The sequence below is a fragment of the Budorcas taxicolor genome, chromosome 6 (assembly GCF_023091745.1).
Source record: "Budorcas taxicolor isolate Tak-1 chromosome 6, Takin1.1, whole genome shotgun sequence".
Taxonomy (NCBI): domain Eukaryota; kingdom Metazoa; phylum Chordata; class Mammalia; order Artiodactyla; family Bovidae; genus Budorcas; species Budorcas taxicolor.
The window spans coordinates 84,991,232-85,055,731 of record NC_068915.1 but is presented as its reverse complement, the minus strand read 5'-3'; the positions used below and the strand labels follow the sequence as shown (position 1 = coordinate 85,055,731).

Sequence of the window (64,500 nt, the reverse complement as noted above, 5' to 3'; positions counted from 1 at the left end):
TAACATAATTTCGGGTCCAATACTCAATAATTATTTCATATTCTCTAAAAGAACTATAGAAGAACTAATGCAGAACACACGCTAGCCAGAGCTTCTTTGCCAGTCAGGAATATCAGAAGCCTGACAGGATTTCTACTCTGTTGTAAAGCACATTTTACATCATCAATTTCCTTTCATATTACACATTAGACTTTGTCCCCTTTAGAATACAAAATACTGTTTGTTTATTTGTTTGTTTGTTTCTAAGACTATCCTTCATTTGGATATTAATAATGATAGTACTTCATTTGTATTGTAACACTTCTTGGCTTCAGAGAACTAGCTGATTATTGTATGTTTTCATGGTTACTGGTATGATGAACCAAAGTAAATGACTAGAATTTAATGCCCACACTTTTAAATGAACTTAAGTACAATAAGGCTGTATATTGTCATTCTGCTTATTTAACTCTATATAGAGTGCATCATGCGAAATGCTGGCCTGGACTAGCAGGAATCGAGATTACCACAGAAATATCAACCTCAGGTGAGACACAGATGATACCCCTCTAATGACAGAAAGTAAAAAGGAACTAAAGAGCCTTTTGATAAGGGTAAAAGGGGGAAAAGCTGGCTTAAAGCTGAGCATTGAAAAGCAAAAAAGAAAGTCATGGCATCTGGTCCCATCACTTCATGGCAAATAGAAGGAGGAAAAGTGGAAACTGCTTTCTTGTCCTCCAAAATCACTGTGGATGCTGACTGTAGCCAAAAATTAAAAGACGCTTGCTTCTCAGAAGAAAAGCTATGACAATCTAGACAGTGTGTTAAAAAGCAGAGATACCACTTTGCAGACAAAGGTCTATGTACTCAAAGTTATCCTTTTTCCTGTATATTTATGAGAGTTGGACCATAAAGAAAGCCCAGCAGTGAAGAATTGATGCCTTAAAATTGCAGTGCTGGAGAAGACTCTTGAGAGTCCCTTGGACTGCAAGGAGATCAACCAGTCAATACTAAAGGAAATCAACCATGAATATTCACTAGAAGGACTGGTGCTGCCTTTGAATCTCCAATACTTTGGCCACCTGATGAAAAGAGCTGATTCACTGGGGAAGACCCTACTTTTGGGAAAGATGCAGGGCAAAAGAAGAAGGAGGTGGCGGAGGATGAGATGGTTAGGTAACATCACTGACTCAATGGACATAAATTTGAGAAAACTCTGGGAGATAGTGAGGGCTTCCCTAGTGGCTTACTGATAAAGAAAATGCCTACCAATGCAGAAGACTCTCATTTGATCCCTGACCCAGGGAGATCCCCCAGAGGAAGAAATGGCAACCCACTCCAATATTCTTGCCTGGGAAACCCCATAGACAGAGAAGCCTGACAAGCTACAATCCAGGGGATTGCAAACAGTTGGACATGATTTAGCAAATAAACAACAACTGGGAGATAGTCAAGGACAGAGGAGAATGGTGTGGTGCAGTCCATGGGGGTCACAAAGAGTCAGATACCAACAACTACATCAAAAATTTACTTAGCTTGAATCTTACATTAATTTTACTTACAATATAAATATTTGCAAAGAAGAAAAAAACAGTTTAGAGTTGCACTGCAGATACTTTGGACAGAAAATGCACTTCCCATAAATGCTGCTTTCTTTGGGGAAGATTTCTCCTTCAGAAATTCAGGAGTTAATCCATTTCTTTCTTTTACTTTGTTTCAATATTTCTCCTGGTCCTCTCATGAGCTTTACTGTGACTACTATACTAAGCACAAGTATCTAGGCATCTTACTAACTTGCATCAGCCTGAAATCTGCAGCAAATATGAAGACATAAATTGAATTTTAATAAAACAAACATGTCTCTATAAATAGAATATTCTCTCTCTCTCTTTTTTTCCCCTTCTTCTCTAATCCTATAGGTGAATATGGGGAGTTCTGGCCATGATTTTGTCTTGAAATTCCATCAAATTCTCCATTTAAAAAATCTCTTCCTTTCTTTTCTAAAAGTCTACATCCAATATGCTTGCCAATAATTTGTCCTTGATGTCAAAAAAGTTATTCAGTCTAACTCAGATGATGTTATGTATTAACCAAGTTCAGTAAATGATTCACCATGGACTTTGACATCTATAAATCAAGTTAAATAGACCTAAAATAACTAAATACAAATGTAAGTCTGCCAAATTTAAAAATAGAACAAATATAACACTATCAGAATAAATATAAATGATTTTGGCAATTATCTGTCTTATACAGATATGAGAACAAGGTAATAATTTATTATTAGTTGGGGAATTAACTATAAAGAAATATAGGAACTAAAAATATATTTTCTTAATTTTGTGAGGCTTTGAATAATTAAATAATTATATTACTTTAAGGAATAGAACTTAAAAATGCAAGTACTGATGTTACTAAAGACATAATACATGTAATTAAAGCAGTAATACACTGTAAACCTAAACCATATATTAGCAATATGATAATGTCCTTTCCTATAATAGTCTTTAAATCATAGTTTAATCTTTGGTCATTTTATGCAAAACTCAAGATATATCTTCATTTTTTATCAATATGCAATACCAGACCACCTGACCTGCTTCTTGAGAAACCTATATGCAGGTCACTAAGCAACATTAGAAATGGACATGGAACAACAGACTGGTTTCAAATAGGAAAAGGTGTACATCGAGACTGTATATCGTCACCCTGCTTTTTTGACTTCTATGCAGAATATATCATGAGAAACACTGGGGCTGGAAGAAGCACAAGCTGGAATCAAGATTGCCAGGAGAAATATCAATAACCTCAGATATGCAGATGACACCACCCTTATGGCAGAAAGTGAAGAGGAACTCAAAAGCCTCTTGATGAAAGTGAAAGAGGAGAGCTAAAAAGTTGGCTTAAAGCTCAACATTCAGAAAACGAAGATCATGGCATCCGGTCCCATCACTTCATGGCAAATAGATGGGGAAACAGTGGAAACAGTGTCAGACTTTATTTTTTTGGGCTCCAAAATCACTGCAGATGGTGACTGCACCCCTGAAATTGAAAGACGCTTACTCCTTGGAAGAAAAGTTATGACCAACCTAGATAGCATATTGAAAAGCAGAGACATTACTTTGCCAACAAAGGTTATCTAGTCAAGGCTATGGTTTTTCCTGTGGTCATGTATGGATGTGAGAGTTGGACTATGAAGAAGGCTGAGTGCTGAAGAATTGATGCTTTTGAACTGTGGTGTTGGAGAAGACTCTTGAGAGTCCCTTGGACTGCAAGGAGATCCAACCAGTCCATTCTAAGGAGATCGGTCCTGGGTGTTGTTTGGAAGGAATGATGCTAAAGCTGAAACTCCAGTACTTTGGCCACCTCATGCGAAGAGTTGAGTCATTGGAAAAGACTCTGATGCTGGGGGGGATTAGGGGGCAGGAGGCAAAGGGGACAACAGAGAATGAGATGGCTGGATGGGATCACCGACTCGATGGACGTGAGTTTGAGTGAATTCCGGGAGATAGTGATGGACAGGGAGGCCTGGCGTGCAGCAATTCATGGAGTCGCAAAGAGTTGCACATGACTGAGCGACTGAATTGAACTGAACTGAATGATGTTAACATAAAGGAGTTTAAGTAACTCAGGCTTTAGATACTTTATTTCTGAATTTTCTGAGTTTATTCAAAAGATTACTCTGACAATTAAATGCATTTTTCTGTCCAAAGTATCTGCAGTGCAACTCTAAACAGTTCAGTTTTTTTCTTCTTTGCAAATATTTATACTGTAAGTAAAATTAATGTAGGATTCAAATTAAGTAAATTTTTGATGTAGTTGTTGTTATCTGAGTCTTTGTGACCCCATGGACTGCAGCACACCATTCTCCTCTGTCCTTGACTATCTCCCAGTTGTTTATTTGCTAAGTCATGTCCAACTCTTTGTGATCCCCTGGATTGTAGCCTGTCAGGCTTCTCTGTCTATGGGATTATACAATCCATTTCCTCAGTACTCTTAACAAAATATAAAATCTATTTAAATCTTAACCCATAATGACAGATAGTAAAGAGGACGTAAAGAGCCTCTTGATGAAGGTGGTAGCTTAAAACTCAACATTCAAAAAATGGCATTCAATCGCAACACGTCATGGCAAATAGATGGGGAAAAAGTGGAAACAGTGACAGATTTTATTTTTTTAGGCTGGAAAATCACTGCAGACCATGACTGCAGCCACGAAGTTAAAAGATGATTGTTCCTTGAGAGGAAAGCTATGACAAACCTGGTGGTAGCTGTGGTTTAGGTGCTAAGTCATGTCCATCTCTTGCAATCCCAAGCCAGGCTCCTCTGTCTATGGGATTCTCCAGGTGAGTATATAGGAGTGGGTTGCCAGTTCTTTCTCCTGGGTGTATTCCTGACCCAGGGATTGAATTTAGGTCTCCTGCATTGCAGGCAGAGTCTTTACCAGCCACACTATGAAGGAACCCCATGACAAACCTAAACAGAGCATTAAAAAGTGGAGATATCACTTTGCTGATAAAGGTCTCTATAGTCAAGGTTATGATTTTTCCAGTAGTCATGTATGGATGTGATATTTGGAACATAAAGAAGGCTGAATGCTAAAGAACGAATGCTTTCTAACTGTAGTGCTGGTGAAGATTCTTGAGAAGCCATTGGACAGCAAAGAGATCAAACCAATCAATCCTAAAGGAAATCAACCCTGAATATTCATTGGAAAGAGTGATGCAGAAGCTGAATCTCAAATACTTCGGCTACCTGATGTGAAGATCTGACTCTTTGGAAAGTTTGAAGGCAAGAGGAGTATGGAGTGACAGAAGATGAGATGGTTGATTGGCATCACTGAATCAGTGGACATGAGTTTGGGCAAAGTCCAGGAGATAGTGGAGGACAGTGATGCCTGGCATGCTGCAATTCATGGGGTTGCAAGGAGTCAGACACAACTGCTCAACTGCACAACAATATCACCTCACACCACTCAGAATGGCTATCATCAAAAAATCTACAAGCAATAACTGTTGGAGAGAGAATGAAGAAATGGGAGCCCTCTTGCACTGTTGGTTGGAATGCAAATTGGTATAGCCACCATGGAGAACAGTAAAGATGTTCCTTAAAATACTCAAAATAGAATTACCAGAAGATCAGCAATTCCAAACTGGTCATGTACTCTAAGAAAACCATATGTGAAAAAGATATATGCACCTCAAATGTCATTTCAATACTATTTATTAATACAATAGCCAGAACATAGAAGTGACATAAATGTCCATCAGCAGATAAATGAATAACATATATTAATGCATACATGTGGAATCTAAAAAAAATGGTACAGATTAATCTATTTGCAGGGCAAGGGTATAGATGCAGACATAGAGAACAGACATGTGGACTTGGGAGGGGGAATGAATTGGGAGATTGGGTTTGACGTATATACCCTATCATGTGCAAAACAGATAAATGGTAGAAACCTGCTGTATAGTGTATGGAGGTCTACTTGGTTCCCTTTGGTGACTTAGATGGTGGGATGGGGGTTCACAAAGAGGTCCAAGAGAGAGGGTACATATGTATACATACAGCTGATCACTTTGTTGTACAACAGAAACTAACACAACAATGTAAAGCAACTACACACCAATAAAAGATCTGGAAAAAAAAAAAAACAACAACACTATCACTGTTCATGGAAAACATGATACTACACATAGAAAATCCTTAAGATTATGCGCAAAACTACTAGATCTCATGAATGAATTTGGTAAGTAAACAGGATACAAATTTAATACAGTGTTGTATTTCTATACACCAGCAATGAATGATCAGAAAGAAATTAAAGAAAAAAATCCTCATTACCATTTCATCAAAAAGAATAAAATATCTAGGAATAATCCTACCAAGGAAGCCAAAGACCTGTGCTCTGAACAGGATAAGACCCTGATGAAATAAATCAAAGATGACACAATCAGATGGAAAGATATACCATAGTCTTGAATTGGAAGAATCAAAATTGTCAAAATTTTTACAGTACTCAAGGCAATCTACAGATTCAATGCAATCCCTACCAAATTACCAATGGTATTTTTTATAAACTAACACAATTAAAAAAAAATTATGGAGACACAAAAGACCCTGAATGGTGAAAGCAATTTTAAGAAAGAAAAACAGAGTTAGAGGAATAAGGTCTCCCAGACTACACTACAAAGCTATAGTCATCAAGACAGATGCTACTGGCACAAAACAGATCACTGGAATAGTATAGAAACTCCAGAAATAAACCAACAGATCTATTTTAAATTAATCTATAACTGTGGAGAAAAAACAAGATCTTCAATAGGTGGTGCTGGGGAACTTGGAAAGTGCTGGGGTCCAGCCCCAGTGGATCCAGGGAATTCGAAGCGGGGACGGTGGAGTGAGAGAGATATATAGACTTAGAGAGAGATAAGGAAAGAATTTGCAGTTAAGAGAATAGAAGAGAGAAAGAGGCTGTATTCCTTGGTTTACATAGAAAGCCAATAAAGCCCCGAGACAAGGGACTTACACCGTCTATGTAGGGCCACAGGCCCCTGCTTGAATAGTGGAGGGTGCCCCACCTTGGGCTCCCTCTCATGTGGGTCTTAGAACCCCAGGCAAATAAGTAGACATGGCGAGCCTTTGTGTTCCAGATGGGAATTCAGCCTGAAAAGGAGAGGGAGAGAGAGGGAGAAAGAGAGAGAGAGAATTGACACAGGGGGAGCCAGATTTCCGAGGAATAGCCAGGCTGTTCCTGCCCGCGGCTCCCAGCACGCAGCAGTTTCATGAGGCGGTGGTGGTAGGGGCAGAGGAGTGCCCTTCCTCTTTTGTGATGGAAGCAATGGGGGAACCGGATATCTAGGGGACTGCGACATGGCAAATCAGCCTGTCCGGGATCCAAATCGGAGAATCTGTGTCCTATGGAAAAATACAAGCGCATCCTCAACCGCTACTTAACAATGGGTCAGGACCCCTCCATTGTCTGGAGACGAGGTCCTTCCATTTCACCAACGGCTTTGCATTCTGTTGTTCCAGACACCAATGGTGAAGCATTGCAGTTCAGTTCAGTCGCTCAGTCGTGTCCGACTCTTTGCGACCCCATGAATTGCAGCACACCAGGCCTCCCTGTTCACCACCATCTCCCGGAGTTCACTCAGACTCATGTCCATCGAGTCAGTGATGCCATCAAGCCATCTCATCCTTGGTTGTCCCTTTCTCCTACTGCCCCCAATCCCTCCCAGCATCAGAGTCTTTTCCAATGAGTCAACTCTTCACATGAGATGGCCAAAGTACTGGAGTTTCAGCTTCAGCATCATTCCCTCCAAAGAAATCCCAGGGTTGATCTCCTTCAGAGTGGACTGGTTGGATCTCCTTGCAGGCCAAGGGACTCTCAAGAGTCTTCTCCAACACCACAGTTCAAAAGCATCAATTCTTGACACTCAGCTGTCTTCACAGTCCAATTCTCACATCCATACATGACCACTGCAAAAACCATAGCCTTGACTAGATGGACCTTAGTCGGCAAAGTAATGTCTCTGCTTTTGAATATGCTATCTAGGTTGGTCATAACTTTTCTTCCAAGGAGTAAGTGTCTTTTAATATCATGGCTGCAATCACCATCTGCAGTGATTTTGCAGCCCCCAAAAATAAAGTCTGACACTGTTTCCACTGTTTCCCCATCTATTTCCCATGAAGTGATGGGACCAGATGCCATGATCTTCGTTTTCTGGATGTTGAGCTTTAGGCCAACTTTTTCACTCTCCTCTTTCACTTTCATCAAGAGGCTTTTTAGCTCCTCTTCACTTTCTGCCATAAGGGTGGTGTCATCTGCATATCTGAGGTTATTGATATTTCTCCCGGCAATCTTGATTCCACCTTTTGTTTCTTCCAGTCCAGCGTTTCTCATGATGTACTCTGCATAGAAGTTAAATAAGCAGGGTGACAATATACAGCCTTGATGTACACCTTTTCCTATTTGGAACCAGTCTGTTGTTCCATCCAGTTCTAACTGTTGCTTCCTGACCTGCATACAGATTTCTCAAGAGGCAGATTAGGTGGTCTGGTATTCCCATCTCTTTCAGAATTTTCCACAGTTTATTGTGATCCACACAGTCAAAGGGTTTGGCACAGTCAATAAAGCAGAAATAGATGTTTTTCTGGAACTCTCTTGCTTTTTCCATGATCCAGCAGATGTTGGCAATTTGATCTCTGGTTCCTCTGCCTTTTGTAAAACCAGCTTGAACATCAGAGAGTTCACAGTTCAGGTATTGCTGAAGCCTGGCTTGGAGAATTTTGAGCATTACTTTACTAGCATGTGAGATGAGTGCAATTGTGTGGTAGTTTGAGCACTCTTTGGCATTGCCTTTCTTTGGGATTGTAATGAAAACTGACCTTTTCCCGTCCTGTGGCCACTGCTGAGTTTTCCAAATTTGCTGGCATATTGAGTGCAGCACTTTCAGAGCATCATCTTTCAGGATTTGAAATAGCTCAACTGGCATTCCATCACCTCCACTAGCTTTGTTTGTAGTGATGCTTTCTAAGGCCCACTTTACTTCACATTCCAGGATGTCTGGCTCTAGGTGAGTGATCACACCATTGTGATTATCTGGGTCATGATCTTTTTTGTACAGTTTTTCTGTGTATTCTTGCCACCTCTTCTTAATATCTTCTGCTCCTGTTAGGTCCATACCATTTCTGTCATTTATCAAGTCCATCTTTGCATGAAATGTTCCCTTGGTATCTCTAATTTTCTTGAAGAGATCTCTAGTCTTTCCCATTCTGTTGTTTTCCTCGATTTCTTTGCACTGATCATTGAAGAAGGCTTTCTTATGTCTTCTTGCTATTCTTTGGAACTCTGCATTCAGATGCTTCTATCTTTCGGTTCCAGACAAATCAGCATTTAAGTTATTTATTGCAAAGAGAGCATGTTGTAAAATCTGATGGGGGGAACTATACTTAAATTCCCCTTTATTTAATTTTTTAATTTGTATTTTAATGTTTAGTGAGTCCTTTTTACTATAGCTTGTCCCTGTGGATTATAAGGGATGCCCGTGTTATCTTTAATTTGGAACTTTGTACAAAATTCCTGGAAAGACTTAAAGGTGTAAGCAGGAGCATTGTGAGTTTTTAAAGCTTTTGGCAAACCCAAATATGAAAAACAAGTAAAGAGATGTTGTATTACATCCTTATATGCCTCTCCTGTGCGAGCAGTTGCAATAATGACATGGGAAAAAGTATCTACAGTTACATGAACAACAGACAGTTTTCCAAATGAGGAGACATGAGTTACATCCATCTGCCAAAGCATATTAGGTTTGAGACTGCGAGGGTTAACTCCCAAAGGTAAACTATTTATAGTAGTGGGATAAGCAGGAACGAAAAATCTCTCAAGCAGATTCTTGAGGAATTTGAAATTGATATCTTAAAGCAGTAGCATTTTGATGATGAAGGGAGTGAGAGACTCGGGTTTCTTCAAAAACAGAGGCCACTGTAAACCTGGTTAATGAATCTGCCAATTTTCATCAAATATTAAAAGACCATCAAGCTGTTCTTTGTTATATGGAATTACAATTTCTGATGGCTCTTTACCAAATAATTTAATGTTCCGCTTCCTTCCTTTTAGTATCAACATAGCTATCAACCCTGGATAAGAAGCCACTATTTTTTTAGCTTGAGCGGGAAGACGGACCCACTCTAGAGGGCTGTTTTGCCATAAAACTAATTTTTTTGTCTGGCTACCCCAATTACACCTACGGGGATTTTATGGTAAAGAAATTGTCAAGCAATTGTCAATTTAATTTTTAAAATTTTTAAAATTTATGTTTTAACAATATAAATTTAAGGATATGTTAATTTAGGTCTAATGTTTAGTTTAGGTCTCCGTATAAATTTAAATAATAAATGTATAACTTCCTTATCTCATTTAGATATACAGATATACCTAAATAATGTATAAACTTATTGACATATATATAAATCAATATATTTGAATTAATCTTTATAATTAATATATTAATCAATATGTATTGTAGCAATATAACATGCACACAACTAATACCAACCAACACAAACCAATGTACTGTAATAATATATGTCACACATAAATAATATAACTATACAGTATATATAATATATTTCATCACAGCACATCAATCTATACCAATTAATATCAGCTACATACACACTATATTACCACAATATATATATTATATATATAATATAATTATACAGTATATATTTAATATGTATATATAGTATACATATTAACTTATATACAAATTAATTAAGTATAAATTTGTAAATAGAATTAGATATACGTTTATTATATTTTATTTATACCCATACCTAGTTAGGCAAACTGTAATTAGGCAAATATATTTATATTCAAATATATTATGTGTTTTTAACAATATATAAAGTATCATTAATTGTACTGCCTGCTGATAACTAAGAAATTGAGAAAACCCTTCTCTGAGCAACTCTTATTTGAGACAGCACGTCCCTCCCACAAGTAGCAGTATAGCTGGCCCTTTCCACTCTCCTGTAAGGAGATCTTTTCACTTAACCAGAGGCCGAGTTGTAGCCCCTTTCAAAGGCTGAATAGAAAATTTTTTTCAGAAAAATTACTGGATGTGTTTTCAAAAAATGCGATAGGGGGCTTGAGGGCAAATGAAATAAAATTTGACCCCTGAAATCTATCAGGGCAACTTGCCAATCATTACTATTTTGTAAAAGACTTGCAGTTGATCCTTACTGAATGGAATTACTATCTTTGCTACTTGTTTTCCAAAAAGTTTCACACTTCTTTTTCTTCCTTTTATAATTAATTGTGCCACCAAGCTGGGATAAGATAAAACTATTTTTCTTGGGGTCACTGGTAGATGGAACCAATGGGCCTTCTTGTCACAAGCATCCTGTAGGTGTATGTTTTGTGGCAAGAATAATTTAATCTAATCTTTTGGTAATATTAATCCTAATTAACTGATCATTTAAAGCTTCATCTATGTTAACAAGAGCCAACTCTGTCTCACTAGTCAACTTTCCCTTAGAACTGGGATTAGGATCGCTTTTAAAGCAATCAAACAAAGGCTTTAAATCTGCAGTAGTCAGTTTTAAATGTGGGTGTATCCAATTAATATCCCCTAATAATTTTTGGAAATCATTTAAAGTTAGTAAATAATCTCTCCACAGCTTCAAAGGGGCATTATCAGTTTTCAAAATTTTTGGCAGACCTAAATATGAGAAGCAAGTAAAGAGGTGCTGCGCAACATCTTTATAAGTTTCTCCAGTTATCCTTCCATAACCTAAATCTGGTCTATAGCTTTTTAGATGACAAGCAACCATCTAATCTTTGCTTGAATACCCCCAGCAACGGGGAACTCACTACTCCCCAAGGTTCTAAACTTTCCCTCACCTTTTCTTCTGCAGCACCCCCACCCCACATACCATTTTCTCTAATCTCACCAACTCATTTTCAGTAGTATGTGTTGGCCAGGAGCTGGGCCAGTCTTTCCTTGCAATGCAAGAGATGTCTGCTCTAGTGTCTAACAGCCCTGACATTTTATTTCCTTGAATTAAAAAAAGCTTTTAAAGGCCTAGAAGCTGTAATGTCCTGCACTCAAAAAGCTAGATCACTAGATCCAAATCCTCTGGGGCCCCTAGCTTGAGAAGTCAAGGTTTTTCTGTCTGATAATAAGGTAAAAGCAAAAGCTGTGTAATTCTTTGACCTTTATTAATTTGCACAGTTTTAGCAGGCGGCAAGATCAAAACTTTAATTTCCTCAGTATAATCAGAATCTACTATACCAGGCACCACTGAAATTCCTTGAAAAGAAAGTAAGCTACGCCCTAGCACAAGTCTTACAATGCCCTCAGGCAGGGGGCCAGCCACTCCTGTTGGAATCAGAGTAACCTGCAAGTTAGGGGTTAATATTGTTGCCAAGTCTCCTTTTCACTCAGCTTCTCTCCTAGCCTGGGTGAGGCCCCCTTGAGGGGATTATCTCCAAGGAGCAGGCTCTGCATGTTGTGCACAGCTTTCACAGTTCCTTTGTTCAAAAACTTTTTATCTTCTTCAGCCTTAGGCAATGTTCTCGGAGGCTTTGGAGGCAAAGTGGGGAATTCCTGAGCCCTGGGGAGGAGCAAGAGGGAGGTGGTGGTGGTCGCCTTAAATCAGATAAATTTTTAAAGGTTTGTGTAGAGGGAGAGGGGGCTTGCCAGGGTGCCCGGCCACAGTGTCCTGTAAGCCCTCTCCTTCCTCAGGAGGTAGAGCACAGTCTCCTTCTTTTTCTTCATCAATGGCAGAAAATATGATCTGCGTAGAAGGTGGAGACCCACTACCATCCACCACTGTAGCCTCTCCCATAGGCTATCTAACAGCCTCATGAAGGGGGTTCAGAACATTTCTAATCATATTCTGCACAGCAAAAGCTTAATAAGCTTTTAGCTGTTTCCCTACCTTCACCCAAGTATCTAAATTAACAGTGCCTTCTTTTGAAAACTAAGGACATTGTTCTTGTACAAATGTAAAAAGGGATTGAATATTGGCTCTATTAACTTTAATTCATCTTAATTATTTCCTCTTAATTAATTACAAGATTACTTCTATAAAGAATTGTCATTCTTTTAACTCACTGTTACCCATGTCAGATTTTCTATAAGAAAGAAAGATTTCTGACTTGTAAAGAAGGTTTCGTTTCAACCTTTGTAAAAGGGGGTTTCTTTTCAATCCCTTGGAAAGCAGGTTTCATTTCAACCCTTAGAAAGCAGGTTTCATTTCAACCCTTCAACTGGGTTTCTTTCAACCAAAACTTCCCACCCCTCGATCCCTACCTATCTTATGCAGGGGGTCCACGACACCCTGAGTGGGGTCCTAGCTGTCCCAAAAACTGTGCACTGAAGGAGACCTATCTTCAAATAACCTGTTCCGGGCACCACTTTCTTGGGTCCAGCCCCGGTGGATCCAGGGAATTCAAAGTGGGGACGTCGGAGCGAGAGAGATATATAGATGTAGAGAGAGATAAGGAAAGAATTTGCAGTTAAGAGAATAGAAGAGAGAAAGAGGCTGTATACCTTGGTTTACATAGAAAGCCAATAAAGCCCTGAGACAAGGGACTTACACTGTCTACATAGGGCCACAGGCACCTGCTTGAATAGTGGAGGGTGCCCCACATTGGGCTCCCTCTCGCATGGGTCTTAGAAGCCCAGGCAAATAAGTAGACACGGCGAGCCTTTGTGTTCCAGACAGGAATTCAGCCTGAAAAGGAGAGGGAGAGAGAGGGAGAAACAGAGAGAGAGAGAGAATTGACACAGGGCGAGCCAGATTTCCGAGAAACTGGCCCATCCTTTTATTTTCTAGGAAAGCTTTTATACTTTAATTTGTACATAGAGATCAATGGACAATACAAAGTCATGCAGGGTCGGCAGCCCTGACCCTTATGGAGACCAGGCTTTTTTCTGCATACCTTTGCCACAAACAATGTTGTATATATTATCTTCTGGCCTTGGAGGCCTGTGGACATTTTATGACCCTCTTTTGATAAAGGCTACTCAACCAGAAAACTTATTTTCCCTTGAAGTGTTTTTTCTTTATATTTCTAATCTACATTAGCCTCAGAAATTATCAAACAGAGTTACATTTTCAGGAAGCAAAGGTGCAGCAAGTTACAACAAAGAAAGAACCAATTACCTCAAAGGTCTGATGTGGTTAGTTTCAAGGCTGCACTTGTTTTTCCTGCATTCCAACTATGTTAACTAATGCACTCCCAGATGCACAGTGGATAAGGGATATGGGAACTTGGCAGCAAGCATTGGCTCAACAGTGAAATCTTATACCAGCACTATTCTAACAGCTTTTAACTCTTTGAAAGGCTCTATATTTTAGGCTTCCCATGCCTCTCACAGTTGGGGGGCTGTAAACAATCACATGCATAATTGTTAAAGTCCAGGTAAACCTGTCAGGCAAGTTAGAGAGCCATAAGAGGGGTTTGAGCTGAGACACTCCTTTTACAGGCAGAAGACTAATAACTGGAGCTCTAAGTTAACTTTTTCCAGAGAAAGGTGATCGGGGATAGCCCCCTTGAAATGTCAGAAGAATAGGTGGAAAGCATAATGATGTAAGGCAGGCAGACTCTGGTTTTGGGGGTAGATGCTCGAGAAAGTCCAGAGGGACACCTGAGGCCTGATCCCGCCTTTGCGTTTTGTCAGGCCCCTTTCCTCATGACATTTGCCACGGGCGGGATTCCCCATGCTGGGTCCAGGAAGGAAAGATATATGCAATGGAATAAAATAGAACACTATTTAACATCATAACAAATATTAACTCGAAATGGATTAAAGACCTAAATGTAAGACCAAACACCAAAACATTCTTTGAGTGAATCACAATGATATCCTTTTTGATTCATTTCCAAGAGTATTGGAAATGGAAACAAAACTAACAAATGAAGTCAAATTAAACTCAAAAGCTGTTGCACAGCAAAGCAGAACATAAGCAAAATAGGAAGGCAACCCTCAGAGTGGGAAAAAATATTTACAGATGAATAAATTGACAAGGGATTAATCTCCTAAATATTCCATCAACACAGATAGACCTGAAAGTTATCATACTAAGTGATTAAGGAATACAGAGAAACATAATGATCACATGGCTTATATGTGCAATCTAAAAAATGAAAAACTATTTACAAAACAAAAACAGACACACACTATAAACAAACTTATGGTTACAAAATGGGCAAGGTAGGGGGAGCAATACATTCGAAGTTTGGATTAGCAGATATAGACTACTGTATTTAATGTAGATGAACCAACAAGGACTTACTATACTTACTATAAAGCACAGGAAATTCTGCTCAATATTCTGTAGCAACATAAATGTGAAAAGAATTTTGAAAAGAGCAGATATATGTATATGTATAACTGAATCACTTTGCTGTATACCTGAAACTAACACGTTGTGAAGTCAATCAGTCACGTCTGACTCTTTGCCACCTCATGGACGGCAGCCCACCAGGCTCCTCCATCCAAGGGATTTTCCAGGAAAGAACACTGGAGTGGGGTGCCATCACCTTCTCCACTAGACCAACTATAATCCAACATAAAATTAAAATTAAAAATAAAACAAATTCCCTTGCCTTAACATCTCTTAAAGTATGTGTATTTCTGGCATTAAGTGATGATCTCTTCTGTACCTAAAATATCTAGAAGAGTTATCAGTAAAAGAAACACTACAGAGATCTTCCTGTTCAAATGATCATAAAAATAAAACCAGAAAAAAATTCCAGAAAATCTAGCCCTAATAGAATATGCAATCACATAATGTCAGGTTTTCAAATATTACTTAGAAATTATTATGGATTTGTGTTTAAGCCTGAGTAAATATTTCCTCACTCAGTGTATAGTGTTTTATCAAGTTTCTTTTTTTTTTTTTCTCACGTCAAAGCAGTTGCTTTCGATTTTAATCCATAATACAAAGCACACACTTCAAAGTTCAGCTCAACCTACTATAAACTCATTGGAATTGTTAAGGAGAAATCTTTGGATTGTGAGTTTCATGCATTTGGTTTAAGATTTAATTCAAGCAGGAGTTAACCATGAAGACTGTGCAAGGCTTCTGCATCCTTTTCGTGCTGCAGCTATGTCTCCTTGACTCTGGGAGGACGGGCAAAGTTCTTGTATGGCCTGTGGATTTTAGTCACTGGATTAATTTACAAGTTATTCTAGAAGAGCTTCACCTTCGTGGGCATGAGATAACTGTCCTGGTACCTTCACAAAATCTTTTGATTGATCATACGAAGATTCCCTATCATGTGGAGATCCTCCAGGTTTCAGTGACTAAAGAAACTTTCATAGAAGAGCTCAGTACCATGCTCTATGAAGAAATTTTTGAACTGCCTAAACTCTCATGGTGGGAAGTGCAAATACAACTGGCAAACCTGGACAAAAAATTTTTATTAACAAGCAAAAGAGTGTGTGACAGTGCTATCACAACAAGGAGTTACTCAGCAGGCTACAGGCAGCCAAGTTCGATGTCTGTATTGCCGACCCTTTAAGTTTTTGTGGGGAACTTATGGCTGAACTCCTGAATATTCCATTTATATACACTTTTCGGGTTTTCTCTGGGAATGTCATTGAAAGACTGTGTGCTGGGCTTCCTATGCCTTCTTCATATGTTCCTGGTGTCACATCAAGACTGACAGACAAGATGACTTTTATACAGGGGCTGGAGAACTGGTTACTGTATACAGTGAGTGACATGACATATTCATATTATGTATTTCCAGAATGGGATGAATATTACAGCAAGGCTTTAGGTAAGAATAGCATGTATATAATAAATAGTCTTATATTCTATAAATAATGCAAACATTCATCTGACTGTATGAAAACTTACAAATGGTATTTTAGGGGCTACAGTTTTGAATGTAAAAATTAATAACACTTTTTTTGTTTTGTTTTGTGTTATATGATTAAATAATGATAACATTCCATCTTCTAGGGGATCTTCCCAACCCAGAGATTGAACCCAGGTCACCTGCATTGCAGGCTGATTCTTTACCATCTGAGCCACCAGGGGAACCCTGATATATATCCAAGAAGGAATATTCTCTATATTTAAGCTTCAGATTTTGGAGTGTCTGGAAAACCCAAATCAGACAGCGTGCTTAATTTCCATAACATTGAAATACTCTGTGTTCTGCTTCTCCTCTTTCACAACCTGATTTCTTTCTGATTAACCTGTTCTTCTTAAGGCTTTATATTTGTGTTCTATGAAAGAATAGTTAATTGATGACCAGGCTTGCAATGTGGTGAGCATGAAACTAGAAGATAAATAATGTAGTTTGGTTTCATTTGTTCTTGTCTTCAAAAGTGTAAAAACCAAAGAAGTTTTTTTTTTTTTTTTCTATAGGACCATGCTTCTAGATTTTTTAACTCACTTCAGTGTTTTGTTCTTCTTCTATTTAAGGTTAGAGTTCATTGGAGGTCAACTATTGACTTTTTAACCCTGAGCACAAGTTTTTTCTCTATTTTAGCAAGCCCATGTACCCCTTCTATTTTGCTTTTGAATAATTTATTTTTCATTATGTTTATGTGATTATGATAAGGAAATTTTGTATAACAGGTAACTTACCTTTGAGAAAGCAGTACCTTTCATATATTATTTAGTTATACTTTTTGAGTCTATTTTTAACAAGCAACACTGTATTAGTTTCAGATGATGACAAAAAATTAGTCAATAGTCAACCTAGGAAAGTATGGAAGATTTCATTTGAGCCAATCTGAGGATTATAACCCTGGAGAAAATCTGTCAGGAAGCTCGGAGGAATGCTCTGCCCATTAGAAGTTAAAGAACTGTCATATAAGTTTTTGAGGGAAGGGGTTATTCTTGAAAGTGTTATCTGTCAGAACATTATATTGCCAGTTTATGTAGTCCTAAAAAGTGAGTAATGGGTCATTGTGACCCCTTAAAAGATTAAGGAAAGAATGTTAGCTTATAATGAGTTACCTTACTGGTGCCAGGAGGAAATTACTTTTTTTGTAGAGTAAACTTTCCTGTGTCTTCCAAGGGGTCTAGTTAACGTATAATGCAGAAGCACATTGCACACTAAAACAGGGAGTGCCGGGCAGTGGCTCAACTGATAGGGAAATTTTTATGCATAATTTTGCTTGCCGACTTAAAATAATTTTGTTTCAACACAGGTATACAACAAGATGATTAGATATTTGCACCTATTGTGAAATAATCACCAAATAACTCTAGATAATATCCATCACTACACATAAATACAAATGGTATTTATTTGAAAACTCTTAATTTCTACTTTTGTTATTTTTGAGATTGGACCCAAATACTGCATTTCACACTCTTTTCTTGACTATGAGGAACACTCCCATTTCTTCTAAGTTATTCTTGCCCATGGTAGTAGATGCAATGGTCATCTGAATTACATTCACCCATTCCAGTTCATTTTAGTTCACTGATTCTTAAAATGTCTATGTTCACCCTTGCTATCTCCTTTTTGGTCACTTCCAATTTATGTTGATTTGTGGGCTGAACATTCCCGGTTCCTATGCAGTATTCTTCTTACAGCATCGGACTTTACTTCCGTCACCGGTTACATCTAAACCTGGACGTTATTTTTGCTTTCACTCCATCTCTTCATTGTATCTGGAGTTATTTTTCTATTCTTCTCCAGTAGCTTATTGGGCATCTACCGACCTAGGGAGTTTGTCTTTCAGTGTCATATCTTTTTACCTTTTCTTACTGTTCGTGGGGTTCTCAAGGCAAGAATACTGAAGTGATGTGGCATTGTCTTCTCCATTGTATCAGGTTTTGCCAGAACTTTCTGCTGTGACCCACTCGTCTTGGGTGGCCCTACACAGCACGACTCACAGTTTCATTGAGTTAGGCAAGGCTGTGGTGCATGTGATCAATTTGGTTAGTTTCCTGTGTTTTTCACTGTGGTTTTCGTTCTGTCTGCCCTCTGATGAAAAGGATAAGATTCTGGGGACCAGCCCCAGTGGATCCAGGGTAATTCAAAGTGAGGATGGCGTGGCGAGAGAGTTATGGTCCATCTAGTCAAGGCTATGGTTTTTCCAGTGGTCATATATGGATGTGACAGTTGGACTGTGAAGAAGGCTGAGAGCCAAAGAATTGCTTCTTTTGAACTATGGTGTTGGAGAAGACTCTTGAGAGTCCCTTGGACTGCAAGGAGATCCAACCAGTCCATTCTGAAGGAGATCAACCCTGGGATTTTTTTGGATGGAATAATGCTAAAGCTGAAACTCCTGTACTTTGGCCACCTCCTGCAAAGAGTTGACTCTTTGGAAAAGACTTTGATGCTAGGAGGGATTGGGGGCAGGAGAAGAAGGGGATTCAGAGGATAAGATGGCTGGATGGCATCACTGACTCGATGGACGCGAGTCTGAGTGAACTCCAGGAGTTGGTGATGGACAGGGAGGCCTGGCGTGCTGCAATTCATGGGGTTGCAAAGAGTCGGACAAGACTGAGCGACTGAACTGAACTGAACTGAAGGAAAGGGTTTGCAGTTAAGAGAATAGAGGAGAGAAAGAGGCTGTATTCCTTGGTTTACATAGAAAGCCAATAAAGCCTCAGAGAAGAGACTTACACCATCTACATTAGGCCACAGGTGCCTCCTTGGGTTCCCTCTCGCGTGGGTGTTAGAAGCCTAGGCAAAAAAGTAGACACGATGAGCATCTGTGTTCCAGATGGGAATCAGCCAGAAAATAGAGTAAGAAAGAAAAGAAGACATGGGGGAAGCCAGATTTTCGAGAAACAGGTTCGTCTTTTATTTTCCAGGAAAGCTTTTATACTTATTTTATACATAGAGATCAAGGGATAATACAAAGTCATGCAGGGTCAGCAGCCCTGACCCTTACCGAGACCAGGCTTTCTCTCTGCATACCTAGCTGTATACACAGGTCTTAGGTGATTTACATCAGCTTCTGGCCAGGAGGCCTATTAGTATTTTATGACCCTTTTCTGATAAGGGTCCGTCACCAGAAAAGTTATTTGCACTAAAAGTGTTGTTCTTACTAAAGTCAGGTGCCATTCTCAGAAGCTTAATTAAGGTTACATTCTTACATAGCAAGGACACAACAATTTATAACAAAGAAAGAGGAGTATAGTAATTTATAATAAAGAGAAAATTCATTAACTCAAAAGTCTAGTATTGCTGACATCAAAACTACTATATTCTTTTTCTACTTCTGAGTTACATTGATTAATATCCTCCAGGGGCCTAAAGATAAAGGATATGGAGGCCTGGCAGCAGTCATTAACTCAGCAATGAAAACCGTCCAACGATATAATTCTTAGCTCCTTAAAAAGGGCTCTATATCTTTAAGATGTTTTTTTAATCTTCGTGCCTCTTGCAGTTGGTGGGCTGTAAACAATCACATGCCTAATTGTAAAAATCCGGGTAAACCTGTCAGACAATTTAGAGAGTCATCAGTGGGGTTTGAGCTGAGACACTCCTTTTATATGCAGAAGACTATTAACTGGAGCTCTAAGTTAACATTTTCCAGAGAAAGGTGGTCGGGGATAGCCCCCTTGTAATGTCAGAAGAATAGGTGGAAAGCATAATGATGTAAGGCAGGCAGACTCTGGTGTTGGGGGTAGATGCTCGAGAAAGTCCAGAGGGACCCCTGAGGCCTGATCCTGCCTTTGCGTTTTGTCAGGCCCCTTTCCTCTTGACCTTGGCCACAGGCGGGATTCCCCACGCTGGCTCCAGGAAGGAAAGATATATGTAGTGGAAAAAACAGAACATTATTTAACATCATATACAAAAATTAACTCGAAATGGATTAAAGACCTAAATGTAAGACCAAACACCAAAACATTCTTTGAATAAATCACAATGATATCCTTTTTGATTCATTTCCAAGAGTATTGGAAATGGAAACAAAACTAACAAATGAAGTCAAATTAAACTGAAAAGCTGTTGCACAGCAAAGCAGAACATAAGCAAAATAGGAAGGCAACCCTCAGAGTAGGAAAAAATATTTACAGATGAATGAATTGACAAGGGATTAATCTCCAAAATATTCCATCAACACAGAGAGACCTGAAAGTTATCATACTAAGTGATTAAGGAATACAGAAAAAGATAATGATCACATGGCTTATATGTGCAATCTAAAAAATGAAAAAAGAACTTATTTACAAAACAAAAACAGACACACACTATAAACAAACTTATGGTTACAAAATGGGCAAGGTAGGGGGAGCAATACATTCGGAGTTTGGATTAGAAGATATAGACTACTATTTTTAAAGTAGTTGAATGAACAAGGACTTACTATACTTACTATAAAGCACAGGATATTCTGCTCAATATTCTGTAGCAACATAAATGTGAAAAGAATTTTGAAAAGAGCAGATATATGTATATGTATAACTGAATCACTTTGCTGTATACCTGAAACTAACATATTGTTAATCAACTATAATCCAACATAAAATTAAAATTAAAAATAAAACAAATCTCCTTGCCTTAACATATCTTAAAGTATGTGTATTTCTGGCATTAAGTGATGATCTCTTCTGTACCTAAAATATCTAGAAGAGTTATCAGTAAAAGAAACACTACAGAGATCTTCCTGTTCAAATGATCATAAAAATAAAACCAGAAAAAAATTCCAGAAAATCTAGCCCTAATAGAATATGCAATCACATAATGTCAGGTTTTCAAATATTACTTAGAAATTATTATGGATTTGTGTTTAAGCCTGAGTAAATATTTCCTCACTCAGTGTATTGTGTTTTTTCAAGTTTTTTTTTTTTTTTTCTCACGTCAAAGCAGTTGCTTTCGATTTTAATCCATAATACAAAGTACACACTTCAAAGTTCAGCTCAACCTACTATAAACTCATTGGAATTGTTAAGGAGAAATCTTTGGATTGTGAGTTTCATGCATTTGGTTTAAGATTTAATTCAAGCAGGAGTTAACCATGAAGACTGTGCAAGGCTTCTGCATCCTTTTCGTGCTGCAGCTATGTCTCCTTGACTCTGGGAGGACGGGCAAAGTTCTTGTATGGCCTGTGGACTTTAGTCACTGGATTAATATACAGGTTATTCTAGAAGAGCTTCACCTTCGTGGGCATGAGATAACTGTCCTGGTACCATCACAAAGTCTTGTGATTGATCATACGAAGATTCCCTATCATGTGGAGATCCTCCAGGTTTCAGTGACTAAAGAAACTTTCATAGAAGAGCTCAGTACCATGCTCTATGAAGAAATTTTTGAACTGCCAAAACTCTCATGGTGGGAAGTGCAAATACAACTGGCAAACCTGGACAAAAAATTTTTATTAACAAGCAAAAGAGTGTGTGACAGTGGTATCACAAACAAGGAGTTACTCAGCAGGCTACAGGCAGCCAAGTTCGATGTCTGTATTGCCGACCCTTTAAGTTTTTGTGGGGAACTTATGGCTGAACTCCTGAATATTCCATTTATATACACTTTTCGGTTTTTCTCTGGGAATGTCATTGAAAGACTGTGTGCTGGGCTTCCTATGCCTTCTTCATATGTTCCTGGTGTCACATCAAGACTGACAGACAAGATGACTTTTATACAGAGGCTGGAGAACTGGTTACTGTATACAGTGAGTGACATAATATATTCATATTATGTATTTCCAGAATGGGATGAATATTACAGCAAGGTTTTAGGTAAGAATAGTATGTATATAATAAATATTCTTATATTCTATAAAGAATGCAAACATTCATCTGACTGTATGAAAACTTACAAATGGTATTTTAGGGTGGCTACACTTTTGAATGTAAAAATTAATAACACTTTTTTTTGTTTTGTTTTGTGTTATATGATTAAATAATGATAACATTCCATCTTCTAGGGAATCTTCCCAACCCAGAGATCGAACCCAGGTCACCTGCATTGCAGGCTGAATCTTTACCATTAGAGTCACCAGGGGAACCCTGATATATATCCAAGAAGGAATATTCTGTATATTTAGGCTTCAGATTTTGGAGTGTCTGGAAAACCCAAATCAGACAGCATGCTTAATTTCCATAACCTTGGCGTACTCTGTGTTCTGCTTCTCCTCTTTCACAACCTGATTTCTTTCTGATTAACCTGTTCTTAAGGCTTTATATTTGTGTTCTATGAAAGAATAGTTAATTGATGACCAGGCTTGCAATGTGGTGAGCATGAAACTAGAAGATAAATAATGTAGTTTGGTTTCATTTGTTCTTGTCTTCAAAAGTGTAAAAACCAAAGAAGATTTTTTTTTTTCCTATAGGACCATGCTTCTAGATTTTTTAACTCACTTCAGTGTTTTGTTCTTCTTCTATTTAAGATTAGAGTTCATTGGAAGTCAACTATTGACTTTTGACCCTGAGCACAAGTTTTTTCTCTATTTTAGCAAGCCCATGTACCCCTTCTATTTTGCTTTTGAATAATTTATTTTTCATTATGTTTATGTGATTATGATAAGGAAATTTTGCATAACAGGTAACTTACCTTTGAAAAAGCAGTACCTTTCATATATTATTTAGTTAGTTTTTTTTGAGGTATTATTAACAAGCAACACTGTATTAGTTTCAGATAGTGACAAAAAATTAGTCAATAGTCAACCTAGGAAAGTATGGAAGATTTCATTTGAGCCAATCTGAGGATTATAACCCTGGAGAAAATCTGTCAGGAAGCTCGGAGGAATGCTCTGCCCATTAGAAGTTAAAGAACTGTCATATAAGTTTTTGAGGGAAGGGGTTATTCTTGAAAGTGTTATCCGTCAGAACATTATATTGCCAGTTTATGTAGTCCTAAAAAGTGAGTAGTGGGTCATTGTGACCCCTTAAAAGATTAAGGAAAGAATGTTAGCTTATAATGAGTTACCTTGCTGGTGCCAGGAGGAAACTACTTTTTTTTGTAGAATAAACTTTCCTGTGTCTTCTGAGGGGATCTAGTTAATGTATAATGCAGAAGCACATTGCACACTAAAACAGGGAGTGCCGGGCAGTGGCTCAACTGATAGAGAATTTTTTATGCATAATTTTGCTTGCCGACTTAAAATAATTTTGTTTCAACAGAGGTATACAACAAAATGATTAGATATTTACACCTGTTGTGAAATAATCACCAAATAACTGTAGATGATATCCATCACTACACATAAATACAAACGTTATTTATTTGAAAACTCGTAATTTCTACTTTTGTTATTTTTGAGATTGGACCCAAATACTGCATTTCACACTCTTTTCTTGACTAAGAAGAACACTCCCATTTCTTCTAAGTGATTCTTGCCCATGGTAGTAGATACAATGGTCATCTGAATTACATTCACCCATTCCAGTTCATTTTAGTTCACTGATTCTTAAAATGTCTATGTTCACCCTTGCTATCTCCTTTTTGATCACTTCCAATTTATGTTGATTTGTGGGCTGAACATTCCCGGTTCCTATGCAATATTCTTCTTACAGCATCAGACTTCACTTCCGTCACCAGTTACATCTAAACCTGGACGTTATTTTTGCTTTCACTCCATCTCTTCATTGTATCTGGAGTTATTTTTCTATTCTTCTCCAGTAGCATATTGGGCATCTACCGACCTAGGGAGTTTGTCTTTCAGTGTCATATCTTTTTGCCTTTTCATACTGTTTGTGGGGTTCTCAAGGCAAGAATACTGAAGTGATGTGGCATTGTCTTCTCCATTGTATCAGGTTTTGCCAGAACTTTCTGCTGTGACCCACTTGTCTTGGGTGGCCCTACACAGCACGGCTCACAGTTTTATTGAGTTAGACAAGGCTGTGGTGCATGTGATCAATTTGGTTAGTTTTCTGTGTTTTTCACTGTGGTTTTCATTCTGTCTGCCCTCTGATGAAAAGGATAAGATTCTGGGGACCAGCCCTGGTGGATCCAGGGTAATTCAAAGTGAAGACAGTGTGGTGAGAAAGATATCTAAATTTAGAGAGAGATAAGGAAAGAGTTTGCAGTTAAGAGAATAGAGGAGAGAAAGAGGCTGTATTCCTTGGTTTACGTAGAAAGCCAATAAAGCCTCAGACAAGAGACTTAGGCCGTCTACATAAGGCCACAGGCACCCGCTTGAATAGAGGAGGGTGCCCCTCCTTGGGTTCCCTCTCGTTTGGGTCTTAGGAGCCCAGGCAAATAAGTAGACACGATGAGCCTCTATGCTCCAGATGGGAATCAGCCAGAAAATAGAGTAAGAAAGAAAAGAAGACATGGGGGAAGCCAGATTTCCGAGAAACAGGTTCATCCTTTATTTTCCAGGAAAGCTTTTATACTTTTTTTGTAAATAGAGATCAAGGGATAATACAAAGTCATGCAGGGTCAGCAGCCCTGACCCTTATTGAGACCAGGTTTTCTCTCTGCATACCTAGCTGTATACACAGGTCTTAGGTGATTTACATCATCTTCTGGCCAGGAGGCCTATTAGCATTTTATGGCCCTTTTCTGATAAGGGTCCGTCAACCAGAAAACTTATTTGCCCTAAAAGTGTTTTTCTTACTAAAGTCTGGTGCCACTCTCAGAAAGCACTAATTAAGGTTACATTCTTACATAGCAAGGACACAACAATTTATAACAAAGAAAGAGGAGTAAAGAAATTTATAACAAAGAGAAAATTCATTAACTCAAAAATCTAGTATTGCTGACATCAAAACTACTATATTCTTTTTCTACACCCGGGTTACATTGATTTTATCCTCCAGGGACCTAAAAGATAAAGGATATGGAGGCCTGGCGGCAGTCATTAACTCAACAATGAAAACCATCCACCAATATAATTCTTAGCTCCTTAAAAAGGGCTCTATATCTTTAAGATTTTTTTTTAATACTAAAATTTTTATTTTTATTTTTTCAAATTCCTTCTTTTTTATTTTTAAATTTTTATTTTTACTTTATTTTGCTTTACAATACTGTATTGGTTTTGCCATACATTGACATGAATCAGCCACAGGTGTACATGAGTTCCCAATCCTGAACCCCCCTCCCACCTGCCACCCCATATTACCTCTCTGGATCATCCCCATGCACTAGCCCCAAGCATCCTGTATCCTGTATCGAACATAGACTGACGATTCATTTCTTACATGATAGTATACCTGTTACAATGCCATTCTCCCAAATCATCCCACCCTCTCCCTCTCCCCCAGAGTCCGAAAGTCCATTCTTTACATCTGTGTCTCTTTTGCTGTCTCTCATACAGGGTTATCATTACCATCTTTCTACATTCCATATATATGTGTTAGTATGCTGTATTGGTGTTTTTCTTTCTGGCTTACTTCACTCTGTACAATAGGCTCCAGTTTCATCCACCTCATTAGAACTGATTCAAATGTATTCATTTTAATGGCTGAGTAATACTCCATTGTGTATATATACCATGGCTTTCTTATCCATTCATCTGCTGATGGACATCTAGGTTGTTTCCATGTCCTGGCTATTATAAACAGTGCTGCGATGAACATTGGGGTACACGTGTCTCTTTCAATTCTGGTTTCCTTGGTGTGTATGCCCAGCAGTGTTATTGCTGGGTCATAAGGCAGTTCTATTTGTAATTTTTTAAGGAATCTCCACACTGTTCTCCATACTGGCTGTACTAGTTTACATTTCCACCAACAGAGTAAGAAGGTTCCCTTTTCTCCACACCCTCTCCAGCATTTATTGCTTGTAGACTTTTGGATCGCAGCCATTCTTACTGGCATGAGATGGTACCTCATTGTGGTTTTGATTTGCATTTCTCTGACAATGAGTGATGTTGAGCATCTTTTTATGTGTTTGTTAGTCATCCGTATGTCTTCTTGGGAGAAATGTCTAGTTCTTTGGCCCATTTTTTGATTGGGTCGTTTATTTTTCTGGAGTTGAGCTGCATAAGTTGCTTGTATATTTTTGAGATTAGTTGTTTGTTAGTTGTTTCATTTGCTATTATTTTCTCCCATTTAGAAAGCTGTCTTTTCACCTTGCTTATAGTTTCCTTTGTTGTGCAGAAGCTTTTAATTTTAATTAGATCCCATTTATTTATTTTTGCTTTTATTTCCAGTTCTGGGAGGTGGATCATAGAGGATCCTGCTGTGATTTATGTCGGAGAGTGTTTTGCCTATGTTCTCCTCTAGGTGTTTTATAGTTTTTGGTCTTACATTTAGATCTTTAATCCATTTTGAGTTTATTTTTGTGTATGGTGTTAGAAAGTGATCTAGTTTCATTCTTTTACAAGTGGTTGACCAGTTTTCCCAGCACCACTTGTTAAAGAGATTGTCTTTACTCCATTCTATATTCTTGCCTCCTTTGTTGAAGATAAGGTATCCATAGGTGTGTGGATTTATCTCTGGGCTTTCTATTTCATTCCATTGATCTATATTTCTGTCTTTGTGCCAGTACCATACTGTCTTGATGACATTTTTAAGATTTTTTTTAAGCTTTGTGCCTCTTCCAGTTGGGGGGCTGTAAACAATCACATGCGTAGTTGTAAAAATCCGGGTAAACCTGTCAGGCAAGTTAGAGAGCCATCAGAGGGGTTTGAGCTGAGACACTCCTTTTATATGCAGGAGACTATTAACTGGAGCCCTAAGTTAACTTTTTCCAAAGAAAGGTGGTCGGAGATAGCCCCTGTTAATGTCTGACATGTTGGTGAAAGTAATAAATTAATAAGACAGACAGATTCTTGGTTTGGGGTAGATGCTAGAGAAGGCCCAGGGGGGGTTTCCTCAAGGCTTGATCTCACCTTTGCCTATCAGGCCTCTTCCTCATGACCTTTGCCACAGGTGGGATTCCCCATGCTGGCTCTCAGCAATAAGAGGCTTATACAAGTTTCCTAATGGTTGAGCCTGTTGTGGGGGAAGCAGTTCTGTTCTGATTGGCAGGGCCATGCTCAGTGAACCTTTAATCCAATTTTCTGCTGATGGGCAGGGCTGGGTTCCTTCCCTGTTGTTTACCTTGAGGCCAAACTTTCAACACATACCTCTATCAGAGACTCCTGGACATTCAAAGGCAAGTCTGGCTCGGTCTCCCACAGCCTCCAAAGTCAAATTCCCTGCGGGTTCTCAGTTACATTGCCAGATTCCCGGATTGGAAAATCTGTCCTAAGAAAATCTGAACTTTTTTTAACAGCGTGGGAAAATCTTTAGTATAATTTCTTGCAGTTTGTTGATCATCTGCTCAGCCACTTTATGGTGGGGCTATTGGTGACCTCCACCATGAGTCTCAGGCCACAAATTGGGTAATCCAGGCCTGCTGCAGTTAGAGTCCCTGTTCCTGCAGCAGGACACTGCTGACCCATACCTCTGCGGGAGACACTCAAACAATCAAAGGTAGGTCTCACTCAGTCTCTGTGGGACGTCTGGGTCTTGGTGTACACAAGAGTTTGTTTGAGTCCTCCAAGCATCTCTGGTGAGTATGAGGTTTGTTCTAAAAACAATTTTGCCCCTCCTACCAGCTTATTGGGGCTTCTCCTTTGCTGTTGGAATTGGGATTTTTTTTTTTTTTTAATTGTTTTTGGTGGAATCCAACATTCTGTCCATGGTTGTAAAGCAGCTAGTTGCAACTTTGGAGTTCACACAGAAGAAGATGAGCACATGACCTTTTAGTCTGCCATCTTGTTTGTTGATGTCCTTTTCATCATAAGGGACGGACAGGCAAAAACAGGAAGTCAAGAGACAGCTGGAGAAACAGGCAAATTGGCTATGGAGTACAAAATGAAGTGGGGCAAAGGCTAACAGGGTTTTGTCAAGAGAAGGCAATGGTCATAGCAAACACCCTCTTCAACAGCACAAGAGAAGTCTCTAGACATGGACATCACCAGATGGTCAAAACCAAAATCTGATTGATTATATTCCTTAGAGTAGAAGATGGAGAAGAACTATACAGATAGCAAAAACAAGACTGGGAGTTGATTCTGGCTCAGATCATGAACTCCTTATTACTCAATTCAGACTTTAATTGAAGAAAGTAGGGAAAGCCACTGGGCCATTCAGGTATGACCTAAATCAAATCTAGTGTGAGTATACAGTAGAAATGACAAATAGATTTAAGGGATGAGATCTGATAGATAGAGTGCCTGAAGAACTAAGGATGGAGGTTCATGACATTGTACAGGAAGCAGTGATCAAGACTATCTCCAAGAAAAAGAAATGAGAAAGGCTAAACATCTGAGGAATCCTCACAATTAGCTGACAAAAGAAGAGAAGCTAAAGGCAAAGGAGAAAAGGAAAGATATATCCATCTGAATGCAGAGTTCCAAAGAATAGCAAAGAGAGATAAGAAAACTTTCCTAAGTGAACAGTGCAAAGAAATAGAGGAAGATAATACAATAGGAAAGACTAAAGATCTCTTCAAGAAAATTAAAGATACCAAGGAAATACATCATGCAAAGATGGGCACAACAAAGGACAGAAACGGTATGGACCTAACAGAAGCAGAAGATAATAAGAAGAGGTGGCAAGAATACACAGAGGACTGCATAAAAAAGATCCTCATGACCCAGATAACCATGATGGTGTATTAACGCACATAGAGCCAGACATCCTGGAGTCTGAAGTTAAGTGGGCCTTAGGAAGCATCACTATGAACAAAGCTAGTGGAGGTGATGGAATTCCAGCTGAACTATTTCAAGTCCGAAAAGGTGATGCTGTGAAAGTGCCACACTCAATATGCCAACAAATTTGGCAAAATCAGCATGGCAACAGGACTCAAAAAGATCAGTTTTCACTCCATTCCCAAAGAAAGGCAATGCCAAAGAATGCTCAAACTACTGCACAATTGCACTCATCTCACATGCTAGCAAAGTAATGCTGAATATTCTCAAAGCCAGGCTGCAACACTGCGGATATTCAAGCTGGATTTAGAAAAGGCCAAAGAACCAGAGATCAAATCGCCATCATCTGTTGCATCATAGAAAAATTGAGAGCTCCAGAAAAACATCTAGTACCACTTTATTGAAACATCAAAAACTTTGACTGTGTGGATTACAAAATAATGCAAAAATTCTTCAAGAGATGGGAATACCAGACTACTTTACCTGACTCCTGCAAAGCTTATATGGAGTTCAAAAGGAATAGTCAGAAATGGAAATGGAACAACAAACTGGTTCCAAATAGGGAAAGGAGTACATCAAGGTTGTATATCCTCTCCCTGCTTATTTAAATTATATGCAGAGTACATCATGAAAAATGCCAGGATTGATGAAGCACAAACTGGAATCTAGATTGCCAAGAGAAATACAAAAAACCTCAGATATGCAAATGACACCACCCTTATGGCAGAAAGTCAAGAGGAACAACAGAGACACTTGATGAAGGTGAAAAAGGAGAGTGAAAAATTGGTTTAACACAACATTCAAAAAATGAAGATCATGGCATCTGGCCCATCACTTAATGGAAAAAGATGGGGAAAACAATGGAAACAGTGAGAGACTTTGTTTTCTTGGGCTCCAAAATCACTGCAGATAATGATTGCAGCCATGAAATTAAAAGACCCTTACACTTTGGAAGAAAAGCTATGACAAAACTAGACAGCATATTAAAAAGCAGAGACATTATTTAAGTAACAAATGTCCATATAATCAAAGCCATGGTTTGACCAGTAGTTTTATATTGATTCAACAGTTGGACCATAAAGAAGGCTGATCACAGAAGAATTGATCCTTTTGAACTGTGGTGTTGGAAAAACATCTTGAGGGTCCCTTAGACTGCAAGGAGATCAAACCAGTCAATCCTAAAGGAAATCAATCCTGAGTATTCATTGGAAGGACTGATGCTAAAGCTGAAGCTCCAATATTTTGGCTACCTGATGTGAAGAACAGACTTACTAGTAAAGATCCTGATGCTGGGCAAGATTTAAGGCAAGAGGAAATGGGGATGACAGAGGATCAGCTATTTGGATGGAACTACCATCTCAGTGAACGTGAGTTTTTTCAGGCTCCGGGAGGTGGTGAAGAATAGGAAAGCCTGGATTGCTGTAGTTGATGGCGCCACGAAATGTAGGACATGAATGAATGACTGAACAAGAACAATAACCACACCTACACAGACAAAGGGTTTGCAAATGTTGTTGTTGTTGTTGTTGTTTTTCTATTTTCATAGGCTGCCTTCTTGTTTTGTTGATCATTTCTTTTACTGTGCAGTGTGCAGCGGCCACTATTTGGAAGTAGTTCACCTAGTTCATTTTTTTATTTTGTTACTTATACTTTCAGTTCAGTTCAGTAGCTCAGTCATGTCTAATTCCTTGAAACCCTATGGATAGCAGCATGCCAGGCTTCCCTGTACATCACCAATTCCCTTAGCCTACTCAAACTCACATCCATAGAGTCGGTGATGCCATCCAACCATCTTATCCTCTGTCATCCACTTCTTCTCCTGCCTTCAGTCTTGCCCAGCATCAGGTTCATTTCCAGTGAGTCAGTTCTTTGCATCAGGTGGCCAACGTATTGGAGCTTCAGCTTCAGCATCACTTCTTCCAATGAATATTCAGGACTGATTTCGTTTAGGAATGACGGGTTTGATCTCCTTGCAATCCAAGGTACGCTCAAGAGTTTGTTCCAACAGCACAGTTCAAAATTATCCATTCTTCAGTGCTCAGTTTTCTTTATAGTCCAAATCCATTCATACCTGACTACTGGAAAAACCATAGCTTTGATTAGATGGCCCTTTATCAGAAAAGTAATGTCTCTGGACTTTAATATGCTGTCTAGGTTGTTCATAGCTTTTCTTCCAATGAGCAAGCATCTTTTAACATCATTTCTGCAATCATTATCTACAGTGATTTAGGTGCCCCCCAAAATAAAGTCTCTCAGTGTTTCCATTGTTTCACCATCAATTTGCCATTAAGTCATAGGACTAGGTGCTATGATCCTCATTCTTTGAATATTGAGTTTTAAGACAACTTTTTCACTCTCCTCATTCACTTTCATCAAGAGGCTCCTTAGTTACTGTTGGCTTTCTGCCAGGATGGTCGTGTCATCTGCATATCTGAAGTTATTGATATATGTCCCTGCCATCTTCATTCCAGCTTGTGCTTCATCTATCCTGGCATTTCTCAAGATGTACTCTGCATATAAGTTAAATAAGCAGGGTGACAGTATACAAGTTTGACATACTCTTTTCCCTATTTGGAACAAGTCTGTCATTCCATATCCAGTTCTAATTGTTGCTTCTTGATCTGCACACAGATTTCTCAGGAGGCAAGTATGTTGGTCTGATATTCCCATCTCTTGAAGAATTCTTCCATCATTTTGTAATCCACACAGTCAAGGGCTTTGAGATAGTCAATAAAGCAGAAGTAGATGTAGTAGCAGTAGAAGAGAGTGAAAAAGTTTGTTTAAAACTCAACATTCAGTAAACTAAGATCATGGCATCTAATCCCATCACTTCATGGCAAATAGGAAAACAGTGGAAAAAGTGACAGACTTTAATTTTGGGGGCTTCAAAATCACTACAGGTGGTGACTGCAGCCATGAAATTAAAAGAACGCTTGCTCCTTGAAAGAAAAATTATGACCAACCTAGACAGCTTATTAAAATGCAGAGACATTTCCATGCCAACAAAGGCCCATCTAGTCAAAACTATGGGTTTTCCAGTAGTAATATATGGATATGAGTGTTGGACTCTAAAAAAATCTGAGCACTGAAGAATGCTTTTGATGCTTTTGAACTGTGGTGTTGGAGGACTCTTGAGAGTCCCTTGGACTACATGGAGATCCAATTAGTCCATCTTAAAGGAAATCAGTCTTGAATATTTGTTGGAAGGACTGATGCTCAGGCTGAAACTTCAATACTTTGGTCACATGATGTGAAAAACTGGCTCATTTGAAAAGACCTTGGGCTGGGAAAGACTGAAGGGAGGAGGAGAAGGGGATGACAGAAGATGAGATAGTTGGATGGCATCACCGATTCAATGGACATGAGTTTGAGTATCTCTGCGAGTTGGTGATGGACAGGGAAGGCTGGCATGCTGAAGTCCATGGAGTCACAAAGAGTCAGACATGACTGACTGACTGAACTGAACTGAGCTGGTGCAATATTGTTCTTTACAGCATCAGATTTACTTCAATCACCAGTCACATTTACACCTGGGCATTGTTTTTGCTTTTGGTCCATCACTTCATTCTTTCTTGGGTTATTTCTCCACTCTTCTCCAGTAGCATATTGGGCACCTACCGGACTGAAGTATTCATCTTTCAGTGTCATATCTTTTTGCCTTTTCATATTGCTCATGGCGTTCTCAAGGAAAGGATATTTATGTGGTTTGCCATTCTCTTCTTCAGTGGACTACATTTTGTCAGAACTTTCCATCATGACCGCTCCGTCTGTGCAGCCCTAAATGTCATGGCTCACAGTTTCATTGAGTTAAACGAGGCTGTGGTCCATGTCACTTTTATTTGTTTTGTATGATTGTGGTTTTCATTCTGCCTGCCCTTTGTTGAATAAGGATAAGAGGCTTATGAAGCTTCCTGATGGGAGAGTCTTGGATTACCATGATATTGAATGGTTTTCCTTGGAAACGAACAGAGATCATTCTGTTGTTTTTGAGACTGCATTAATCTCAAATTGATGGTTGGATGGCATCATTGACTCAGTGGACATGGGTCTGGGTGGACTCTGTGAGTTGGTGATGGACAGGGAGGCCTGGTGTGCTGCGGTTCATGGGGTCGCAAAGAATCAGGAATGACTGAGCGAGTGAACTGAACTGAAATGATGGGAGAGCCTAATTGTGGGGGAAACTGGGTCTTGTTCTTATGTGCGGGGCCATACTCTATAATCCAATTTTCTCCTGATGGGTGGGGCTGTGTTCAATTTAGTTCAGCTCAGTCTCTCAGTCGTGTCTGACTCTTTGCGACCCCATGAATCACAGCACGCCAGGCCTCCCTGTCCATCACCAACTCCTGTAGTTCACTCAGACTCACATCCATCGAGTCCGTGACGCCATCCAGCCATCTCATCCTGGGTCGTCCCCTTCCCCTCCTGCCCCTGATCCCTCCAAGCATCAGAGTCTTTGCCAATGAGTCAACGCTTCCCATGAGATGACCAAAGTACTGGAGTTTCAGCTTTAGCATCATTCCTTCCAAAGAAATCCCAGGGTTGATCTCCTTCAGAATGGACTCTTTGGATCTCCTTGCAGTCAAAGGGACTCTCAAGAGTCTTCTCCAACACCACAGTTCAAAAGCATCAATTCTTCAGTGCTCAGCTTTCTTCACAGTCCAACTCTCGCATCTATACATGACCACAGGAAAAACCATAGCCTTGACTAGATGGACCTTTGTTGGCAAAGTAATGCCTCTGCTTTTGAATATACTACCTGGGTTGGTCATAACTTTTCTTCCAAGGAGTAAGCATCTTTTAATTTTATGGCTGCAATCACCATCTGCAGTGATTTTGCAGCCCCCAAAAATAAAGTCTGACACTGTTTCCACTGTTTCCCCATCTATTTCCCATGAAGTGATGGGACCAGATGCCATGATCTTCGTTTTCTGGATGTTGAGCTTTAAGCCTACTTTTTCGCTGTTCTCTTTCACTTTCATCAAGAGGCTTTTTAGCTCCTCTTCACTTTCTGCCATAAGGGTGGTGTCATCTGCACATCTGAGGTTATTGATATTTCTCCCGGTAATCTTGATTCCAGCTTGTGCTTCTTCCAGCTCAGCGTTTCTCATGATGTACTCTGCATATAAGTTAAATAAGCAGGGTGACAATATGCAGCCTTGACATACTTCTTTTCCTATTTGGAACCAGTCTGTTGTTCCATGTCCAGTCCTAACTGTTGCTTCCTGATCTGCATACAGATTTCTCAAGAGGCAGATTAGGTGGTCTGGTATTCCCATCTCTTTCAGAATTTTCCACAGTTTATTGTGATCCACACAGTCAAAGGCTTTGGCATAGTCAAAAAAGCAGAAATAGATGTTTTTCTGGAACTCTCTTGCCTTTTCCATGATCCAGCAGATGTTGGCAATTTGGTCTCTGGTTATTCTGCCTTTTCTAAAATCAGCTTGAACATTTGGAGTTTCATGGTTCATGTATTGCTGAAGCCTGACTTGGAGAATTTTGAGCATTACTTTATTAGTGTGTGAGATGAGTGCAATTGTGCAGTAGGTTGAGCATTCTTTGGCATTGCCTTTCTTTGGGATTGGAATGAAAACTGACTTTTCCAGTCCTGTGGCCACTGCTGAGTTTTCCAAATTTGCTGGCCTACTTAGTGCAGCCCTTTCACAGCATCATCTTTCATTTGAAATAGCTCAACTGGAATTCCATCACCTCCACTAGCTTTCTTCGTAGTGATGCTTTCTAAGGCCCACTTGACTTCGCATTCCAGATTATCTGGCTTTAGCTGAGTGATCACACCATCATAATTATCTGGGTCGTGAAGATCTTTTTGTATACTTCTTCTGTATATTCTTGCCTCCTTTTCTTAATATTTTCTTCTATTAGGTTCATACCATTTTTTGGTCTGTATTGAGCCCATCTTTACATTAAATGTTCCCTTGGTATCTCTAATTTTCTTGAAAAGATCTCTAGTCTTTCTCATTATTTTGTTTTTCTCTATTTCTTTCCACGGATCCCCAAGGAAGGCTTTCCTATCTCTATTTGCTATTCTTTGGAACTCTGCATTCAGATAGATATATCTTTCTTTTTCTCTCTGTCTCTGTCTCTCTCTCTCTCTCTTTTTTTTTTTTTGCTTCTCTTCTTTTCACAGCTATTTTTAAGGCCTCCTCAGACTACCATTTTGCTTTTTGCATTTCTTTTCTTGGTGATGGTCTTGATCCTTGTCTCCTGTACAATGTCAGGAACCTCTAAGCATAGTTCATCAGGCACTCTGTCTATCAGATTTAATCCCTTGAACCTATTTCTCACTTCCAGTGTATAGTAAGGGATTTGATTTAGGTCATACCTGAATGATCTAGTGGCTTTCCCTACTTTCTTCAATTTATCTGAATTTGGCCATAAGGAGTTCATGATCTTAGTCACAGTCAGCTTCCAGTCTTGTTTTTGCTGACTGTATAGGGCTTCTCCATCTTTCACTACAGAGTATAATAAATCTGATTTTGGTTTTGACCATCTGGTGTTATGCATGTGTAGAGTCTTTCCTTGTGTTGTTGGAAGAGGGTGTTTTCTATGAACAGTGCATTCTCTTGGCAGAACTCTATTACCCTTTGCCCTGCTTAATTCTGTACTCCAATGCCAAACTTGCCTGTTACTCCAGGTATTTCTTGACCTCCTGCTTTTGCATTCCAGTCCCCTATAATGAAAAGAACATCTTTTTTGGGTGTTAGCTCTTGAAGGTCTTGTAGGTCATCATAGAACCATTCAAATTCATCTTCCTCAGCATTGTCAGTCAGTCAGTTCAGTCACAGTTGTATCAGACTCTTTGCCACCCCATGGCCTACAGCATGCCGGGTCTCCCTGTCCATCACCAACTCCCAGAGTTCACTCAAACTCATGTCCATTGAGTTGGCAATGCCATCCAACCATCTCATCCTCTGTCATCCCGTTCTCCTCTCACCTGTAATCTTTCCTAGCATCAGGGTCTTTTCAAATGAGTCAGCGCTTCACATCAGGTGCCAAAATCTTTAACATTACTGGTCGTCAAACCCATGCCTCCACTGGAGACTCCTCAACATTTATAGGCAAGTCTGACTCAGTCTCTTGTGGGGACATTACTCATTTCTTCCGGTTGCTGGTGTTGCAAGATTGTTTTTTGTGCTCTCCAAGTGTCTGTTTCTCCAATCCTGTGGAAGAACATTATAGAAAGTTATATAATGATGTCTCACTAACCTCCAAAGTTATATTCCCTGGGGGTTCTCATCTGCTCACCAGCTCTATGGTGGGGCTAATGGTGACCTCCTCCAAGAGGGCTTACGCCACATGGTGCATGACACAGGTCTGCTGCAGTCATAGCCCCTGTCACTACGGCAGGCCACTGCTGACCTATACCTCAATCAAGGGCAAGAGACAATCAAGGGCAGTTCTGGCTCAGTTTCATTGGGACCTCTGGGTCTTGGTGTGCACAAGATTTTGTTTGAGCCCTCCAAGCATTTCTGGTGAGTATGGCATTTGATTCTAACTGCAATTTCCCCCCTTCTACTGTCTTGTTGGGGCTTCTCCTTTGCCTTTGGACCTGGGGTATCTTCTTTTTGGGGGGAATCCAACCTTCTCTTGTCAATGGTTGTTTAGCAGCTAGTTGCAATTTTAGAGTTCACACAGAGAAGATGAGTGCACATCCTTCTACTTCACTATCTTAATATCAAGATACAGTCCTGGAATTCTCCAGGACAGAATATTGGAGTGGGTAGCCTTTCCCTTCTCCAGAGGATCTTCCTAACCCAGGGATCAAACCCAGGTCTCCCACATTATAAGCAGATTCTTTACCAGCTGAGCCACCAGGGAAGCCCACTTATACTTTAGGTATCATATCGAAATTCACTGACACTATGAATGTCAAGAATTATTTCCCTTTGTTTTCTTTGAGTAATTTTATGGTTTTAGGTCTTATATTTAATAAATACTTGGTAAATAGAAGAAACACATTTCTTTTTATTCTCGTCAGTGCTAAAATGCTATAAGTTATGGATATAATTTGGCTATTCAGAATTTAAAATTTTCATTATATTATATATTCAGTTCACTTCAGTTCAGTTCAGTTGCTCAGTCGTGTCCGACGTTTTGCGACCCCATGAATCACAGCATGCCAGGCCTCCCTGTCCATCACCATCTCCCGGAGTTCACTCAGACTCACGTCCATCGAGTCCGTGATGCCATCCAGCCATCTCATCCTTGGTCGTCCCCTTCTCCTCCTGCCCCCAATCCCTCCCAGCATCAGAGTCTTTTCCAATGAGTCAACTCTTCGCATGAGGTGGCCAAAGTACTGGAGTTTCAGCTTTAGCATCATTCCCTCCAAAGAAATCCCACGGCTGATCTCCTTCAGAATGGACTGGTTGGATCTCCTTGCAGTCCAAGGGACTCTCAAGAGTCTTCTCCAACACCACAGTTCAAAAGCATCAATTCTTTGGTGCTCAGCCTTCTTCACAGTCCAACTCTCACATCCATACATGACCACAGGAAAAACCATAGCCTTGACTAGATGGACCGAAGTCGGGAAAATAATGTCTGTGCTTTTGAATATACTATCTAGGTTGGTCATAAGTTTCCTTCCAAGGTGTTAGTGTCTTTTAATTTCATGGCTGCAGTCACCATCTGCAGTGATTTTGGAGCCCAAAAAGACAAAGTCTGACACTGTTTCCACTGTTTCCCCATCTATTTCTCATGAAGTGATGGGGCTGGATGCCATGATATTCGTTTTCTGAATGTTGAGCTTTAAGCCTACTTTTTCGCTGTTCTCTTTCACTTTCATCAAGAGGCTATTTAGTTCCTCTTCACTTTCTGCCATAAGGGTGGAGTCATCTGCATATCTGAGGTTATTGATATTTCTCCCGGCAATCTTGATTCCAGCTTGTGTTTCTTCCAGTCCAGCGTTTCTCATGATGTACTCTGCATAGAAGTTAAATAAGCAGGGTGACAATATACAGCCTTGACGTACTTCTTTTCCTATTTGGAACCAGTCTGTTGTTCCATGTCCAGTTCTAACTGTTGCTTCCTGACCTGCATACAGATTTCTCAATAGGCAGGTTAGGTGGTCTGGTATTCCCATCACTTTCACACTTTTCCACAGTTTATTGTGATCCAGACAGTCAAGGCTTTGGCATAGTCAATAAAGCAGAAATAGATGTTTTTCTGGAACTCTCTTGCTTTTTCCATGATCCAGCGGATGTTGGCAATTTGATCTCTGGTTCCTCTGCCTTTTGTAAAACCAGCTTGAACATCAGGGAGTTCACAGTTCACATTGCTGAAGCCTGGCTTGGTTGCAATGCATAATTAGGAAAATTTATCTATAAAATTATAAATATATTAATTAATATACATTTATACATATAAAATATATAAACATATAATAAATATATGCATGAATATAAATTTATGTATAAAATATGAATTAATAAATAATTTATAAAATTATTCGTTAAAGCATGTCATAGTTAAGTTCAAATAATTTATGAGAAAATAACCAAGAATCACAGCATTCATTTTAATAACTTGATATAGTCTCTATAAAACTTTCAGGAGATAAAAGAATTTTAGGATAAGAATAGTAGGTTAGAGAAAACAATGGTCAAAAAATACCATAGAGAGCAATAGAATCATGATTTGGGAGATGGTATTTTCTACCAGACAGACATATAACAATTAACAATTAACTTCAAAGTATATTATCTCAAAAGTTCAGAGTAAATTAAAAAATAAACGACAAAGTAAAACCTATGTACATTTTCCTAAAGATATGTGTGGAGTATGAAAGTGGATATTGCAATTACCAGAATAAAACCGCTCATTTACTGAGATTTGCCTTGATTTGTTATGCAGATACATCTTCCTAGGAGTTCAAAATCCCTTATATTCTCTAATCAAAACTTTAGCACACTTAGAACATCACAGAAAATATTCAAAAAGCCATGTAGTGAGAAACTACGTGGCTATGGTTTCCTCTTATCAGTGACATGAAGCACGTATTTCTAAAGTACATATTTCTACACCAAAACTCTGGGTAAGATTAGCTATAAAATAGAAATTATTTCACCACTAGATTATTATGCAGTGCAATATTTTCACCAAAGAGGACAAAATCTTGTAAAATAGGAAATTTCATTTACTATAGCAAAGGAGACAATCATTTTAAGAATTGTATTAAAAGTACTCAGGATGTAATTAGTTGTGACAACACACTTGAAAAATAATAGAAAAAAAAATGAGTAAAACGCAAGTTGTTTTTCAACATAATCAGAGGCTTTTGGAGCAATGAGGATGAGATAAATTGGAATTCCAGAAAAAAAGGTGCGACTCTACCACAGAAGGCTGAGAATCACTACCTAAGTTTCTTGTACTTACAGGAGCACCTGAGTGGGCTCAGGGTTAGATCAAGATGAAATACTCCATTGACAGAGAGAAAGCAACAGGCTTTTGGCTTGCTCCATACTTAAATCTGTGTTTGAAAGTGAAAGTCGCTCAGTCCTCTTGGATTCTTTGTGACCCCTTGGACTATACAAGTCCATGGAGTTCTCCAGGCCAGAATACTGGAGTGGGTAGCTTTTTCCTTCTCAAGGGGATGTTCCCAACCCAGGGATCGAACCCAGGTCTCTGGCATTTCAGGCGGATTCTTTACTAGCTGAATCACAAGGGAAGCCCAAATCTGTGCTTATTTATTCATACTCTGACTATGTGTACTCTTCAGGGTAAAAGGCCAATTGATTTAACCTGGGTTGCATAGGTTCAGTATTGGTCTTTAAGAATTTACTTAGAAAATTAGGTGAAGATATATCTCTCATTTAACATATCAGATTCCTTTCCCTCTATTATCCTTCATTTTTATTCAGGAAAACCTACCACACTATGTGAGATTATGGGGAAAGCTGACATGTGGTTGTTTCGAAGTTACTGGGATTTTGAATTTCCTCAACCTTACTTGCCTAATACTGAATTTGTTGGAGGACTGCACTGCAAGCCTGCAAAGCCCCTACCTAAGGTAATTAAATGTGCTTATTATTGTCTTATATGAATGAAATGTGAAGTGTTAGTCACTCAGTCATATCCAACTCTTTGCGACCCCATGGACTGTAACCCAACAGGCTCTTCTGTCCATGGAATTTTCCAGGTAAGAATACTGGAGTGGAATTGCCATTCCCTTCTCCACAGGATCTTCCCAACCCAACTATGAGTATTTATCTCTTAAAATGATTTCTGGTTTATTGTTAACAATATTTGATCCCCAAACAGAGAAAACAGACATAGAATTTAATGGTCATTATTTTCTTAGACTATACGCTACAGTAAGAAGATGAGTAGCCTTTATTTTGGATTATGTATTATTATCTAAGGAAGTAGTCCTCAAAATTTTCTTTTCTTGTTCAAAGTCCATTAACTATTCATGAAAATGTGTTTTATATAAATTTTAAAATATTTCCTAGTATCTTACAAATACTATGCTATTATTGAACATAAAGATATCATTATATCTCAAGTCAAATCATCTCCCAACATAGTGTAATGGCTAACTTTAAGTGTCAACTTACCTGGCCAGGAAACCAGGTGTTTAGACAAACATTTTTCTAGAACTTACTGAGAGGCTATTTTTAGATGAAATCAACTTTTATAGATGTGGACCTTGATTAAACAAATTACTCTCCATTATGTGGGTAAACCTCATTCAATTAGTTGAAGATGTGACTAGAAAAAAGGACTGAATTATGCCAGTAGTCAACCTTCAGACTTGAACTACAGCAGTGGCTCGTTGAGTCTCCAGCCCAATGTACTGTTCTGCAGATTAAACTTGACATCCTCCATAACCATGTGTGTGAGCTAAGTCGCTTCAGTGTTGTCTGACAGTTTGTGACCTCATATACTGCAATCTGCCAGACTTCTCTGTTCATGGGATTTTCCAGGCAAGATTATTGAAATTAGTTGCCATTTCCTTCTCCAATAACCATGTGAGAAGTCCCTTAATATAAATATCTTCCCTGTCTTTCCATTTCATGCCTCACACACTTTTTTTTTTTTTTGTCATACTTAATTGGCTTAGTTTTGCTAGTATTTAAACAGAGGATGAAAAGATTTATTTCAGTATGATTATATATGTTGTTTTTATTTTCAATTCAAAGCTATATATTTCTCCTACTATATTCCTATCATCCTCAGAGTATGCTTTATAGGTATTTCTGCATTACTTGTCTGGTCAGGAGTTATATGGCTACCTCATTCCTAATTGTATATGAGGAAGCTTATATTAAAAAACAAATATAATCAAAGTAAAAACAAATAGAAATTTAGAAAACAGAGAAAAGTAAATATACCAACATCGTGTCATTGTACTGACCATGATTAAGCAGAAAAAATGAAAACAACCTTATTAGCATCTAAGGCTAAATAAAAATTGCAGCACCAGATCTCTTTAACTTAAAGGTAGAAATTTTCTCTGCCAGCTACTGCTGTGTAGATTTGGACTAATTACTTAACCTTAGGGAGATAGATTTCCCATCTGAAAATGTGTACATATCTCATAAAATCACCATATATCTTAGTTAAATGTTATATGTAAAGAGCTCAGCAAATGGCAAAAGATAACAGGCAGTCAATAATTTGTAAACACAAACACATGCCAAAGACAAACTCATACCTCAAATATGCTTTACTAAATGAGCCTTTAGTAACAATAATTTTTAATTTGCCATCTATTATACACTGAAATCATTAACATATGAAAGTACAGAATTGTTCTAATAAATCAGACACATTGAGAAGAGTGTGACATCTATTATAACTGTAAGCTTTTACATTACAAAGATTGTTTTCTTCATAGGAGCTCGAAGAGTTTGTTCAAAGCTCTGGAGAAGATGGAGTTGTGGTGTTTACTCTGGGGTCAATGATCAAAAACCTCTCAGAAGAAAAGTCTAATATGATTGCATCAGCCCTTGCCCAGATTCCACAGAAGGTCAGATAATTTTTTTTTCAGAGACAACTTTTTTAAAATCCATGAAGTTCATAATAAAAGTATACTTGTAAAATGTAGGAAAGAGTATTGATATTGTTAGTCTCAAGTGAGCTCTAATGAAAGTGTGTAACTGATAAAAGGGGATATTTGATTGCTGTCTTGCTTTAAACCTGGCCTTATTAAGGAAATTCTATTGCATTATTGTCTTTAAATAATAAATGAAAATTAATCATTTGCTACTGTTAAACCATCAGTTAGCTTTGTGCATTAGGTTTTAAAGCATCCATGTAATGTAACACTTTTTGCTATTCTTATATTTCTTTAAATTTGAAGCATATAAACAAGTTGCAAATAACATGAGAGAGAATAAAGGAAAAGATATTCAAAATAATAGGTTTGATTCTCAGAATGTCTTGGGACTATATTTTCTAGTAATTACTGATTTTGAGCATTGTCATAATTGAACCTGGAAATAAGAGCCTAGATTCTAAAAATAATCCTAAATAATGATTCTTCTAATAATGCTAAATAATGAATCCTAAAAATAATCCTAAATGAAATCCTAAATAGTGATTTTTCAACATTTAAAATTTTAACAACACAGTAAAAGATTTAGGAGTATACTTTACAATGTTCCAGCAAACTATAACTTTTTATTGATACCATTCTAGGTTTTAACTGAATGACATCTTTTTTCTCAGTTCAGTTCAGTCGCTCAGTCATGTTCAACTCTTTGTGGCTCCATGGACTGCAGCACGCTAAGCCTCCCTGTCCATCACCAACTCCAATGGGTCAGGAAGATCCCCTGGAGGAGGGCATGGCAACCCACTCCAGTAATCTTACCTAGAGAATCCCCGTGGACAGAGGAGCCTGGCAGGCTGCAGTCCATGGGGTCACAAAGAGTCGGACACAACTGGGCAACTGGATGCCATGCCATACAGTTGATGGTTACACCTTGTGGATGTTTTTAATGCCGCCAAACTCCAGACTTAGAATACTTTAAAATGATAAATATGATTATGAATATTTTACTGTATGATTCTACATTAATGATAAGTATATAAACAATAGTCCAAAAGAGGTAAATAACATCCATCCCCTTGCCTCTGAAATCTTTCTTTCAAAAGACCCCTTTACCAGAGTGGCCTAGTAACACCAGTATGTAGCTCTTTCAGATTCAGATTGTCATTCTTCATGTACATCTTCATCATTTTTCTTCATTGGGTTAAGTTAGAATTAACTCGAAGATGAAAGACTATTGACTAGGATCATTGCAAGCCTTTGAAAACACGGCTGTAGTGTTTATGGTTTAAAAACATTCATTACCTAATCACATATGGACTCAGCTTGCTTGTGCATTACCTGGAGGCATCAAATTTGATTGACGTGAAGTCACTCAGTCATGTCTGACTCTTCTCAGTCCCATAGACTATAGCCTGCCAGGTTCCTCCATCCATGGAGTATTCCAGGCAAGGATACCGGAGTGGATTGCCATTTCCTTCTTCAGGGGATCTTCCTGATCCAAGGATCAAACCCTGGTCTTCAGTATTGTGGAAAAATTCTTTACCATCTGAGTCATCAGGGTAGGTTAACTTCTGATAGGATGTGATTCTAAAATCTTCTGATAAAGACATTTATCTTAATAGGTTCTGTGGAGATATACAGGAAAGAAACCAGAAACACTAGGAGCCAATACCCGGCTATATAAATGGATTCCACAGAATGATCTTCTTGGTAAGACCAAAGAGAAGAAACATAAACAGAGCTGAATGAGGTATAATCTGAGTGATTATTCAATAACAGATATCAACAAATTTGTATTTAAAATAAGGAAAAAAAACTTTAATAAATCTTCACATTGCTTCAGGAGTTTTGAAAGAAAAGTTTATTCATGACACTTGTTAAAGACTGTAAAGCACATTTATTCAAGACCATCACCATAAGTATAGTTATTAGTGCAATGGACTTCTAAAATAAAACAGAGAGACTGGAAACAATTTGTATGCAGAAAGGAAAATGGGGAATTTATCACAAAAGAACATAGTAGAAGTTCATTGGATGGAAAATTGCAGAGTCAACTGACCTAGTAGAATGCTTGCTAAAATTGGGTAATGCAGAGATAGTGGAGCCACAAAATCAAATTATAGTTGAGAAGAGTTCAGAGGAACCTGACTAGACCTTGGTCAAGGATCTTTGTCAAACTCTAACATAAATATTAAATTTATGGCTCTCTCATTTATGATATAATCTCTCCCTCCTCAGGATCAAGGTCAGAGAAAGTATGTTTAGACAAGGTTTCATTAACTTTTGTATAGAATACTGCAACACACTCCTGATTCTCTTCACCAATTTTCTCACATCTCTCTTCTCTATGGAAAAAATAAAATCTGGCAACCATTTTATTTATATTTCATGTATAATAAATGGCTGCATATTAGTATAAATTCAAGTGCAAATCCTATTTTCTTAAACACAGTACACCATGAACTAATGTAGCCTATCTTTCTAGCTTGTTATGCCAACATTCTCATATTGAAACACTGCACATCTCCCCTCCCCTTTCACATCTACAAAAATATTAATTTCTCCAGTCCCTCCCTTCTTTTTTATTGATATATTTTTCCTGCAACAACTTGGCAAATGACAAATACTCTCCACCATATATTCTGCAGGAACCTTCTTGTCTGTGGAATGACTTAATTGCTGGAATCAGTAATTATACTTCAGTTCAGTTCAGTTCAGTCGCTCAGTCATGTCCGACTCTTTGCGATCCCATGAATCGCAGCACGCCAGGCCTCCCTGTCTATCACCATCTCCCGGAGTTCACTCAAACTCATGTCAACGAGTCAGTGATGCCGTCCAACCATCTCATCCTCTGTCGTCCCCTTCTCCTCCTGCCCCCAATCCCTCCCAGCATCAGAGTCTTTTCCAATGAGTCAACTCTTTGCATGAGATGGCCAAAGTACTGGAGTTTCAGCTTTAACATCATTGCTTCCAAAGAAATCCCAGGGCTGATCTCCTTCAGAATGGACTGGTTGGATCTCCTTGCAGGCCAAGGGACTCTCAAGAGTCTTCTCCAACACCACAGTTCAAAAGCATCAATTCTTCAATGCTCAGCTTTCCTCACAGTCCAACTCTCACATCCATACATGACCACTGGAAAAACCATAGCCTTGACTAGATGGACCTTTGTTGGCAAAATAATGTCTCTGCTTTTGAATATGCTATCTAGGTTGGTCATAACTTTCCTTCCAAAGAGTAAACATATTTTAATTTCATGGCTGCAATCACTATCTGCAGTGATTTTGGAGCCCCCCCAAAATGAAGTCTGACACTATTTCCCCTGTTTCCCATCTATTTCCCATGAAGTGATGGGACCTTAGCCTGCAGTAATTAATTGCTGCTTTATTCAGAGCCTATAAGAATGTATATGTGTTCTCATGGCACAGAATTATATACAAGATGTTACCTAATAGAATTTGACTTATGTAAGTGTCATGATTTTCTGTTTCTGACACTCTTATAACTTAGAATAATATATGTGTGTGTGTATATATATATACATATATATAGATATATTTTTTTTTTTTTAAATTTTTAGGTCATCCCAAAACCAGAGCTTTTATCACTCACTGTGGAACCAATGGGATCTATGAAGCTATTTACCACGGGGTCCCTATGGTTGGAATTCCTTTGTTTGGTGACCAGCATGATAATCTTGCTCGTATGAAAGCCAAAGGAGCAGCTGTTGCACTAGACTTGCAAAGATTGACAAGTGCAGATCTACTTAATGCATTGAAAGCAGTTATTAACAACCCTTCGTGAGTAGATAATATATTCTTTTCTAACAATCATTTTGTTTTTGAAGGAATAATCGGTTTTATATAATTTTAAATTGACAAATTTTGCATAATTTAGAGTACGCCTAATATCACATAAGATTATTTTATACTTCCTAAATTTTGTGAAGGTATTTTGCCACCTACCACTACTTGGTGATAAATTATAACCTCAAAGAATTACTACATTTATTTAAAGAAAATGATCTATTGTTAAAAATATATGAATTTTTAAATTAATAATGGTACTTATTAGTTTTTAAAAATTCCAGATATTATCACTATAAGAATTTAGGGAATACAATGAAAAACCACTCAGCTTTCCTCATGTCAGTTCAGTTCAGTTCAGTTGTTTAGTCATGTCTGACTATTTGCGACCCCATGGACTGCAGCACACTAGGCTTCCCTGTCCAATATCAACTCTCGGAGCTTGCTCAAACTCATGTCCATTGAATCAGTGATGCCATCCTTTGTTGTCCTCTTTTCCTCAACCTTCAGTTTTTCCCAGCATCAGGGTCTTTTCCAATGAGTCAGTTTTTCACATCAGGTGACCAAAGTATTGGAGTTTCAGCTTCAGCATCAAGTCCTTCCAATGAATATTCAGGACTGATTTCCTTTAGGATGGATTAGTTGGATTTCCTTGCACTCCAAGGGATTCTAAAGAGTTTTCTCAAACACTACAGTTCAAAAGCATCAATTCTTCGGCGCTCAGCTTTCTTTATAATCCAACTCTCACATCCATACATGACCACTGGAAAAACCATAGCCTTGACTAGATGGACTTTTGTTGACAGAGTGATGTCTCTGCTTTTTAATTGCTGTCTAGGTTGGTCATAGCTTTTCTTCCAAGGAGCAAGTGTCTTTTAACTTCATGGCTGCAGTCATGATCTGCATAGTTATAACCATTACCAGTTTGAAAACTTACTTCTGCTAATTTATAAATAGGAGGAAGATCCCAGCCTCCTTGTTCCCTGACAGAGAATAAAAACTGGACACTATCCATGAGCAAAATCATCTCTGGGGTGTCCTAAAGGCCATGTAAGAAGTTTTAGCAACACAGTAGAATAAAAAATCTGAGATAAATCACCCAAGAACAAAATGATGGTAGCTTTATTTTACCAGCATCATCCCCAAGCCAGCATTACTCATCACCAAGATAGAACTTTCAGCTAGAAAGAGTTTCTTGGCAGAAAAAGAAGAATGGATTGAATGACTAATTTCTAAGTCCTTCTGGGGCATAGAAATTGAAAAATAAATTCTAAATTTGTGTAAAGTCACAAGAGATCTCAAACAGCCAAAACAGTCCCAACAAATAATGACATTGGAGACATCCCACTTGTTATTTAAAGCTGTACTACAAAGTTATAGCAATTTTAAACAGATGATATTGTCAGAAAAATAGACATACAGACCAATGAACAGGATTGAGAGCCTTGATACAAACTCTTATATGTAAAGTTGAATAATACTTGACAAAAAGTAAAGAATAGTCAATAGGAAAAGTGTTATCTCTTCAATAAGTAGTACTAAGGAAACTGAATAATCATATGCAGGAGAATAAAACTTGGACCCTTATATTACATTACTTCCCTCATAGCTCACTTGGTAAAGATCTGTTTTCAATGCAGGAGACCAAGGTTCATTTCTGGGGTCAGGAAGAGCCCCTGGAGAAGGAATTAGCAACCCACTCCAGTACTCGTTCCTGGAGAATCCCATCTACAGAAGAGACTGGTTAGATACTCTCCATGGTGTCACAAGAGACAGACATGACTTAGCGACTAAACCACCGCATTGCATTACTTACAAAACTTGATTAGAAATGGACTACAGACTTGAACATAAGCCCTGAAGCCATAAATGTCTTATCATAAAACTGGAGGAAAAGTTTCTTGACAAGGGTATTGGCAAGAAATTTTGGGATATGATACCAACAATACAAGGAACCAATGCAAAACAACAGGTGGGGCTTTATCAAGCTCAAAAGCTTCTACACAGAAAAATAAATGATTTACAAAATGAAGATCAATGTACAAAATTGGAGAATGTTTTGAAAATTACACATCTGATATAGACTGATGTACAAAAGATATAAGTAACACATATTACTCAATAGCACATTTTTTTTAAATGAATGGAGTTACTGAATACACATTTGCCCAAAGAAGACATATAAATGGTCAACAGGTACTTGAAAAGGGGATTGATGTTACTAAGCATCATGAAATGCAAATCAAAATCCCACCTCACACCTATTAGAATTGTTGTTGAAGTTGTTCAGTCACTAAGTTGTGTCTGACACTGTGACCCATTCACTACAGCATGACAAGCTCCTCCATTCTCCACTATTTCCTACAGTGTTCTCAAATACATGCCCATTGAGGTGAGACGCTATCTAACCTCATCTCATCCTCTGCTGCCCCCTACTCTTTTTCCCTTCAATCTGCTCCAGCATTAGGTTATTGCAGTGAGTCAGTTCTTCACATGAGATGGCCAAAGTATTGGAGTTTCAGCTTCAGCATCCCTCCTTCTAGGAATAGTTGGAGTTGATTTCCTTCAGGATTGATTGATTTGATCTCCTTGTTCTCCAAGGGACTCTCAAGAGTCTTCTCCAGCACCACAATTAGTAAGCATCAAATCTTTGGTGCTCAGCCTTCTTTACGGTTCAGTGGTAAAGAAACCAGTGGCCGATGCAATTGTTGCAGGAGATGTAGGTTCGATTCCTGAGTCAGGAGATCTCATGGCATTTTTCAGTCATTCAGTTGCATCTGGCTCTGTGACCCCATGTACTACAACAGGCCAGACTTTTTTGCCCATCACCACCTCCTGAGCTTGCTTAAATTAATGTCATCGAAACAGTGATGCCATCTAAGCATCTAATCCTCTTCGTCCCCTTCTCCTCCTGCCTTCAATCTTTCCCATAATCAGGGTCTTTTCTAATGAGTCAGCACTTCACATCAGGTGGCTGAAATATTGGAGCTTCAGCTTCATCAGTCCTTCCAGTGAATATTCAGGATTAATTTCCTTTAGGATTGACCAGTTTGATCTCCTTGCAGACCAAGGGACTCCCAAAAGTCTTGTCCAACACCGAAGTGCAAAAGCATCAATTCTTTGACTCTCAGCCTTCTTTATGGTCCAACTCTCACATCCATACCTGACTGCTGGGAAAAGCCATAGTCTGACTATATAGGCCTTTGTCAGCAAAGTAATTTCTATGCTTTTAAATACATGCTCTAGGTTTGTCATAGCTTTTCTTCCAAGACCAAGATTCTTTTAATTTCATGACCACACTCATCATCCACTATGATTTTGGAGTCCAAGAAAATAAAGTCTGTCACTGTTTCCCCACCGATTTGCCATGAAGTGACGGGACTAGATGGCATGATCTTCATTTTTTGAATGTTGAGCTTTAAGCCAGCTTTTTCTCTCTCCTCTTTCACCGTCATCAATAGACTATTTCCTCTTTGCTTTCTGGCATTTGGGTGGTGTCATCTGCATATCTAAGGTTATAGATATTTTTCCTGGCAATCTTGATTCCAGCTTGTTCTTCATCCAGCCCAGCATTTTGCATGATGTACTATGCATACAAGTTAATTAAACAGGTTTACAATATACATCCTTGAAGTACTCTTCCCAGTTTGGAACCAGTCCATTTTTCCATGTCTGGTTCTTATTGTTGCTTTTCAACCTGCATATAGGTTTTGCAGGAGGCAGGTAGTTGGTCTGGTACTCCCATCTCTTGAAGAATTTTCCATAGTTTGATTTAATCCACACAGTCAAAGGTTTTAGTGTAGTCAATGAAGCAGAAGTAAATTTTTTCTGGAATTCTCTTGTTTTTTAGTATCCAATGTATGCTGGCAATTTCATCTCTCATTCTTCTGCCTTTTTAAAATCCAGCTTAAACATCTGGAAAGTCTCAGTTCATATACTGTTGAAGCCAAGCTTGGAGAACTTTGAGCATTACTTTGCTAGTGTGTGAGGTGAGTAGAATTATGCAGTAGTTTGCACATTCTTTGCCACTGCCTTTCTTTGGGACTGGAATGAAAATTGACATTTTCCAGTCCTGTGGCCACTGCTGAATTTTCCAAATTTGCTGGCAAATTAAATGCAGCACTTTTACAGCATCATGTTTTAGGTTTTGAAGTAACTCAACTGGAATTCCATCACCTCCACTAGCTTTGTTCATAGTGATGCTTCCTAAGGCCCACTTGACTTCACACTCCATGATGTCTGGCTCTAGGAGAGTGATCAAACCATGGTGTAGGAAATGGGAACCCATTTCAGCGTTCTTGCTTGGAAAATCTTCCCCTGGTTTAGAAAATGACAACCCTCTCTAGTATTCTTATTTGGAAAATCCCATGTATGGAAAAGCCTGGACTACTTTAAACCGTGGAGTCCGAAAGAGCATGACACAACTGAGCATGCATGTATGAAATAACATTCAAACCTGATTACTGCAGAACCATATGTTTGACTATATGGGCCATTGTCAGCAAAGTGATATCCTTGCTTTTTAATGTGCTGTATAGGTTTATCATAGTTTTCCTTGCAATGAACAAGTGTCTTTTAATTTCATGGCAGAAGTCACAATCTGCAGTGATTTTGGAGCCCAAGAAAATAAAATCTAGCACTGCTTCCAAGTTTCCCCTTCTATTTGCCTTGGAGTGATGGGACAATATACCGTGGTCTTAGTTTTTTGAATGTTGAGTTTCAAGCCAGCTTGGAACATTTAGAATGGCCATCATTAAAAGACATGGTCTAGGAGGTGAGGAGTAGCTCCTCTCCAACCTCCTTTGCCCGTGCAGCCACTGCTCCTTGGACGTGGGGTTGCTCCTCTCGGCTGCCTTCCCTGACCTCAGGCATGGGGTAGCTCCTTCTGGCCACTGCCCTGACCTCGGGTGTGCAGTAGCTCGTCTCGGTCTCCACCTCTTACCTCGGACGTGGGGTAAGCTCCTCTCGGACGCTCTGGTAACTCCTCTCGGGCACACTTCTGCGAGGTCTGTTTCAGCCAGCATGCTTCTGCATGGAAAAGAAACGCAAACAAGCAAAATGGCTGTCTGAGGAGGCCTTACAAATAGCTGTGAAAAGAAGAGAAGTGAAAAGAAAAGGAGGAAATGAAAGATATAAGTATCTGAATGCAGAGTTCCAAAGAAAAGAAAGGAGAAATAAGAAAACCTTCCTCAGCAATCAATGCAAAGAAACAGAGGAAAACAGAATGGGAAAAACTAAAGATCTCTTCAAGAAAATTAGAATACCAAGGGAACATTTCATGCAAAGATGGGCTCGAAAAAGGAGAGAAATGGGATGGACCTAACAGAAGCAGAAGATATTAAGAAGTGATGACAAGAATACACAGAGGAACTGTATGAAAAAGATCTTCATGACCAAGATAATCACGATAGTGTAATCACTCACCTAGAGCCAGACATCCTGGAATGTGAAGTCAAGTGGGCCTTAGAAAGCATCACTACAAACAAAGCTAGTGGAGGTGACGGCATTCCAGTTGAGCTCTTTCAAATCCTGAAAGATGATGTTGTGAAAGTGCTGCACTCAATATGCCAGCAAATTTGGAAAACTCAGCAGTGGCCACAGGACTGGAAAAGGTCAGTTTTCATTCCAATCCCAAAGAAAGCCAATGCCAAAACATGCTCAAACTGCTGCACAATTGCACTCATCTCACACACTGGTAAAGTAATGCTCAAAATTCTCCAAGCCAGGCTTCAGCAATATGTGAACCGTGAACTTCCAGATATTCAAGCTGGTTTTACAGAAGGCAGAGGAACCAGAGATCAAATTGCCAACATCTGCTGGATCATGGAAAAAGCAAGAGAGTTCCAGAAAAACATCTATTTCTGCTTTATTGACTATGCCAAAGCCTTTGACTTTGTGGACCACAATAAACTGTGGAAAATTCTTAAATAAATCAGAATACCAGACCACCTGACCTGCCTGTTGAGAAACCTATATGCAGGTCAGGAAGCAACAGTTAGAACTGGACATGGAACAACAGACTGGTTCCAAATAGGAAAAGGAGTATGTCAAGGCTGTATATTGGCACCCTGTTTATTTAACTTCTATGCAGAGTACATCATGAGAAATGCTGGACTGGAAGAAGCACAAGCTGGAATCAAGATTGCTGGGAGAAATATCAATAACCTGAGATATGTAGATGACACCACCCTTATGGCAAAAAGTGAAGAGGAAATAGAAATCCTCTTGATGAAAGTGAAAGAGGAGAGTGAAAAAGTTGGCTTAAAGCTCAACATTCAGAAAACTAATATCATGGCATCACTTCATGGGAAACAGATGGGGAAACAGTGGCTGATTTTATTTTTCTGGGCTCAAAAATCACTGTAGATGGTGACTGCAGCCACGAAATTAAAAGACGTTTACTCCTTGGAAGGAAAGTTATGACAAACCTAGATAGCATATTGAAAAGAGAGATATTACTTCGCCAAAAAAAGGTCCATCTAGTCAAGGCTATGGTTTTTCCAGTGGTCATGTATGGCTGTGAAACTTGGACTGTGAAGAAAACTGAGCACCGAAGAATTGATGCTTTTGAACTGTGATGTAGGAGAAGACTCTTGGGAGTCCCTTGGACCGCAAGGAAATCCAATCAGTCCATCCTAAAGGAGATCAGTCCTGGGTGTTCTTTGGAAGGACTAATGCACTGGTCATAGCAAACACCCTCTTCCAAAAACACGAGAAGACTCTACACATGAACATCACCAGATGGCCAACACCGAAATCAAACTGATTATATTCTTTGCAGCCAAAGATTGAGAAGTTCTATACAGTCAACAAAAACAAGACCAGGAGCTGACTGTAGCTCAGATCATGAACTCCTTATTACCAAATTCAGACTCAAATTGAAGAAAGTAGGGAAAACTGCTAGACCATTAAGGTATGACATAAATCAAATCTCTTATTATGGCCTAGATCTGATAGATAGAGTGCCTGATGAACCTATGGAATGAGGTTCGTGACACTGTCCAGGATACAGGGATCAAGACCATCCCCATGGAAAAGAAATGCAAAAAAAGCAAAATGGCTGTCTGGGGAGGCCTTACAAATAGCCGTGAAAAGAAGAGAGATGAAAAGTAAAGGAGAAAAGGAAAGATATAAGCATCTGAAGGCAGAGTCCCAAAGAATAGCAAGAAGAGATAAGAAAGCCTTCTTCAGCGATCAATGCAAAGAAATAGAGGCAAACAACAGAATGGGAAAGACTAGAGATCTCTTCAAGAAAATTAGAGATACCAAGGGAACGAAGAATTGATGCATTTGAACTGTGATGTTGGACAAGACTCTTGAGGGTCCCTTGGATTGCAAGGAGATCCAACCAGTCCATTCTGAAGAAGATCAACCCTGGGATTTCCTTGGAAGGAATGATGCTAAAGCTGAAGCTCCAGTACTTTGGACACCGCATGCGAAGAGTTGACTGATTGGAAAAGACTCTGATGCTGGGAGAGATTGGGGGCAGGAGGCAAAGGGGACGACTGAGGATGAGATGGCTGGATGGCATCACTGACTCGATGGACGTGAGTCTGAGTGAACTGCGGGAGATGGTGATGGACAGGGAGGCCTGGCGTGCTGCGTTTCATGGGGTCGCAAAGAGTCAGACACAACTGAGCGACTGAACTGAACTGAACTGAATGCTGAAGCTGAAAATCCAATACTTTGACCACCTGATGCAAAGAATTGACTCATTGGAAAAGACTCTGATGCTGGGAGGGATTGTGGGCAGGAAGAGAAGGGGACGACAGAGGATGAGATGGCTGGATGGCATCGCCGCTCCATGGACATGAGTTTGAGTGAACTCTGGGAGTTGGTGATGGACAGGGAGGCCTGGCGTGCTATGATTCATGGGGTCGCAAAGAGTCAGACATGACTGACTGAGTGACTAAACTGAACTGAACTGAAGAGGTGAGGATTTAGAAAAAGAAAAATTCCACTGCACTCCAGGTGAGAATGTAAATTGATGCAGCCACTGTGGGAAAAGGTATGGAAACTTTTCAAAAGATCAATAGTAGAACTATTCCACTATTCAGTGTTCTCTCTTCCTGCTATATATTTAAAGAAATGAAAACAGAATATGAATGAGACATCTTCAGTTCAGTTCAGCTCAATTGCTCAGTCGTGTGAGACTCTTTAAAACCTCATGGCGTGCAGTATGGCAGGTCTCCCTGTCCATCGCCAACTCCTGTTTACTCAAACTCATGTCCATTGAGTCCGTGATGCCATGCAGCCATGTCATCCTCTGTCGTCCCCTTCTCCTCCAACCATCAATCTTGTCCAGCATCAAGGTATTTTCCAATGAGTCAGTTCTTCATATCAAGTGGCCAAAATAATGGAGTTTCAGCATCAGCATCAGTCCTTCCAATGAATATTCCAGACTGATTTCCTTTAGGATGGACTTTTTGGATCTCCATGCAGGACAAGGGACTCTCAAGAGTCTTCTCCAACACCACAGTTCAAAAGCATCAATTCTTCAGAGCTCAGTTTTCTTCACAGTCCAACTTTCACATCCATACATGACTACTGGAAAAATCATAGCTTTGACTAGATGGACTTTGTTGGTAAAGTAATGTGTCTGCTTTTTAATATGCTGTCTGGGTTGGTCACAAATTCTCTTCCAAGGTGCAAGCGTCTTTTAATTTCATGGCAGCAGTCACCATCTGCAGTGATTTTGGAGTCCCAAAAAATAGTCTGTCACTGTTTTCACTGTTTCCTAATCTGTTTGCCATGAAGTGATGGGACTGGTAGCCATGATCTTAATTTTCTAAATGTTGAGCTTTAAGCAAACTTTTTCACTCTCCACTTTCACTTTCATCAAGAGGCTCTTTAGTTCTTCACTTTCTGCCAAAATGGTGGTGTCATCTGCATATCTGAGGTTATTGATATTTCTCTCAGCAATCTTGATTCCAGGTTGTGCTTCATCCAGCCCAGCATTTCTCATGATGTACTGAGCATATAAGTTAAATTAAATAAGGGTGACAATATACAGACTTGACATATTCCTTTCCCTATTTGGAACCAGTTTGTTGTTTCATGTCCAGTCCTAACCATAGCTTCCTGACCTGCATTAAGATTTCTAAACAGACAGGTCAGGTGTCTGGTTTTCCCATACCTTTAAGAATTTCCAGAGTTTGTTGTGGTCCACACAGTCAAAGGCTTTGGCATAGTCAATGAAAGAGAAGCAGATGGTTTTCTGGAACTCTCTTGCTTTTCCCAATGATCCAAAGGATGTTGGCAATTTGATAGCTTCACCCCAGTACTAATTGCTGTGTTATTCACAATAATCAAGGTATGAAGTAAACCTTAGTGTCTTTCAGTGAATGAATAGATAAAGAAAATGTGGTGTATGCATGTGAAGGAATATTATTTAGCAAAAAAGACAAAAGAAATACTTCCATATTTGAAAACATGTTATTGTACTAGGTGAAGTAAGTCAATGAATGACAAATATTATTTAGCATCACTTATACATGCAGCTTAATAATTCAAACTCATAGAAGTACAGAGTAGACTGGTGTTTTCCAGGGTCTAGGAGTTGAAAGAGTAGAGAGACAAGCTTTGAGTAATAGGGAACAGGCTTTGAGTAATAAAATAAATAAGTAATAGGGAACATTGTACAACATGGTATTTAGCTGTGATCATAGACAAATAAATAAATTCTCAATAATGGATTGCATTTATCATGTAACTTTGTTTCAATAAATAAAACGTATATATTCTTTGGAAAAAAGAAACTATATTTAAATTAAAATATTTGCCAGTGTTGGACAAATGTTTCTATATATCAGATAAATTCTTACTATTAATTTTGTGTAAATCTATAAACATGCATTGACATTAAAGATTAAAATTATTTTATAAACATTTAAATTTTTTAAATATTGAATGACTTTTCACTATGACGTCACTTACCAGTGTCTTTCTTTTTTGTTTAACTTATTTTTAATTGGGAGATAACTGATTTAAAATGTTATATTAGTTTCTGCAATGCAACAACGTTTTGTTGTTAAGTGGCTCAGTTGTGTCCAACTCTGCAATTCCATGGAATGCAGCACACCAGGCATCCCCATTCTAAACTATTTCCAGGCCTTTGGTCTCATGTTCATTGAATCAGTGACACCCTCCAATCATCTCATCCACTTTTGCCCCCTTCTCTTGCCTTCAGTCTTTCTCAGAATCTGAGTCTTTTCAGGTGAGTTGGCTCCTCCATCAGGTGGCCAAAGTACTGGAGCTTCAGCTTTAGCATCAATTCTTCCAATGAATATTCAGGATTGATTTCCTTTAGGATTGACCGGTTTGATTTCCTTGCAGTTTAAGGGAATTTCAAGAGTCTTTTCCAATGCCACAGATGAGAAACATCATTTTTTCAGTGCTCAGCCTTCTTTATGGTCCACCTCTCACATCTGTATATGATTACTGGAAAAAATTTAGCTTTGACTAGTTGGACCTTTGTTGGGAAAGTGATGTCTCTGATTTTTAATATGGTACCTAATTCTGTCATAGATTTTCTTCCAAAGAGCAATTGTCTTTTAATTTCATGGCTGCAGTCATATCCACAGTGATTTTGGAGGCCCCAAAAATAAAAAGTCTGTCACTGTTTCCATTGTTTCCCCATCTATTTGCCACAGTCCTTCTAATGAAAGCTATGGTTTTTCCAGTTTCATGTGTGGATGGAAGACTTGGACCATAAAGAGAGCTGAGCACTGAAGATTTGATGCTTTTGAACTGTGGAGTTGGAGAAGACTGGTGAGAGTCACTTGGACTGCAAAGAGATCAAACCACTCAATCCTAAGGGAAATCAGTCCTGGATTTTCACTGGAAGGACTGACGCTGAAGCTGAAGCTCCAATATTTTGGCCACTTGTTCCTCAAAGTCACATCACTTTTATTCAGTGTCTTGGCATGCAGAAAGTATCTGTTGTGCCAGGATAAAATCAGCCTCTTATGTCCCTGGTCACATCTCTCATTTTATTGTTTACTTTGAACTATCTTTGTTATGTTCTTGTACAAGGAATATCCCCAGGTATAGGTCTTAGACCCGAATATGCCTTAGGAAACAGTTTGTGCACAAGCAGCGTTCTGAACTTGCGCTGACCTGTGTTCCCAGGTCCACATTATGTTTTTACTTAGCTTAGCAGGCCATGACGATCCCAACTAATAAACCGATGTACTTTTGTTTAGATTACATGGTATTGCTATATTTTGCTTTTATTCTTTTCCCATGGTGTGTTTCTTAGGGCTTAGCCAGAGCAAAAGGCAGCTGATTATTAACCCCTGCAAGAGGAGAAGGGGAAAACAGAGGAAGAGATGATTGGGTGACTTCACAGACATGATGGACATGAGTTTGAGCAAGTTATGGGAGATGATGATGGACAGGGAAGCCTGGCATGCTGCAGTCCATGGGGTTGCAGTCAGACACAACTGAGTGACTGAACTGAACTGATGAGACTGGATGCCATGATCTTTGCTTGTTGAATGTTGAGTTTGAAGCCAGTTGTCTCACTCTCCTCCTTTATTTTCATCAAGAGGCTCGTTAGTTCCTCTTTGCTTTCTGCCATAAGACTGGTGTCATCTGCATACCTGAGGTTACTGATATTTCTCCTAGCACTCTCGGTTTCACCTTGAGCTTCATCCAGCCTAGCATTTCTCATGATGTACTCTGCATGCAAATTAAATAAGCAGGGTTACAATATACATGCTTCACATATTCCTTTCCCAATTTAAAACCAGTCTGTTGTTCCATGTCTGGTTCTAACTGTTGCTTCATACAGGTTTTGCAGGAGGCGGGTATGGTGACCCGGTATTTCCATCTCGTGGCAAAACCAATACGATATTGTAAAGTAAAAAATAGTAATAATAAATAAATGAGAATTTTCCACAGTTTGTTGTGATCCACACAATAAAGTCTCTAATGTAGTCAATGAAGCAGAAATTGATGTTTTTCTGGAATTCCCTTGCTCTTTCTATGATCCAGCAGATGTTGGCAATTTGACCTCTGGTTCCTCTGCCTTTTGTAAATTCACTTAGAGCATCTGGAAGTTCTCATTTCACAAACTGTTGAAGCCAAGCTTAGAGAATTTTGAGCATTACTTCGGTAGAATGTGATATGAGCACAATTCTGCAGTAGTTTGAACATTCTTTGGCATTTTCTTTCTTTGGGATTGGAATGAAAACTGACCTTTTCTAGTCCTATGACCACTGGTGAGTTTTCCAAGTTTGCTAGCATATTAAGTGTAGAACTTTAATAGTATCATATTTTGTGCTGTACTTAGTCACTCAAATTATCTGACTCTTTGTGACCTCAGTGACAATAGCATGCCAGCCTCCTTGGGATTAGAAATAGCTCAGCTGGAATTTCATCACCTCCACTATCTCTGTTCATAGTGGTGCTTCCTAAGACCCATTTGCCTTTGCACTCCAGGATTTCTGGCTTTAGGTGAGTGTTCACACCATCATGGCTATCAGGTTCATTAAGATCTTTTCTAATTATTTTGTGTATTCTTGCCACCTCCTCTTAATACCATTTCTACTGTTAGGTTCCTACAATTTCTGCCCTTATTTTGCTCATATTTGCATGAAATGTTTCCTTGGTACTCTAATGTTCTTGAAGAGATCTCTAGTCTTTCCCATTCTATTGTTATCCTCTATCTTTGCATTGACCACTTAGGAAAGCTATCTTATCTCTCCTTGCTATTCTTTGAAACTCTGCATTCAGGTGGATATATCTTTTCTTTTCGCCATTGTCTTTCACTTCTCTTCTTTTCTCAGCTATTTGTAAGGCCTCTTCAGACTACTGTTTTGCTTGTTTGCATTTCTATTTCCTGGGGATGGTTTTAATCATGGCCTCCTGTACAATGTTATGAATTTCCATTCATAGTTTTTCAGGCACTTGGTCTATCAGATCTAAACCCTTGACTCTATTTGTCACTTCCTCTGTATAATCATCATAAGGGATTTGATTTAGGTCATATGTGAAAGGTCTAGTGGTTTTCCCTACTTTCTTCAATTTAAGTCTGAATTTGGCAATAAGAATTTTTAGATCCGAGCCAGAGTCAGCTCCCAGTCTTGTTTTTTGCTGACTGTATAGAGCATCTCCATCTTTGGCTGCAAAGAATTTAATCAATCTTACTTCAATATTGACCATATGGTGATGTCCATGTGTAGAGTCATCTCTTGTGTTGTTGGAAGAGGGTGTTTGCCATGACCAGTGTGTATTCTTTTGGCAAAACTCTGTTAGTCTTTGCCTTGCTTCATTTTGTACTCCAAGGCCAACCTTGCCTGTTACTCCAGGTATTCTGCCTTCCTTCTTTTGCATGCCGGGACCTTATGGTGAAAAGGACATCTTTTTTTTTTGGTGTTAATTCTAGAAGGTCTTGTAGGTCTTCAAATTCAGCTTCTTTGGCATTATTGGTTGGGGTATATACTTGGATTACTGTGATTTTGAATGGTTGGCCTTGGAAACCCACAGAGATGTTTCTGTCATTTTTGAGATTGCATCCAAGTTTTGCATTTTGAGCTCTTTTGATGACTATGAGGGCTACTGTATTTCTCAAAGTGATTCTTCCCCACAGTATTAGATGTAATGGTCAGCCAAATTAAATTCACCTGTTGCAGTCCATTTTAGTCCACTGATTCCTAAAATGTCAGTGTTCAACCTTGCCATCTCTTGTTTGATCTCTTCCAATTTACCTTGATTCGTAGGCCTAACATTCCAGGTTCCTATGCAATATTGTTATTTACAGCATTGGACTTCACTTTCACCACCAGTTCAGGTCAGTTCATTTGCTTAGTCATGTCCTACTCTTTGCACTCCCATGAATTGCAGCACACCAGGGCCCCTGTCCATCACCAGCTTCCAGAGTCCACCCAAACCCAGGTCCATTGAGTCGGTGATGCCATCCAACCATCTGATCCTCTTTCGTCCCCTTCTTCTCCTGCCCCCAATCCCTCTCAGCATCTGAGTCTTTTCCAGTGAGTCAACTCTTCACATGAGGTGGCCAAAGTACTGGAGTTTCAGCTTTAGCATCATTCCTTCCAAAGAACATCCAGGACAGATCTACTTTAGAATGGACTGGTTGGATCTCCTTGCAGTCCAAGGGACTCTCAAGAGTCTTCTCCAGTTCAAAAGCATCACTTCTTCGGTGCTCAGCTTTCTTCACAGTCCAACTCTCACATCCATACATGACCACTGGAAAAACCATAGCCTTGACTAGACGGACCTTTGTTGGCAAAGTAACGTCTCTGCTTTTGGATATGTTATCTAGGTTGGTCATAACTTTATTTCCAAGGAGTAAGCGTCTTTTAATTTCGTGGCTGCAATTGCCATCTGCAGTGATTTTGGAGCCCAGAAAAATAAAGTCAGCCACTGTTTCCATTGTTTCCCCATCTATTTGCCATAAAGTGATGGGCCCGGATGCCATGATTCTTGACGTACTCCCTTTCACCACCAGATACATCCACAAATAGCTGTCATTTCCACTATGGGTCAGCCTCTTTATTCCTTCTGGGGCTGTTTCCCTGTCCTCTTCAGTTGCATATTGGACACCTACTGACCTGGGGAGTGTTCATCTTTCAGTGTCATATTGTTTTGCCTTTTCGTACTGTTTGTGGGTTTCTCAAGGCAGAATGCTGAAGTGGTTTGCCATTCCATTCTCAAGTACAACATGAATCATGCTAAGTATATATATATATATATATATATATATATATATATATATATATATATATGTATATGTATAAATAATCCCTCCCTCATGAGCCTGTTTCTGACCTCCATCCCATCCCACCCCTCTCTATTTTTGTGGCAATCTCTAAGGTATCCAAGTCTTTTTGCCCCCATCAACTGTTGCCTGCTAGTCTGCTCTGTTAGTAAGATTTTCCAGTGCAGAATATTGGATTGGTTTGCTATTTCTTCCTCCAGAGGATCTCCCTGACCCAGGGATCAAATGTGTATCTGTGCTTCTCCTGCAGATTCTTTACCACTGTGCCACCTAGGAAGACCCAGAGCACCAGGCTGAGCTGCCTGTGGTATACAGCAACTTCTAACTGGCTGTCTACTTTACACATGATAGTGTATATATGTTAGGGCTACTCACTCAGTTCGTCCAACTGGGTACTACTCCTGCTGTGCCACAAATCTGTTCTCTACATCTGTATTTCTATTCCTACCCTACAAATGGGGTTATCAGTACTTTTTTTTTTTCTAGGTTACAATATTAATATATGATGTTCACTTTTCTCTTTCTGACTTACTTTAATTTTTAAAATAAGCACCAGGTTCCATCAGTGTCTCTTAAACATCACATCTTATTTCTTTGCTATATTATCAGTGCAATGTTATCAAAGCTTACAATGTACTTATCTTGTCCATGACCACAATTTCCAATATCATTTAGCATTTGTTTCACATTTATATGTACTTAATGATGCAGTTTATGTTTTAATAGAGCATATCTATTTATTTTATTGATTTTTTATCTGATAAATATTTTGTTTCTGCATCTGTCTTGGAATGTCTGTCACTATTGTTAGTTTTCCTGAGATGTATTCAGAAGTACTTATTCCTTAAATTCCTGTTATTAGGAAAGGTCTGCCTTTTTTTTTTTTTTTAACAAAAGGGCAGCAGGGCTTTGTTTATTTTTTTTATGGTGTATAGTTCTTGTCCTCAAGACTTTTTACATGCTTTCCCATGATTTTCTACAATTTAATGTTCTGTATTTTCTGTCAATGATGATTGCACTTTGGTGTGGGTAAATAACTTCACTTCTTCACAAACCCAAGGAAATCTTGCTTCTTAGTCAGCCATTCAAAGCCATCAACCCAAATCCTGGTGGGATCTTCTGCTCCTTGACAGAAGTTAGAAGGGTCAGTGTTCTATGTATCACCATCCTTCCATCTCACCACTGCAGGTGCAGCCCTCTGTTATTGTTGTTGTTCAGTCGCCCAGTCATGTCTACTCTTTGCAACCCCATGAACTGCAGCATGCCAGGGCTCTCAGTTCCTCACCATCTCCCAGAGTTTGTCCAAGTTCATGTTCATTTTCAGTGATGCCATTCAACTGTCTCATCCTCTGATGCCCTCTTCTCCTTCTGCCCTCAATCTTTCCCAGTATCATAGGCTTTTCCAATGAGTTGTCTGTTCTCATCAGATGATCAAAATACTGGTGCTTCAGTGTCAACATCAGTCCTTCCAGTGAATATTCAGGGTTGATCTCCCTTATGATTGACTGGTTTGATCTCCTTGCTATCCAAGGGACTTTCAGGAGTCTTCTCTAGCACCACAGTTGAAGGCATCAGTTATTTGGCATTTTACCTTAGGAAAACCATAGCCTTGACTATTCAGACCTTTGTTGGCAGAGTAATGTTTCTGCTTTTCAACACACAGCCCTCTTTAGCCTGAAGCAAAAATGCCAGCATCTGTTCAGTCTCAGGCCCTACTTCTTGCCCAGAGGGTCACATGAAGCTTTTTGCTTTCATCTGAAATGTCAGGACCAGGAAGATCACAGAGTGAAACCATTTTCTGTTACTGCTGAAGTCCTGTTAACACTGACACTCCAGACCAAATCTGGGAAGACTGAAGGAGTGGGGAAAGGGTTCCTTTTTCTTAGACATTCCCCTCCATGCTGCTTCTTGTTACTCTCATGTTCCTAATACCACACTCAGCAAGTTAGGTCAAAATTCTGTATTCTCAAGCTACACATTTTAATAATCATTCCTATTTCTGTACTTTCAGAATGATATTTCCAACTGGAAATTATTTTCTCTCCCACTTCCAATAATTACTGAGACTATAAAGCATCCAACACATTCAAACTGATGAACCATCACATCTAGAAATATCTCAAGAGGAAATACATTTTCATAAGCTTTTCATATTCTTGGTGATATAAATTATGACACAATTTATCATATAACTAATTGCACAATATATTTTTAATATATAATTTCCTTTAGGTATATCATGTCCTTAATGAACTTTTCAAGTTGCTATTTATTTATTCAATTTTAGCTATAAAGAGAATGCTATGAAATTATCAAGAATTCATCATGATCAGCCTGTGAAACCCCTGGACCGAGCAGTCTTCTGGGTTGAGTTTGTCATGCGCCACAAAGGAGCCAAGCACCTTCGACCAGCTTTCCATGACCTCAACTGGTTCCAGTACCACTCTTTGGATGTGATTGGCTTCCTGCTGGCTTGTGTGGCAACTGTTGCATTCCTGGTCACTAAATGTTGCCTGTTTTGTTGTTGGAAGTTTGGTAAGACAGCAAAGAAGAAAAAGAGAGAGTAGTCTTTTTCTGCATTTTTTTTTTTTTAATTTTAACTGTTGAACTAGAAAACTTGACAGAGTCCATTTGAATAATCCAGCCACTGATTTGAAAAGATTTCTCTCCTGTTCTTCTGGGTTCTTGTCTATTCTTCAACTCATTATGTCAAAGATCAAAGACTCACTCCAAAAATATGCCACATAATTCATAATTAAGATTTAAAATAATCTATTCTTTACAAAGAAATTACAGATGAATAAACACATGGAAATTGTTATCATTGAAGACTTTGTGCTTTATTTTATTCATTGCTTTTAGTTCAACCAGTTGAGATGCTGTTTGAGGCCTCAGGAACACAATGATTAATTCTACTTCCATACTGATCAGGTTGAATATTTCTTAAATATCTAACATAATTTAAGTTTAATAATCAATAATTATTTCATATTCTCTAAAAGAACTATACAAGGACTAATGCAGAACACACTCTAGAGAGAGCTTCTTTGCCAGTCAGGAATATTGAAGCCTGTTAGGGTTTCTACTCTGCTGTAAAGCACATTTTACACCATCAGTTTCCTTCCATATTATTCAACATTTGATTTTGTCCCCTTTGGAATACAAACACTGTTTTTCCTTTTTTGTTGTTGTTGTTGTTGTTTCTCATTTGAAGATTATCCTTCTTTTGGATATTAATAATGATAGTATTTCATTTGTATTGTAACACTTCTTGGCTTCAGAGAACTAGCTGATTCTTGTATGTTTGCATGGTTATTGGTATTTACCAAAGTAAATGACTGGTTTTTAATACCACTCTTTTAAAATAACTTAAGTACAATAAGGCTGTAAATTTTCATTCTGTTTATTTAACTGTATGCAAACTGCATCATGTGAAATGCTTGTCTCGATGAATCACAAGCAGAAATTGAGATTGCTGCAGAAATATCAACCTCAGGTGATACACAGTTGATACCTCTCTAGTGACAGAAAGTAAAAAGGAACTTAAGAGCCTTTTGATGAGGGTAAAAGAGGGAAAAGCTGGCTTAAAGCTGACCGCTAAAAAAAAAAAGAAAATCATGGCATCTGGTCCCATCATTTCATGGCAAATAGAAAGAGGAAGAGTGGAAACAGTACTTTCTTGTCCTCCAAAATCACTGTGGATGGTGAAGTGAAGTCAGTCAGTCGTGTCCGACTCTGCGACCCCATGGACTTTAGCCTACCAGCCTCCTCTGTTCATGGGATTTTCCAGGCAAATGTACTGGAGTGGATTGCCATTTCCTTCTCCAGGGGGTCTTTCCAACCCAGAGATCGAACCCAGGTGTCCCGCATTGTAGACAGATGGTGACTGTATCAATAAAATTAAAAGATGCTTGCTTCTCAGAAGAA

The 64,500-nt window shown here is 38.9% G+C and overlaps 1 protein-coding gene across 1 annotated transcript; it reads left to right on the top strand.

Annotated features, from left to right (window-relative positions):
* Window positions 1-21,452: 21,452 nt before the first annotated feature.
* On the top strand, window positions 21,453-63,140 carry LOC128049407 (UDP-glucuronosyltransferase 2C1-like). The gene is made up of 6 exons (XM_052641616.1): window positions 21,453-22,173; window positions 39,893-40,041; window positions 41,872-42,003; window positions 43,650-43,737; window positions 45,605-45,824; window positions 62,861-63,140. Exons 1-6 carry the CDS (start codon window positions 21,453-21,455, stop codon window positions 63,138-63,140), a joined length of 1,590 nt encoding a protein of 529 aa, XP_052497576.1.
* Window positions 63,141-64,500: the final 1,360 nt, after the last annotated feature.

Coding starts and splice junctions, on each gene's coding strand:
- LOC128049407 (XM_052641616.1), top strand. CDS start 21,453: ATGAAGACTGTGCAAGGCTTCTGCATCCTTTTCGTGCTGCAGCTATGT. Junction 22,174..39,892: donor ATATTACAGCAAGGTTTTAG/GTAAGAATAGTA, acceptor ATTTTTATTCAG/GAAAACCTACCACACTATGT. Junction 43,738..45,604: donor TCCACAGAATGATCTTCTTG/GTAAGACCAAAG, acceptor TTAAATTTTTAG/GTCATCCCAAAACCAGAGCT.